We start from the raw sequence: 72,089 nt of genomic DNA on the forward strand, positions 1-72,089 counted from the left end.
TTTGACTTAATTGCGTTGAAGTTTAGACAATCAATCCCAATGCTATATTTGTCGTTCTAAGAGTGGAAGCTCAACAAACAATCCTAATCATGTTCTTTATATTTGATTTTATACGATTATTTTTTCCAAATCTTATATCTAGATTATCTTTTTCAACTAGAAAATCAATCTTTTATTTGCATTAGGTAATACACATATCAAAAATAGATTTCTTTATCACTCCGTATTTCAATTGTAGAGCAATTTCATTCTTGATGTTTGATGTCATAAACTTTTACAATTAAATTGGCTGACACTGTAAGTCAAATGTACGCAAAGAATTATTTAGAAGAGTATATGTAAATATGTAAAAAAGTTAAAAAATAATCTTAAATAATCTTTGATTTTGAGATGCTAACTAAATTTCTGTTTAAGGACGACTCATTCCACTTCTTTTACTTTTTCCATTGTGCTTTTAAGAGAAAATAGAATGAAAAGTTGCAAATTGAACACAGACGAAGTATATGTCTGGATTTGAGTTAAGCTAGGGTGGGGTTGTGGGTTCTATTTCACCTTAAGAAAAATAAGTATTAAAGCTAATTAGGTCTAATCATGGTTAATCAAGTTAAATCAAGTGTGTGTGTATATATATATATGTAACATAAAAATCATGACTAATTAGGTCTAACGAGCTAAGTTCAAATAAGTCCAAATGTTACACCGCTCTAAAAGTTGATACACCTAAAAGTGTTTCAATATTCCGAAGAAATGCATGCTAAGAGTGTGAGATCTAAATTTTCATTTAAGTTGAAGTTTTGACTAGCTATCAAGCTATAAATTTAAAGTGCATCAATTTTAAGAAGAAAAAATCACTTCACTTAAATAAACACATAATTTGTACATAAAACTATTAATTTATTGTAATGTTAATACTATATTTTTTTTTTTTTGTTATGTTTTAACATATAGCGTATTTATAACATGAACGTTGGGGCTGCGTAACAATACCCTCGCATTAGGGTAAAAAAGAAATCCTTAGCCTCATATAGTCTTAATTAAAATGTCTGTCACTACACATTCCCGTTAAAAAAGGACACAATACAACTAGAATTGACTTGCCAATACTCTCTATTTGTTACCAACTAAAGCAATAGAAGGGATTTTTCCTTATAATGTAATTGCCCTGACACAGTTACTTTTTTTTTTCGGCCAAAGATTGGATCAAGTTGTTTTAACTCAACACGCTCATGCCTAATAAAGTAATAAGGTGAAGTTTTAACACCCTTTTATCAAATTTTGTAGTTTTTAGTTTTATTACACCAACAACAAAATTTCAATTTTTGCCTTTTTTTGTCAAACAAATACTCCATATATTAATTTAATCATTTTATTGATGGATCAATCATTGAATATAATATTGCTATGTAGTAAAAGAAATCGGAAGAATTTCAAGTTTAGAATGATATCAAAATGAAATCAATACATTTTGAAAACCTTTTATCTATGTTAAATCATCTAAAGTGTAATTTAGTAGGATAATCTAACTATGAGAACATAAATTAAACAATCCTTTTATTGAGATTTTTTTTTTAGCCTCTTTCTCTTTAATTTTGCATCTAGTAACCTTACCAAATAAGACCGCCTTTATTTTATTTTTATTGTTTTAACATCAACATTACTCCTGAACTTTTTTTAACCATCTCTAAATTCAGAAGTAAACAGAAAAGTAGGAAAGAAAAGTTACCTAAGAAAATCTAAACTTTTAAAAAAAAAAAAATCAGAAATATGGCTCTATTTTGTCACCTTTCCATTCTTTCTTTGTTCCTGCAACCTCTCCCCTTCTTCCCCCATTATTTCTCTCTCCTCTATTCAACTGATCGTGACGCAATTATATAATCTCTCTAATCGAGGATCTGATCCCATAATCCCCATCTTCTATCTTTTCTCTCTCCTCAATTTCATCATTACCCACTCTGTTATTTCCAATTTTCCCTCCAATTTATCAATTCCCCTGCTTCAGATCTGTTCATCAATTTTCTATTTTCTCAATTGATGACATTTTTTGCTCTTTTTTCTTGCTAAATTTCCAAACTTTTGATCGATTTTTTAGCTGGGTTTGAAGTAAAAGGTTTGAATTTTTGTGGGTTTAGTGAATTTTGGAGCAATAAAGAAAAAAAAGTCGAATTAAAAAAGGTGGGATTTTGAAGATGTTTCTATTTGGAGTAAGTTCGAGGATGCAATTTTTCTGGGGATTGATGATAAAAGCGACGCTTTGATTCTAATTTCTATTTATATTTGCAGCCAATTTGAGTGAATTTTCTTTCTGGGGTTTTAAATTTTAAGGTATGAATGATTTTGATCTTTTTTTTTCTTTAAATTGTTTGTAATCATAAATAAAAACTACAATACTTATTGATGATTTTATTATCGTTTGTCTTTTGGCTACTATGTTAAGGTCAAATATAAGAATTATTTTTAATAGTATAAAGATTTAATTACAATTTTTTTGTTGTTCGTAAAAGTTGCTAATGTATTTTCATTGCTTCGATTTTTTTTTTTTTTTTTTTTTTTTTTTGAATTGGAAACGTTTATCACATGCTCTTTTTGTACTTAATATGTGATTGATGTGTTTCAATGTTATGTGGGCCATGATTTTCTGTTTAGTTATCTAGTGTTGATCCTATGTAAACAGTTTGGATTATAATTTTCTTGTTTAGTTAACTTGTCTTAATCTATGAAAGTAGTTTGGATTATAATTATAATGTTCATGTTCAATTATCAGTGTTAATCTTTGGAACAATGGATTATAATGCATATGTTTATATATAGCTAGTGTTAATATGAAAAAAAAAATTGGATTATAAAGTTTATGATTAGTTAGTTAGTGTTAGTCAATAATAATAGTTCAGATTATGCTTAATAATACCGCTTGTATACCATTTTAATTATGCTTAATTTATCAATGAAGAAAATTTTGCAAGAAAAAAATGGTGAATTTTTCTGATCTTTCTTTGATTATATATATGTTGTGACTTTGAAGGTAATGGCAACACAAGTTGAGCCTCCAAATGGGGTTAGATGCCCAGGGAAGCATTACTATTCAATGTGGCAAGCTTTGTTTGAGATTGACACAAAGTATGTGCCCATTAAACCCATTGGTCGAGGTGCATACGGAATTGTTTGCTCGTCCATTAACAAAGAGACGAATGAGAGAGTTGCTATAAAGAAGATCCATAATGCTTTTGAGAATCGTGTTGATGCGCTGAGAACATTGCGCGAATTGAAACTTCTTCGGCACCTTAGGCATGATAATGTGATTGCTTTAAAGGATGTCATGTTGCCAGCCCATCCAAAGAATTTCAAGGATGTGTATTTGGTCTATGAACTTATGGACACAGATCTTCATCAGATTATCAAGTCCTCTCAGGCTCTCTCGAATGATCATTGTCAGTACTTCTTGTTTCAGGTATATTTTATGGTGTCACTTCTCGGTTATTGTAGCATTCAATGATCGTTCTATGTTTGTGTTTCTATGTGATGATTTAATAAATTTTACTGTCTATAACTAGAACATGAGTCTGTTGGCATTATCATTTAGGTTTTTGACTATGGTGCATCTTCTAGCATGTTTGTCTGAACTCTTGAGTTCATTGGTGCTTTCTGTTTTATCAAGATTCATAAAAGTTTCATTGCTTATTTTTACTTCTAGATTTGGATTTGTTATATCTTGTTATGTATTATGTTTTGTTCTGTTTTCTAATCAATCCTCTTTATAAGCCTTCTTTACTTTTTATAAAAGAAAGGAAGATTATCATTATGAAATTGAGAAAGAAAATGATGTCCATTGTGAAGTCTATATGGGAAAGCATTCTGAAGTTGAGAAGCAGTAATCTTCAAGAAATCTAGTTTAAATAAATCTTTATAAATAATGTTTATGTTGGACCTTTGCTTATCTTTATGAAAGCCGCAAATTTCTTTTTCTTTCCTTCAATCTAAATGTACTAATCTATATTTGAGGTCTTTGAACTTTTGTTTTTGATAAACCAAGCATGCTTTTACTTGTTTGTAGAGTTTCTTGTATTTTAATCACTGTATCCCTTTTTCCGTGTTCACATAGAGCCATCCTTTCTTATGTTCACATGCAAATGTTCCCAAACATCAGTGCTTGACAATTAAATTTACTACTACCATAAATTTCTAAGTAACAACTTCGCTCCATTTTTGGACAGCTTAATGATGATAAGTCTATACTCTATATCTCCTTGCTCTCTTTGTTCTTGTTGAGTTCACATTCCTCATGCTCAAAGCAATTCATTGCAATTTTTCCAGAAACTCTTATGATAGGCTTACTGTAATTTGACCATATATATGTATATTGCAATATTTTCTTGCAAGTACTTCATATATTGGTTCATATGGATTCTGTTCATCCTACTTTGTGTTTACCAACTTGTTTGCTTGTGTGTAAAGTCTGCTAGCATGATTCCAGATCTTGCTTTAATTTGCTGAAAAGTTTCTATCATGCTATTCCTTAGCAATGTGCTCTCTTGGGTGATTTTACAGAAAGTTACAATATAAAATAAAATAAAGAAATTACAAAAAAAAAAAAATGGAATATATAAATTTGTATTTGAATCTGTTTTTAAATCAGTCAGTTTGTGTCGTATCATTCAATGCTAAGATCGATGCAAGTACATGTGCTTCTTGTTTGACAAATTTTTAGCATACATCTTTTAATGCAGTTGCTGAGAGGTCTGAAGTATCTTCACTCGGCAAACATCCTTCATCGTGATTTGAAGCCCGGAAATCTACTTATAAATGCAAATTGTGATCTTAAAATTTGTGACTTTGGATTGGCTCGTACAAGTAGTGGTAAGGGTCAATTTATGACCGAGTATGTGGTGACACGTTGGTACAGAGCTCCGGAACTGCTGTTGTGCTGTGACAAGTATGGAACCTCCATTGATGTGTGGTCTGTTGGGTGCATTTTTGCTGAACTTCTTGGTCGTAAACCATTGTTCCCAGGTACCGAGTGTTTGAACCAACTAAAATTGATAGTTAACATCCTTGGTAGCCAAAGAGATGCTGATCTTGAATTCATTGACAATCCTAAGGCCAAAAGGTTCATAAAATCACTCCCCTATTCTCCTACTGCTTCTTTGTCTCGCCTTTACCCAACTGCCAATCCTTTAGCCATTGACTTGCTGCAAAAGATGCTCGTCTTTGATCCAACTAAGAGAATTAGCGTGACTGAGGCTCTCCAACACCCATACATGTCTCCTTTGTATGACCCTCGAGCTAACCCTCCTGCACAATTCCCTATTGATCTCGAAATTGATGAAGATTTAGATGAAGAAATGATCAGGGAATCAATGTGGCAGGAGATTATGCATTACCATCCAGAAGCTATCAACCAAAATATGGAACTATGCGGTTAAGCGCTTTATATTCTGTAGTATGGTGATCGAGACCTATGAAGAATATTTATTTTCGCTAGGAGTTTCATCCTTAATTAGGTTTCTTTCTTAAGTTTTTACCTGCTTTTATAATCTTATAAGGAAATATGCGATAATAGTTTGTGCTATTGATGCATGTTCCGACTGTCTGAGGCTTATCTTCTGTGTCTAGAGTTTCTCATGTGTTGTGTTTTTGTTGACTGTTGTAATGTGAATTGTACATATTCGTGTTTACGAATTCCTGTTGTAACCTGTTTTTCCCCTTCTCTTCAACCTCCATTGTAAATTAAGATGTAAGTCTAACCTTGTATTAATATATGTTCTGTTTCTCTTCCTCTCGAAGTCGATGGAAGAAACATAATGATCTGCTGCTGCTTTCTTTTTTCCCTAGAAAGCCTTGAAAGAAAATTATGCTATTACTGAAGATTCGGCTTTTTTTTTTCTTTTTTTTTTTTTTGGGTGCAAAAGTAGGGCAATACCCCATTACTAGTTTACTGCAGTATTTTAAAGCATGAAGGAGCATATCATAGCAAGCATATGTGATATGTAAGAAAACAAAAGTAAACAACTTTTATCTTTGCCAGAAGAGTAAAGAAAATTTGGTTGCTGCTGGATCATGGGCGGGGAAAGGGGGCAGGGGGGGTTACAGGCATTGCAAGATATACGCGTAAGCTTGAACCCACTTAATTTCGAGTCTATGTATCAAGGGTGGAAACTTGTCACGCCCATGCTCTAGGTCGGAAACGTTTGAGTAGAACCTAATAAAAGTTTGTCATGCTCAAAATAACATGCATCTCTAGTCTAAGCATAACCCCATTCTCCAATAGAATGAGCGTTATGAGCCCATGAGGCAGGGTATGAACGTGTGATAAATTGTTTAGCTTGTGTCTTATCGTGTCGTGTATAATTATAAGGATTCAAAAAATATACTACGAAAATTTTTATATAAAATCCAAAATAGAGTGACTGTCATATTGTTGTCACCTTCAATAAATCCTAGGTTGGTATTATGGGCTGAGGCTTCTAAATGTATGGGCTCACACAACCAATTATGGGCCAGTTGCATTAATATAGTTTGGTTGCTTTAATGTTGAATGTTTATGAATTATGATTGGTAATTTGGGATAGAGACTTTTGATGTAAGCTTTGAATTCACTTTCTGTGACATGTACTCCCTCCATCCCTTACTTTTTGCCCTTATTTTCTTTTTAAGTCGTTCTTTTAATTTTGCCCCATTTTATTTTTAGACATATGGGACCATACCTTTACTCTCACAATTTTTCCATTAACCCCACTACTTTTCTCTCTCATCATTTTTTTTCCAACCAAAAATTTATATAGTAACCTTTTTCTACGGGGCAAAAAATAAGGGACAGAACGAGTATGAAGTAATGAAATACTTAGTTGTGATAAGCTTTCGGAATTAGGACTTGAGTGATGAGTATGATTTTACAGTAGTAGTCAAGGTTTTTTTGTATATTTATTGCAATTTACTACGTATATGATTCGTGATTTCAACTCAATTGGAAAAGAAACTAATCTTGTTGAAAATATAAAAAGAATAGGAAAGGGCCAATTTGAGCTATTACCTTCAACTTCAATGAAAAAAAGATCAACATCAAATACGCTAAAAAAAATGAAGCGATTAGATTATGCTTTTTTTTTTTTTTTATTCACGTGGGTCCATTATTATTAGGCCAATGTATAACCGAGATTGTCGTGAAATGATCCGTACTCGTTTTGGTTCAAAATGATTGACACATTCAAATTTAATATATACGTCAATATATGCATGAGTTTGACCGTTAGTATATACTATATATCATAAAATATTAGTACAAATGAATAGAAAGTTAACAATTATATAACTTCGCATTAATACCAATTTAAAAAGTTAGTATATGAATAGTAATTAGTGAAAAATGTCAAGTTCAATTATTCAGGAATGAAAGGAAAATTAAAATTACTATTGATTGATAACCCATTGTAAGGATTATTCTTAGTTTGATTTCTACTCCGTAATCTATGGGGTTGTAAGTAATTGGGAGTTGTAAAATACAGTAACGAACTCGTGTACATTATGTGATCGTTTGGATATAACAAAGAAACAAAATTCTAGGAAATACTAATCTAGGAATAGCATACATTAATGGAACATAACTGAATAAGCAATAAGGATTAGAAAGTTAATTAAGGAAGAATTAATTTGGCCAATCTCCAAACTTTTATCCAAGATCCGGCTTAAGCACCATCCATAACCAAACTTGGCCCAAATGGGATGGATCATGTGCCTAAAAATTTGAGTAATTAGGGATAATTAATTCTACTTTGATCACAAATTGAATTAGAGATAAACTGTCTTCAACTATGAGGTTTCAGTTCTCCAGTAAATATATTACCTCCTTAAACTATATAAGGTTTCAAAAAACAAATATATAAACTATATGAGTAATTTTTTTTTTGTTAAAATAGTAAAATCAATTCATTAAGAAGAGGGTTGAAGGCTTGAAGCAGAGTATAATTATATAATATGTAATGCTAAATACTCCACTTGAAAGGAGGGCTGGATGAGATTGTACCCTTGACTTTTTACCACACTAGTTCTTGATGTCAAAATTGATTTTTATACTCTATCAACAATCATTAAGTACATACCTCAAGACCTTTTATCAAATATATGAGTACATAACTTGACTAAATCATTTTATTGAGTTTTGAGTCGAGAATATGGATATACAGTTTGAACACGTCCCTTTATCATGGGTAATATGTATATGTTTCGTTATACATAGTACTCGTAATAAAATACCAAGGAGACAAAAATTATGTTTCATCTACTCGATAACAATCCGGCCGCCACTACCACTAAGTTTCCCTTTTTTACTGCCTTGACGTCGGCTTGATCAATTTGCTAAAGTGGTCACATTACATTGCATTTCAAACTTGGCGCTTTAATTTACAAAGATACTTCCCTTGTTACGACTACTACTATACTGTGTCTTTTATTAAGGTCGGGGACCGAGCTATCTATACTAGGTAGTACGTAAAGTTATTTATCCAGGAGTTCAAAGTTGATTTCATAATCTTTCTTTTGACATTTTTCAGCTTTGTCACCTTTGCTTTCTTGCTTATGTGTGATTACCCTGGTTTCTTAGGCTCAACTAAGATCATATGTCATGTAACTCATGTATATCAACAGGTCGTTTGGATGCTCATAAGACAAGCAATGCATATTCATTTCTTGCAAATGTTTATTCAGGATTTCTTGATCACTCTACTAGATCGTGAGTTGTTGTACAACTTGTACCTAAGACTGCCAAAGGTGTCCAATATAAGCATTAATAATAATCTTAATTTTTTTAACGGTAAACTATAGAGAATCCCCTATCACAGAAATGGGGGGCTGTGAGAAGTCGAACCCCCATCACATGACCAAAGTTTAGATTATGAGCAACATATCAAAATAATGAGCATATTGTTATCCTGATAAAATAAGGCAAACACAATACAAATTCAAAACATCTTGTGGCTTTAAATATAATACGAAGTAAGATCGAAATTGGTGTGGTCTACCCTTTGATGTAGTATAAAATTGACCCATCTAAATTTAATACTATCACTCCTTAAATAATCAAGCAAGCAATAGTGCATGGACCAACCATGCACCTAACATTCTAAATTTCTAATGATTTTTATTAAGGTTAACGTGCATATACCCCCCCAAAAAAAATATTTGGAGCTTAGGATCATATTGGACTTGACCTAACAACCCCAATTAATTGCAAATTACCGCAAAACCCGCGCATATTTTTTGTTTCAAAAAGAGTACTTTTTAATTAAATTTAATATTTATAACTAATTGACCTACGTATATACTCTTAAGAATTTTTCCATAGATCACATACAGAAGAGGGAAGTCATTTTTTCCTCTTTTTTTTTTTTTTTTTTTAAAAAAAAAAAAAAAAAAAAAAGTGTATGTTGAGTTTGTGGGAATCTAGCTAATGTCTGCTTCTAGACCCTTTTTTTATAATATAAAGTTTTACTTACTTTATAATTGTATAAGCACACATGCTTATTTTCTTAACTTTGATGATTGGATTAAGAAATAGATCGAGGAGCTGATAAATTTGGACCCTAGGTAGATATATTAACTTTACTTGAGATATTTCACTTTTTATAAGATTGTTACTGTTATACAGTATGTCCTATTTTATCCTGATTCTATCTCTTCAGTCGTATTATTTGTGGGGTTAAAATTACTCCGTAGTAATTTAAATTAATTTGATAGAAAAAAACACATCAGGTGAAGACTATGTAACATGTAATTATAAAAGAATACAGTGAATACAATTGCATGGTCTAGTTTGTATTTTAGCTAGCCTGCTAGCTGTTGTTGATTGAGATGAAAAATATCAAAGGGGAATGTATCTAGCTACTGTATTTTAAATCTTCCTCTTTTTCTTTCAATCTTCCAACTTTTTACTAATTAAAGTCTTCCGGTAGTCAATCTGCTGCTTTAATCTTGGACCCATCTTAAGATTTGAGTGTATTAGATAATGGTAAGACGCCGATTTAGAATGTTATTTTCATGTAACTTATCCTTATTTGCAGATTAATTTAGTCTGAGTGAATGAGAATTTAATTTCCTTAATAGTAGCTAGTAATGTAGTACATTGCTAGACATATAGTTTCTTGTTTTACTTTAGGGATGAAAGTAGCTTTAACTTGACCATGATTGGTGGGCAGGAGTCGAGACCATTTAATCAATTCAAGTCACGACAAATCATAATAGATTCATAAACTCGTCAAATAACTTTGTGATAAGAAGTATGAGTGCTAAATCTACTAACTAAACTATTTGACATTCATATTGTTAATTTTTCTTAATACTTCAATAATAAGTTACAATGCTAGGGGTAGGGCTAGGGCCATGAAAGCCAATGCTATAAGCTGTCACCAATTGTCCAAATGCCTCAACGCACCAAAAGAAAAGCCATAATTTTCCTCTTTAAATTAAGAAAGGTAGTTAGTTATCCTTTTATTCTCGGCACTAGGCATATTGATATTTGAATATTTGATTATTGAGAATTGGGGTCATTCTCATGAGCAAAACATTGCATATTAAAAACCTTGCTAATGGTAATTGGTAAGTACTAATTAGGTAGTATTATGTGATAGTAGGTAAATTAAAGTTGAATTTTTACTAGGAACAAAAAAATATACGAAGTAGATTATAGAAAGATATTGCTCAATCTACAACAAAATATTATAAGATTAAGGTTAGTAATACACTAATGATGTATGGTGGACCGACATGTACATGCATGCATGAGCCAAGCACGAGCTGCAAGACCCAGCAGAATATTGTGCCTAGTTGCCTGGTTGGTGGTGGGTTAGACTCGGGCTTCTTTTTTTAGCGATCGTTGCAATGTGAAAGGGACGACACAAGCTTCGTTACAACTAGCTTATTAGCACCGCCTAGCTAGGTGGCCCGACAACATGATTCTACATATGGGTCATAATGCACCATCGACTCACTTATTGGTGAGACGGCACAACATGAGAACTTAATTAATTTGTCATATCTGATCGGACACGAAGAATCAAAACATGCCACGTGGCAATGCACTAACCTTATAGGCTTATATGATTGTTTTAAATTTTTTTTTTTTGTACGAAATATGGTTCATCCTTGAATCGTGATCTTAAATTATCTAACAATAATTTAAACATGAATCCAAACTTATTAAATCTAATACTGATAGAGTATAAAACATATTCTTAGACTTTAACCATTAACTTAAGCTTTTGGTTGAGTTGGTCCTCTAACATGGTATTAGAGTCAGCGTGACACAAGGGTCACGGGTTCAAATCTCATCCACCCTTCCTTTCAAAGTGGAATATTTCGCATAGGGTATGCAGAGGGCCCATGCTGCATCCACATTTCAAGTCCAAAGGGCTCTTATGTGAGGGGACGTGATAGAGTTTAAAACATATTCTTAGGCCTCAACCTTCAAGTTAAGCTTTGTTGGTTTGTATTTGAATCTATTTTTAGCAATAAACCAAACTCGATCGTCCTTGTCTTAAATTGTAGCCCATAAACATGAAGACACATACAAATCCCTTTTGTTCCCTTTAGAAATGATTACGTATAGGTTGGCATGGAACCTTAGGGATGAAGGTAATAATAAGGAAGAATAAGGAAGAAAGAATGTTAAGTTGCATAAAAACATGATCGCTTATTTCTGACAAAAAATGGACATACAAAAAGATTAAGATGCCCACATAGATAGTCACTTCATAACACTACTACACGTTCTGTGCATGAAAAAGTGGTTAACAGGATATTCTCATTGATTTGCTTCTTTTTTTTTTCATCAAATATTATTACTCAATCGTAGTTTACTAGCTAGCATAAAAGTGTCAATTGACCCCTAATTATCAACAACCCCTTATTTGCCTACCCCATGTGATATGCTTTTTGTTTTTAAAAATATAAATTAAAAAAAAAAAAAAAAAAAAAAAAAAAAAAAAAAAAGTCGAGATGTTTCAAGTGTTTCTATAGGTTAAACTTCCACCCCACCACAACAATTTATCCAACCATGTTCATTTTAGGGGAAATCAAGCTCAATCAACTCCATGGTTTTTTTTTTCTTTACTTTTATGTGAAAATTTTGTCCATCTTTATAATATATTATTTTATTTGAATATATGGATCGGGTGAAGTTAATTATAGAGGCACGGATCCACCTTATGTTTAGGTCCCGTAATAAATCAATTTATATATATGATCACGAATTTATGATTAGCTAGATTGTGGGTTCATTATGTGTGACGTGTTATTCGCCTCTCCTTCCCTTCCATTTTCATTACTTATTATATATTTACTACTAGTAATTAATGAGCAAACTGTACATGTAGAGTATAAGGATGCCCAAAAGACTAGATCAGAAAGAACAAGTTAAAAAGAAGTAGATATAGGCACACAACACACAGGGAGTATATGTAACCTAGCTTCAATACAAATGCGGCAGGTGCACAAGATGTTGCCAAAAAAAAAATCAAAATTTTCTCTAATTACTTGATATCAGGGGCGGAGCCACGGTGGGTTCAAGTGGGTTCATTGAACCCACTGATTTTTTGAAAAAAATTAAAAACTTTTTTTTTTAAAAAAAAAAAAAATCAAAATAGGTTTAAATAGAATATTTGTGTATTATATGGCAACAAGTAAAGTTGTAGCCCAGTGGTTATTTTTACCTCTCATCATACAATGATACAAGAGTTTGTGGGTTCAGGGTTCGAAACCCATAACTCACACTTTTATTTTTTCATTTTGTTTCCTTTCATCCTGCTTCCCCTAATCCCCTGCTTCCAGCTTTCCTCTTCCTCATTCCCCCAAATTGCAAAACCCTAACTTCTTCCTCCTTCTCTTAATCTCTTCCCGTTCTTCCTCCTTGGCTCCTTCTCTTCCCGTTCTTCCTCCTTGGCTCCTTCTCTTCCCGGCGCACGGGCGCAGCACCGCAGAAGTCCGCAGCAGCCACTCAGGCACTCAGCCAGCACCGCAGCACGGCAGGTCGGCAGTAGGCCAGTAGTCACTAGTCAGCCACTCAGCTGACCACCGTAGCTCCGCCCCTGAGTGGCGCCGTGGCGGAGCAGACCCACCGTATGTAGGGGTAAGTGAATTTGGGGATTTTTTGCTAATATACATATGCTAAATTGCTAATATAGTAATATACATATACATATGCTAATACTTGAAAATTGAAATTCATATGCTAAATTGCTAATATACATATACATATGCTATTATGCTAATACTTGAAATTCATATGCTAAATTGCTAATATACATTACAAATTGCAGAATTTTTTGTAAATTGCTGAAATTTGGTTATAATTATCTTATATTTCAAGTATAAATATTCTCTTGAAAAATTGTAAGAGTGTTAAATTGGCTTGACTTTGTTAATTACCTCTGAAAAGTTGTAAGAATGTTGAATGGGCTAGACTTTGTTAATTACCTCGTAGCATAAAAACATTCTCTTGAAAAGTTTCAACATATGGCCTCACCTTGCTCAATATCTTATCGTAAACATTCTAACTATTTGTTGATCAAGAATAATAAACAATCTAATTTCTACCTTCTAATTAGCTAGAGTGGTTGATGTTATTGCTTGGATTGGTATGATTTTATTTAGATGATTATAATTAGTCTTGTACCGACTAAGAATTAAACGTGATAATACAACTCCTCTACATAAGGTAGAGCTTAAACCCGATCAATTCATTTGCGGCATTTGATATGCAAAAGTTGTTGAGACTTGCTGAGTTATATCCCAAAGAGTTTCCAACTAATGATATGACGATGACTGCACTTCGTCATGAGCTTCAATTTTATATTAATGATGTGCGCCAAGATGCAAGGTTTGGAGACTTGAAGGGTATTCATGAGCTTTCTATGATGCTTGTTGAAACAAATAAGCATACTACTTACAACTTAGTTTACTTGCTTATAAGACTAGCATTGATCCTTCCGGTTGCAACAGCAAGCGTGGAACGAGTGTTTTCCTCAATGACATACGTAAAAAATAAGTTGCGAAATAGTATGGGTGATCAACTATTGAATGATAATTTAGTCACTTTTCTTGAAAGAGATTTATTTTCAAGAGTTAGTGATGATGATGTATTGGAACGCTTCCAAAGTATGAAGACTCGAAGAATGCTTTTGTAGTCTTTTTTTTTTTTTTTTCTTTTCATTTTTCTATGTGTAATCTATTTGTAATCCATAGTTTGAACTTATTTATGTACTGAATATTTAATTATTGTATTTTTATTCCTTTGTTAATTATGATTTCAAATTTCGGAAGTTTCGAACCCACAGTTCGAAAATCCTGGTGACGCCACTGCTTGATATGTATATAAATGGGTCAAAGGATGATTTTTAAATTTATTATTGGTCACATTTTGGTTAATGCTGAGGTTCAATAATTGGAGAGGGTCGGATATTTATGCATACGTTGCAATAAAGAGATCAATGAGGAAGTATAGTCGTATAGGGGAGATCTAATTGAAGAAGTCATTTTATGAATGAATATAAACATGTCAATAATTTCATAAACTGTGGTTTTAAACAATATCCACATCTCCATCACTTTATCACATTGATGATTGATGATTACGTGAATAATTGGAAACTATCAATACTAACATATTAATTGAAATTGTATGATCTCCTTCATTAGAGAGATAATTTTCATCATATCCTAATAATGTTGATTTTCCAAGTATTATTCTCTCATTTTTGGCTTCTTTTCTTTTGTGGGGATAGTGGAAGAGTGTACCTATTTTATTTGGTTTTCAATTGCAATTTTGTTAACATTGATACATCAAATCACATTGAATTAAAGGACATGATTTTAAATAATATCCTGTTGTATATATTAGATGATGAATAAGGGAATGTGTGTTATTTTTTCATCACAAACTATACTAATAAATAGATTTGCATGAGGAAAATGTTGATAAGAAAGTGACATTTAGGGTGTTGTATAGCATGAGATTTTGGAAGCATTCTAGCGCTGGAACTAAGCACATAAACCTAAACAATGCACATATTTTTTGTAAATTAAAGACTAAAGATTAAGAGTGAACATAAGACGATAATGATGAATAAACACGTACTTAATATGATGAATAAACACGTACTTAATTGAGGTTCATTATAGTCGTGATTCACTAACACGTATACAAATTGTCAAGGGCATGCTAAAATTGAATTCAATTGTAACTTTTTATATGTACAATAAAACTAACGTAATTGTTGTTAGGAATCTTAAACCAACATAATAATAATTTTGGCATTTTTGTATGGTTGCTACAATGCATCACGAATTTGTCGATATTTATATATCGTTTCACTCATTAACATAATAACATCAACAACATTGTTAATTAAGGCATTAACCCATTAAATAATCAATCATCAAAAAATTGCCAAAAGTACCATACACATTCAATTAATTGTCTTGTAAAGTTGTTTTCCTTTACTAATTTTTTATCTGATTTCTGCTAGAAAAAAGGGACCGCCAATAGCAAGTGATTTCAATTCCAAGAATCAAAATGTTTACAAGAGTCGTCAGAGGTTATCAGGCATTACCACTCTTTTCTCTCCTGCCTATCATCAATTATTAATGTGCGTTTTTTTGTTTTGGGTGGTCATTGGTCGGTCAATTATTTACATTATTTGTTTTATACAAAATTAAACCATAAATGGCAAAAAGATTTATACAAAATTTAATTTTATGTCTTTGGTGCCCGCAAATTCAATTAATTATCCCTATTATTTAACCAACTAAAAGTTAGTTGAAATTCATTATGAGTTGCCTTATTAGTTTATGTATTGTCTCAAATAAGGGATATTTTAATAATTAGCACAATCTATTATTGTCAAGTTCTCGTACAAAATATATAATATTTGGCATATATATATAAGTTAATTTCAACAACATTAAATAAAAAATAATAATAATAATAATAATAATAATAATAAAAGGGTTTATTTTGAAAGAAAAAGTTTATTTGACAAAATGAATCAAATTTAACCAAAAATAATTTAGATTCAACAAAAGAAGTTGACTGAGAATTATATAATGTTAATTCATGGCACATTGATCTAACAGTGCTACAAGCTAAAGTGCTCGATTTAGGCATCTCTACAGTGTTACATGGCCTTTCACATATTGGTAATTTATGGCATCTCTTACAGTATTACAAGCTAAAGTGCTTGATTTAGGCTAGTCTAGTTTACTGTTAATATTTAGCTGAAGTTTCCACACACACACCCCCAAAAAGATAAAAGAATTTTTTTATTTTTTTTTAAAAAAAGTCTAAATTAGCTGAAATCTTATTTTATTTTTGCAATATGGAAAAACAGGAACATAAAGTTTGATCAATTATTTTTAATTAAAGTAGATCAATAGATGAGGCTAAACAACAATTATTGCTTGTGTGATAGTCCCTAGCTTAGAGGCCGCACTTCTTTCTTTTTTTTTTTAACCTACTGTGCGTACTATTTTTGGGGTTGACCCGGCAAATTAATTAGTGGTACATAGGAGCAATGATAAATATATCGGTTTTTTTACCAAATACCCCTAGTAATTCGCTTATTCACCATATACCCATAAAACTTTTCAAATTCACTATATATCCATAAGTTTAACAATAATATTACCAAATACCAAATGGCTAACGGACTTCAACTCCGTTAGTCATTAAGATCAAGTATGTCACATGGCATCATTTGATTGCCTCATTTTAAATTATCTATTTTTTAAAATAATTATTTAATTAATTCTAAAAAAGTAAAAAAAATAATTTAAAAAAAAACCAACCACTACTCCACAATCCCAGCCACCCTCCTTGCCCCCACCCGCCACCACCGCCACCTATTCCCCCGCGCCGAAACCGGCAACCACTCCCTCCGTCGCCGACAAGCCCCCTCCCTTTCCCCTTACCCATGACACCTACTCTCCTCCCTTTCCCCCTACTCTAAATCGACCTCCTCCCCTTTCCCCACCATAAATCAATCAAGCAGCAACAATGGCGGCTGCGACATTGCAACCTCTGGGAAGCCATATTAGGGAGCTTGAGATGAAGGAGAGAGATAAATTTGCTGCGAATTGCATTGGATAATCGGGAGAAAGATGTTGAATTGCGGCGCCGGTCTCAGGGGAGAGAGCAGGGGGGTCCGGTGCCGGATGTCGTAGCGGGTGAGGATTTGGCGCCAGTTCCGGGAGAGCGGGATGAGCTAGGTGGGGGTTGTGCCGGCGCCGGAGCGAGGTAGAGGCTGGGTTCGTGCAAGAGGAAAGAGATTGGGGGAGGAGAGTAGGGTCGTTAGGGTGGTGGTCGCCGGCGTTGGGGAGGTCTGGTGTCGACGGTAGGGAGTGTGGCCGGCGCCGGAGTGGGGGAGGAGGTAGGGGGGCTGGTGATGGTGGGGTGGGGAAGATGGCTGGTTTTGGGTTGGTTTTTATTTTTTATTTTTAATTTTTGATTTTTTTTAATAATTAATTAAATAGATATAATAAACAACCACTTAGTAGATGCCACGTGACACAATTAACCCTTAATGACTAATGGAGTTAACATCCGTTAGTCATTTTGGGTATTTGGGGCAATTTTATTAAACTCGGGGGTATGTAGTGTATTTGAAAATTTTGATGGGTATATGATGGATAAACGAATTACTTATGGGTATTTGGTGAATATATATATATATATATATATATATATATATATATATATATATATATATATATATTTACCTTTGTTTCCGAAAATTCAACTCACTTACTATTCATGTGGCCAGAATAAAATAACTTTGACCATATTTGATGAGCTATATAATATAAATAAATTAGCATGTGAGATCATATTAAATTCCCCTTATTATAAATAATTAAAATATCAACTTTTTACAAATTTCACTTATACACAAGCGAAGTTATTCATGGTCAAAGATGTTCATTGGAGACTGCGCAATTGCAAAGTGAGTCGAACTTTTAGGAACGGAGAGAGTATATATATGTGTGGGGAGGGGAGGGGAAATGATACGGAGTATATAAAGATCTATGAGATACATTATACACTACATATATTGAGATAAAATTAAAAATAATAAACAAAATACAACATTAATTAAAGTGATTCACACGTAATTTTGTCATGCTTTACTAAATTAATGTTAAATGTTTACTTATAATTTTAAGGGCTACATATACGTAATTTTATAAGAAAATAAGTAGAAATTAATTTGGAATATTTAGTACTTCAACTAACCGTAATTTAAGAGTAGACAAACTCTTTAATTAATAAATAAAATAAAAAGCAAATACAATAATTAAGCAGATGGAGCACCTTACATAGGCCACGTGCATGCAGCATGCATCTAATGCACGTTCATGTGTACGGTACTTCTATTACTTTAAACGTAAATACTTGCATACGGAATAGTAGAGTATTTCATCTGTATTTTTTTTACCATGCTTGTTTTAGTTGCATACTTCGTATAAAATTTGTAAATTACGTATTTGCAAAAATTTGTCTAAATATCCTAAAATACACAATAAAATGAAATCAACAAGATGACTATATTTTATCTAAAATTGTACGAGTATTAACTATGCACATTTTTTTTTCTTTTGATTTTAGTGTTTTAGCTCTGAGCTCATGAATAAAAGAGAGGGAAATAGAATTTTGCCCAAGTTTGGACATAATCTATCACATCTACATTTTCAATTCTCTTCAACCAAAATTATTGTAATGTGTATGCTGGTTTAAGATACTACTTTGTTCACTTTATTTTCACTTAAATTTAAGTCTTATAAATTTTGATGAGATAAGTTTAGGGTAAATTATTTCTTATAAGGGTTAATCAATTCTATTCAAATTAAAAAATAATATTAATAAGATCTACTAAGTTCAAATAGGTTAGATATAATAAATTCAGGTAAATTTAAATAAGTTCAGATAAGTCATCAGAATTAGACGAATAGATCGAATACACCCTAAAATGTTCAAAAAAAAAGTTATAATATTTTCAAAAGTAATGGTTCATCGTTTATTAAATTTTCCTAATGTTTTCAAAAGTAATGGTTCATCTTAATTTAAGTTTTCTAATAAATCGTGTTAGTATATTTAGTTAAGAAAAAGAGGATTAAAATAATACAAGTGTCACTAAATTTACATTTATGAAATCGTGTCATAACTAATATTTAACTATTTATAAATAATATGAATTACATATATATATATATGATGACAACTATTTACGAACGAAGGGAGTATTATTTTTATATATCTCGTAAGTAAATTACAGCTAATTAGTAATCATAATTCATTTTCTTTTCCAATGGCACGTGTTATTTACCAAACGTTCAATTATTTAAACTAATTTGAACTTATTATGTTGTGTACCTTAATTATTTTAGTTGAAAATTGAACTTTGATAACCCTTATTAACTTGTCATAGCTTAGTTTATATGTTTTGTTCACCTTATTTTCACTTATTTCAGGTGTAATGAGTTTAGTTTACGAAAAACAAGTTTTGATAGAGGTTGTCCTAGCATAAATTACAACTAAAATAAGTTTTAAAAGGTCTAATAAGTTCAGATAAGATAAGATAAGTTCGGTTATATATGTGAAAATCAGGTGAATAGAATACATACATCCTAATTTTAATAAACTTATCTTATCTAATATTAATTTAATATTTATTACAACCTTAAATTTATTTATTGAATATATGAAAATAAGGTGAATAATAATAACAATAATAATAATAATAATGATGGGCCTGCAAAGCGGCATACTCTACTACTCTAGCATAAAATAATAAGATGCATTTGGTTACGCAAATATGATACATACAAAATGGAGATAGAAAATTGCGTTGTCATGTTTGAATTTTCAAACAATTGAATGAACTTATTAGTTTTTTGATTGAATGAACATGGGTAATATCTAATTTATAGTACCACGTTTAAATGATATAAGAAGAACATGGCTATGAGAGTAGACTATGAATTAGTGTTGACTTTTTGTTGGTTCCTAATTGTATTTTCCAGCTTAATTATTTCACTTTTATTTTGATGATACACTTTATTACTTTCTCCTCTAAACACCCCAACTTAAATAATTCTCACTACATTATAAGAATTATGTTATGTTGTAGCTAGCTTTCATTATTTCATACTAGCGTTTTATTTGAGGACTTCGAAATAATAGAAAATCTCACCGTAATATATTTCTATTAAAAAGACCAAAAAATGTTAGGATATCACCACATAATAACACAATTATTATTTTCTTCAGGGGGAATGGTAAATCAGAAAAAGTAATTTGAAGTAGGTAATTGCGCGTGGTCTTTGCGGAGCTTCAAAATGTGCATCATTTTTTGCCAATTTGGTATATAGCTTAGACAACTAACATGGGCAAAAGTAGGAATGAATGTTTTGATATGTGGATTATTGATTTTAAGGAGATTGAGGGCATGGGCAATGTTGGAAAGGAGCACATGAACTTGCTTCTTTTTTTTCCCCTTATTTTGTTGGGGGAATGGGCAATTTTGCTCAAATATTATTGTGCGTGCAGATATTTTTTTAGTTCAAATGAGCTACCAAGGAAATATATATACTTCGCATTTTAAATGGGGGTAGAAAAATTAGTTGTGACTATACGAGGCTGCAAGCTTGCAACCTATCATACACAAAGCTTCATTCTTAACGATGATCAAGCCAAAACCTCGTTGATTATTATTTTGTATTACTAATATAAGGGCACATTTTAAGGTTCAACATGATATTCATTGTGCATTAATACACGTACAAGTATGGAACAATCAAACTTTTATTTTTGTTCGCATACCTTATACGGATTAACTTGTAAGTAATCCGAAATATATAATCATAGTAATATGACGACATATCTCATCTGAGAAATATATTATAAATGAGGAAGCCCCTATTTGCCACCATGACCTTTTTGTAAATAATCAACACAAGAATCCAACCAGCATGTCATAGTTGTGATTATATCATTAATTGTAGACCTGTTTTTTTTTATTAAAAGTTGTTGATTTATTTACACTTTTGCCACACTTTTTTGTTTATCAAGGTAGTAAACTTGTATTTTCTCATTGAAAAATGTTGAAATGTATGAAAAAAAATACATGACATTTGCTCAATTTTTAGCATTTAAGGGTTATTGGTTAATAATCTATACAGGAAAGACAAAAATAGCCTTGTAAAATTGGTGAAATAGCAACTCAATCCTTGAAAAAACATGGAGTTAGACTCTACCAACAAGCGATCAAAAAGTGGCAAGTGTGTCAGAACAAGTAGCGAGGCGGACCCAACTGAATAAAGAGAATCGTAACGGTTAAATTAACCAAACAATTACAGTATTTTTGGGGTGGTGAAATTCAGGTGATTGACACAGAATCTTTTCACTGTTAAATATCACACATTCATGACACCCGTTTTTTTTTTTTTTTTTTTTTTTTGGGTGTCAAAGGCTAAACGCCAATACCAATAATTTTTTGAGGGTCAAGAAAATTATTTATAGCCATTAATAGTGCCAAAGGTTTATTCTTCTTGCACAAATTTGTTTAATAAGAGTTTGTCTAATTTTATGTCGACGTATATTGTTTGAATATATGTGGCTAACATGGTGGACTAGTGTCATCACTTTCCATCTAATATATATTTGAGATTTAGGAACCAAATTTTATTGGACTCATTGATGATTTTACAGCGGTCATTTGAAAAATGATTACCATATTATTTTAATGATATATAATATGATTAGTTCATTTTTCACGTTATAAAATGATCACAATTAGGCTTATAATATCTACAATGTAAATATAATTTTTGAAAATTTTAATCCAGCATAAAATAAATATTTTTTGAGAAACTATAAAATAAGAATAAAAATTACATAAATGAAACTGAAAATTTGATAAATTAAAAAAATTGTTGATAATACTATTTAATATAAAAAATAAAGTAATATAATTAATTATTTGAAAAAAATATGCCAACTATGAACTATATAATCATTAAAACATTATGGTAGTCATATTTCAAATGACTGCTATAAAATTTTCACAAATGAGTCTCCTTCTTCTAAAATTGTTTGATTGTATGTGAGCTTAACATTCATTCGTTTCACCTGATTTATTTACTTGACCTTTGTTGATCCAATTATTTTATCGATCCAAATCGGGTTCAAAGCTACTTACTAAAACAAAATTTTACTTCGTACAAAGTATTAATTAAAATTGATTTTCATTAATCATATATGATTTTGATTGTTAACAACTTTTTTTTTTTTGAATGTATAGATTGATTATCATATAACGACCTATATGTGAATTTTCCTTTGCCAGATTGAGAGAGAAATATAAATATTTATTACCTTAGAACTCACCTATCATATACTAAATTTATAAGTTAACCAAGACACATCAGGCTTGTTGTGTTCAGCTTAATTTTGGTTCAGTTCAGTTCGCTCCAATTAGTTCAGTTCAGTTCCTAATTTCCTTCTCTTATAAACAATTCAGCTCAGTTCAGTTCAGTTCAGTTTAGTGCAGTTCAATTCAGTTCCCAATTTTCTTCTCTCATAAACAATTCAATTCAGTTCAGTAAATTGGAACAAACCTGTAATAGTAAATTTTTCATCATTTAAAGGAACTTTACAAACATTAGATTTATGTATATGGCCATTGTCCTCGACATGAAGATAATATAAACTCTTGCATTTCAACCAATAAAAATTACGACCTTGCCAATTTTCTTGAATTCAAAATTACATATTGCATTTTAATATTCCAGATCACATAAAACCTTTTATTTAATTAACTAATCAAATTTTTTAACAATGAATACTTTGCAAAGATTTGAAACCACATGGGATGTCAGTTGATCTCAAATTATTAATGTTAAACACCCCAATTACAAATATACGGATACACTTAGGGTGCGTTTGGTTCGCTGGTTTCAGGAAAGGGAATGAGAATCATTCCCTTTCAACCTGTTTGTTTGCCACTTTTTCCCTCAATCATTCCCCCATTTCATTTTTCAAAATACCCCAAAACCCCTCTTCCCCATTCCCACCCCCCCACTTTCCCATTCCATTCCCCACCCACCCTAACCCTAACCCTAACACTAACACCCATATACGTTGGTGGTGGTCGGACGACGACTGTCGGCGAGAACCGGGGAGTGGTCGGGGAGGCTCGGCGAGCACCGGGGAGTGGTCGGCGATGTGGTGCTGTGGTGGAGGAGGGAGATCGAGCGTTGGGGAGGGGGGCTGGAGCATCGGGGAGGGAGTTTGAGGTGGTGATGTGGTCGGTGGTGGTCAGCGACCGTCGGCGAGGGGGGCTGGAGGGTCGCCGAGGGGTCAGCGACCGTCGGCGAGGGGGGCGCGACTGTCGGCGAGGGAGTTCGAGCATCGGGGAGGGGGGCTGGAGCATCGGGGAGGGAGTTCGACGGTCGGCGATGGGGGCTGGATGGTCGGCGACGGTCGTCGACGGTCGGGGATGGGTCGGCGACGGTTGGCGGAGTTCTGTGAGGGTTCGGCGGCGGTCGGAGCTGCGCTGTGGTGGTGGTGCTGTGGTGGAGAGAATGATTCCCTGGTTTTTGTAACAAACAACCTTCCAAATTTTCCACTTTGCCATTCCATTCCATTTCATTCACGTTGTTCATTTCATTCCGATTCTCTTCTGTGAACCAAACAGCCCCTTACTATAATGAGTTTGGTGAATATACAACTAATTCACTGGAGAACCGAATTAAATTTTTTTAGTAAAATTTTTTATTCAATTACCTTTACAAAGCAACATACTCTTAAAAATTAAGAAAAAATGATTTTTTTTAATATATTTTTTTTTTATGATAACATAAATAAATTTAAATATAAACAACATTATATTACTAATAGTACACATGTCTGACATAAGAATTTTAACTAAAAAGATCTGAAGTTGAAAAAGTTACCATTATTATTTGCTGTTTTACTATTAAACATTTTCTGTGCCCTTTTGCAAACCAGCTGGATTTGGGAACGGTTGTGGAAAATTCCCTTAAAAAAATCACATGCCACAAATTATTTTTTTTATTTTTTTTCTTAAAGACCCCAAATAAAAAAAAATCTAAACTTTATATTTTAGCTTTATTTTTCTTGTCATTTCTCTCAATTTCAAGCCTACCTCTGTTCTATATATTCTCCCCTTAATAATCTCAAATACCTCTTCCTCCTTTCTTCTTCCTCCTACTTTTAGATTTCTGGTTTTCTTTCTACATTTTCTCTTTCCTCTTTCCTCTTTCCTCTTTCTCTCTCTAGATTCTTCCTAAAGTCCCTAGTTTCTGCTCCCCTGTTTTTGCTCTATTTTTGGCTCTGCTCCCCTGTTTTTGCTCTATTTTTGGCTTAATTAAAGTCCCAAAAATCTGAGCTTTTTTCTCTTGAAAGAGAAAACCCATCTCATAAAAATCCAATCTTTTCTTGTAATTTGCATAAAGATCCAATCTTTATTGTTCTTGAGATCTAAAACTCTGTTTTTTTACTCTAATTTGCAGTTCATGCTAAAGAAAAATCTGGATTTTTAATGTATGATATTAATGACTCCAGTTCTTAGTGAAATTCTTCGTTCTGGGTTTATGATAAATTCCTCTTTAAGGCGCAGGACCCACTTAGTTCAATCTTTCTCTGTTGTATTTCTTTACTGGTTCTATGTTTTCTCATAAATTAGCCTCTCACTTTGCTTAATTTTCATCTTTATATTTAATTATTATAATCACATAAAAAATCATCAAAAAAAACTTTTTTTTTTTTTTTAATTTCAAAATTTCTTCATCTGGGTCCTGCGTCCTGTAAATTGTATAGATTTATAGATATTTACAAAAAAATCCCATCTTTTAATTTTGGTTAATTTTGATTGATGGCGAGTTCGAGCAACAATTCGGCGACGAGCAGTCAGATTCAGAACTCAGGATCTGAAGGAGATTTACAGCAAATGATGGATGAGAGGAAAAGGAAGAGAATGGCGTCAAACAGAGAATCAGCAAGAAGATCAAGAATGAGAAAACAGAAGCATATTGAAGATCTGATGGTTCAAGTTGATCAATTAAAGAGAGAAAATAATCAGATTCTTCAAACTACAAATCTTACAACTCAACAATTTGTTAATGTTGAGGCTGAAAACTCTGTTTTAAAAGCTCAAATGAATGAGCTTAACCAAAGGCTTCAATCCCTCAATGATATCCTCAATTACATGAATACCCTTACTACTGGGATTAACGGTAACGGTCACGGTCACGGAAACACCGCCTTCGAGGATCATTCTTTGGACATTAGCCATGATGATTTGGGTGATTTTGGTTTTATCAATGGGTATTATGGTAATTTCACTCATAATACTAACAATGTTATTGGTGCTAATAATCCTTGGAACTTGGTTTATCTCAACCAACCTATCATGGCTTCTGCCGATGTCCTCCAATATTAAAAAAAACTAAAGAAAAAAATGGCCCTCATATTTTTTTTTTAATAGATTTTTTAGTATTTGTTTGAGGCGAAAGTTAGGCGTGGGGCTTATTATTGCAAATTAAGTTCCGCCAGGGTGGAAGGCTAATTATGAATTATAATTAAGTGGAGGGCTAATTCTATTTTTTCTTTTTTTCTTTTTTTGTTTTAAAAAATTAATGTCATCAATTTATCATCAAGTGACTCTACAAGGATATTCACGTGCAAATGACGGCTCTATGGTGTTCTAGAATGTTGTATTTAAGTTGTTGAATGTAAATTTATCATAGAGGCCTTTTTTTGACGAGGTTTACATGAGTAAAAACTTTGTGATGTAAGAATTGATCTCCATGATAGCTTTAGGCTAGGGCAATTAATGGGGATGATGATATTGATGATGTAATTTGGAATCTTAAGATTTTTATATTATATATTGATTATATTAGCGACCTTAATCATATTGATTTATTAAGCCTTTTGTTGTTGCTTACCTAATTATTTGATATTTAGCTTTACCTCAAAAGTCGCATAACCTTTGTCTTTACTCTCAATTATTCCAGGTGTATCTGTTATATATGGATGTTTCATTGCGTATCATGTTAGGTAATTAATACGTGTAAATGTTTTTAATTACCATTAATTAATAGATCATAGTTAGACATGAATTTAGGGTAATATTGGTTTATAGTAGTTGCCTATATATTAGGCAATGAGACAGATTCATTTCTTATAGGCAAAGAAAGAGTTTAGTGCAAATGTTCAAAAACTTAGTTTTCAAAAGTGTTGAGTAATTTTGGTAATTGATTCTAATATGGAAGGCAATTCCAAATATTTAACGCTATGTTAAGTGAGGAGTGAATTTGATATCACCAAAGTATGTAATTTTCATGTGTTTTAATCTCCAATGTTTTAGTTTCATGTTTATTTATGTATTGGCATTTTATTTTATGGCAATAATGACATCAACAATCCATCAATTATTCCAAAAAATTTAAGGTACCTTCTTCAATTCTTTTGGCTTTAAGTGTGTGTGAGGGTGTTGTTCCAAGGAGTAACTCGTGCAAGGACGGTCAATTACTTTATATTCTAGCAAAACAATTAGTTGTCAAAAAGAAATAAAAAAGAAACAATTTTAACAGTACCCAATATATATAATTTTTAAATTTCTCTTATTTGGCATATGTAGAGATTATAAGAATGAACACATTATTCTTAAGGATTTTGACTAACTTTTATAAGTTAAACACTCAATATATCAAGCATGCATTTACTGAAAAAGGACGGGTCAAGGACACATATAAAACTCGTACATCTATACCTAATTGAACTAATTGTTATAAACATTATTACCATTTAGGTAATTTTGAATATGTCATACGTTATTTAACTCTATTTATAAATCATACATGGGAGAAGAAGTAGATAAGTATTAACTAGTAAGACGGCTTATAATACTAACACACTAAACCCTTTCGAAGATGGTGCGCCAAGTATATTCGTAACCTTTTAATCAATCTTTATGTATAACGAAATGATCCATGCATGCAAATCACTTAATTAGCTCTATTTTATCAATGGAAAATAGAAAGTATAAGCACTATCAATTAATAACTTAATACTAAAACAGACACCGGGAGTGCCATGTGTCACATTCTGATGCTGTTTTTTCCCTCCAAAACTCCCCCTTCCCTTTTAGCAAAAAATATTTTATTTTTGGAATATTTTTATAATAAAACTATAATAATATTATTCCAAACTTATATATTATCTCTATATAAAATGTATTCCTTTTTATTGTGTTCTAAAATTTTCCATGCACATTTACCTAAAATAGTTTTTCAACTCTTTTTTAGTTATCTTTTAAACGAGTATTATTGAGTTTTACCGAAAAATAATAATAAAATTGATTCATATCGAAGTAATTGATATTAAAGAAATTACTTTAAAACATCCCTTTAATTTTTTTTTTCTTTCAAATTCCTTTTTATTTTGTTATTAGAGTAATGGAGTATTAGATATGACCATAAAATAAATGTTGTGTTCGACAACTATATTATATGTCTAATTCGAAAATGTAAAATATCAATCAATTTTGTTATTACATTATTAAAAAAAGTTAATAGCATAGTAAATACAAAAAAGTTATTATCTTTTAATGAAACACTTTATTGAGATAATAATTTTATCATATTCGACATCCATAAATAAGCTGCATTTTAAAAAACACGTCGGACATAGTGACAAGTGAAATATTCTCGTGTTTTTTTTTTTTTTTTTTTTTTTTTTTTTGGGATGAATAGATATCATCGACAAGTAAAATATTAAGGCAATTAACAAACAATAATCAAACTAGAATTATTAGATAGCTTTCAAACACATTTTTATATAATAACAAAGAGCGACAATACCATGTAGAGTATCAATCCATAAACAGAAAATGTACTACTAATAATATAGGTTAGTGTTGCCTAACTATTGATTGTTATTGCTTTTAATGATCTTAGTAGTATTTATTTTCATTGAAATTATTTTATTAGATTTAAAGATGATATATTATTTAATTTGTAATTTATATATTTACATGTATGTTGTGCCAATAATTTTACTGTAGATTTTTGTTTGTTGTTTGATTAATGTTTTGATGTTTATTAAAAGGTATTTATAAATAAGTCTTTAGTCATATAGTCACTAGATTGTATAATTTTATTGGGAATAATATGCATTATCAATGTAATATAATGTATACTGCTTTTAAATATTTTCAACTCAACTAATCAACAATAAATTTTTTTATTTCTCAATTTGCCTTATTATTTTATTTTTTTAATGCATTGCATTTGTTTATTCCATATAAATTGCCTCATTTTTATATTATATCAAAACTCATTATGGGAAAAAGATCATTACTAATGGGCACTAATCTAATACAGTATATACTCGTCCCATTTATGTCTTATATGAATGATATTAGCTACAAAACTTTGATCTTAATTGGTTAATAAGATAAAATATTAGATTACATAAATATTTAATTAATTAAAAATAAAAAGCGTCAATAAGTTAAAGAACAATCACACTGAGTGTACTTTTTTTTTTTTTGGGTTAATGCACTTGCATGAATTGTAGTAATTTTTTTTATAATTTGTGTGGCTTTTATTTTTAAGAAGAATTTATTTGGCTTGTTCTTCTTCTTTATTTATTTTTGCATTTTTTAAAAATAAATTAAAAACACAATTAGAATATAGTTTTACAGGATATCCTTGTCGTCCACTAGTATAAGTTTGACTTGTTAAATTCAATGTACCATGACATAGGGTATCAATCTGGCAATTTTTTTTTTCAATGTACCATGATATTTGATATAGAGTATCAATCTGGCCAATTTTTTCCAAAAAAATTGTCTCCTCTTATTTTATAAATTTTGATAAATTAATACTGATCAACTGCAGCACCGCCCATAATTTTTGACAGGTTTGTATTTATTACATACAACATAATTAATAAATGCCAATCAATTATCAAAATTACTTCCTTAAATTTTGAATCAAATGTTTTTTCGCATGTATTCTAATCTTTCCATTTTTCTCACATGTGTAATTATTGTTACAAGTCATTATAATTAGTTATTCTTTACTCTTTCAAGGACACTAGTTCAACTCTATAACATTCTTACACTAAAGTATTTCGTTATATATAATATTCAGATTCACCATATCAAGCTTGAACTAGCTAGCGATATGAGTTTGCGTCTCATGACTTGAAAAGAATGTCATGAGATTAAATCCCACTAGTGGATCCTCTCTAAGGGCAGGGAGTTCCTTATCCTATGCTTTCATTACTTCCAAACTGTTTGACCTATAAAGTTAATTAGATTAAATTGACTTGTAAAAAGTGTTAATTCAATAGAGTACGTATTTCTCCTTCCCTTACAAGTAAATTTCGCTTTATATATTTGTACAACCTTGATACAAGTGGTTTGCTTAGCTTTTGTAGCCTTCTTTTGGCAATAAAGATTTATCCAATTACGTATAAGTAGGGGGAAGAACCACTAAAATCATGAGAAAACAATCATCTAACTCATTCTAGCAATATAAAATAATTTAGCAAGACTGTATTAGTAAATAATTTAAAAAGTGGTTTGAACACCTTTCACAACTCTTAATAAGGCATGCATGCATGCATGCATGCAACATATTAAACAAAAAGCCAACATTAGGAACTTATCATCACTATAAAAAATTCAAGGACAATTGATCTTAGAAATTATAATATTTTTTCGTCAATATCATTTGTCCTTTATGACCCTCTTTACACCAATATATGTATAGTAACTTTAGGTCTTTGTTAATTAAAGAAAGCTTTCGTAAAAAAAATAAAAATAAAGGAAGCTAATTAAGAGGGTATTCATTAATTTTCACACCGGCATCACGTTGCCGCATAAACTTATTGGTTAGTGATGATTAATCCTAAATAGATAATCTGTCAAAATTGGATGCTTGACAACAATACAATCAATTTGGATGGGTTAGTTTGTATGTTAACGTCGTATAATATAATATTTGCTTCAAGAGTGAAGACAGATAAGAGAACTAATAATATTGTTGAGTTTGATGAGTTCACAAATCACAAAACACAATTAAAAAAAAGATTAATGTCGTCTACTTTGTATAGACAACAAAAAGATGATGTCGTATGCTTAAAGTGTGCCAAAATTGAAGAAATTAACCCACTTGAAGTTAGAGGAAACGTAGCTGAAAGTCTAACTGGCTAATACAAGAGGGGGGGTGAATTGTATTTGAGGTGGAATCTAAAAACTTTTTGCGAAATTTAACTAAATGAAATAATGACGAGAGAAGATATAGGCTTTTCTAAATTTCCACTATGTAATCAAACTCTTTACAAGTGAAGATTCAAACCCGTTAACAAGTTCCACAAATTAGGAACTTGTTCCCAACTCTCACAGAAGCCTTCAGCAACGAAGCTTCCTTGACCTCACTTTACAAACTCACAATCCCAACCCCAAAGTACTTGAATACAATCTGTGATTACAAATACCTATTGCACTCAAGAATATAAGAAGGATAATAACTCTCTTTATGTTATTAGATGGCTACTGGAATTTTTATGCTCAAGAGTTATGTTTTTCTGAGATAGTTTGCATGAGTATTTATAGAGAAGGCTTAGTCATTAACCTCCACTATAATCACGTCCACATGCCAACACCCCACTAACAACTTGTGGAGTTATCTTGACAGATGGTGATCATGAAGGAGGTTTCCTAGCCTTATCTCACTAATCCACTATCTCAACAACTTGATAAACATTAGCTATGAAAAAAAAAACGTATAATCAGAGATTTTCGCTGCTTGCTAACTTTATCAAATATTTGTTTAAAAAGATTATCAAAAGTTTGTTTAAAAAGATTTTATTTGAAAAGATAAATTTATTATTTATATTAAAACAACTAGATAATTATCTTCGATAATTGTCTTTATTCAAAAATAGATGACTAAATAAAACTTTTATAAATTATCTTTTCTTTAAGAAATTATCTTTTAAAACTAACTTTTATTCCAGTAGTCTTTTTAATAACATAAGTCAGTGAGTTCCTTTCCGACTTTATATTATTGAGTGCTCACAATTAAAACTAGATCGTGAGATTTGCATGAGGCTTTTTAGAGAATGCTACTCCGCATCCAAGTTCCTACTCCGGAACGAACTTTGCTTGAATCCTTTATTCACCAAAGACTCAAAACATTCATTAGTCGAGTTTGTCAATTTGTCCATCAAAACCAAAAGGCTCAACAAATTCCCCCTTTTTGATGATGACAAACATTGACAAACTTAGGTAAATAAAATCATCCAGGCATGCAACAAAAATTTAAAGCAAGACATGAAAACAAAAAAGCAGAGTAATTAAAGAACTTAGAAAAATACTAAAAAGTATTTATTTTAAAAAGACTGAGCAAAAGAAAAAATTAACAAAGACTTTACAAACTTAGATTACTAGGACTTTATTGAGTTAACTGAACTTAGCAAAAGTTTGTACCTTCGATGTGTGAGTTCCTTGGTAAACACTTTAGCCGCCATGAAGTTTGTCTTTTCCCCCTTTTGGCATTATCAAAAGATTGAATTTTTTTTTTGCTATACTCCCACTAGACTACGTAGGGAATAGTGAGCTCAAATAATGCAAGGCAAAAATAAGTTAGGTACTAAATCATCAGCAAACACACACAATCATATGAAAAATACGAGCCAAGTTCCCATAGACGAAAAACAAAAGCAGGAAAGAGTAGCAAAAGTTAAGAATTACAAACTGAAATCCAAATGAAACAAGCGAAAACAAAAGAAATTAAAAGTGACAAGTTTGAAATTGCAATTATGGTGAATAGGTAGGTTCATCAGCTGGGGTTATGGGGTCATTAGAAGCTTCCTCCACTTCTTCAAAAGCCACCCTGTTAATCGTCTCCAATATCTCCTGAGTGATGTGCAATATGTTCTTCTCAGCAGCATCAACTTTGTTCTCCATCCCAGTAAAACTGGTTGCCTGAGCATCTGCCACAGCCTGCACTTGGCGTTGAAGAGAAGCCAGCTGCTTTGCCATGTCCTCCAGCTTAGTGCACACCATCTTTATCAGCTGCTCCATTTCTGCTTTCACCTGTTGAATATCAAAAACAGAAGCATTTGTTCCAGAGAAGGCAGCAAAGCCTGTAGGCTGTGATGTAGGAAAAACTGGGGAGGGAGAGGGAGAAGGCTGTTTTGGAGGTGAAACAGGAGTGGAAGAGGGTTGAGCTTGTTTTGGGGGGGAGTCATGAACAGAAGATGGCTCGGAAGCAAAAGGAACTTGTGTAGGGGTAAAATCAGGGTCAGAGTGATCTGAAGAACTAATGTCTTCAATAATCACAGGCTTTAGAGTAGAAGTAGCAGGTTTGACAATTTTCCTCTTACTCCTCCTGAGTCCCCCTGTATAAGGGAGGTCAAGACTCTCACTTTCTGAGCTAGATTCCCCCTCACTCTGAGTCTCCTCTTCTTTCTCAGAATCTGCCTCCTGTGGTTCCCCCTCAGAAATTTCTTCTTCCTCTCGTTTTTCTTTACTTTCTTCTTTTTCAGATTCACTTTCCTCCTCTTCTAACTCACCTGTATCTTCCTCTACAACCCGTGTTTTCCCTTTTCCACTATTTTTCTCCTCTCCTCCTCTAGTCAAGAAAGTAATTATCCCACTCTCAAGTTTAAGGCTCAGGCGAAGAAAAGGTTGCTCCGAGAGAATGTTCTCAGGTTTAATATAAGTGGGTGACTCACTTTCAACATCAATCCCAAAAGACTTAAACAACACAGTAAGGAGAGATCCATATGGAATAGTAGTTTTAGTAGCATAGAAAACCAAATGTTCAATCATCAGTTTTGGAAAGTTTATTTTTATTTTCCGAGCAAGACAAAAGATGATGGTTGCATCTAGTAAGGATACTGTGCTTCGTTTTTGCAAACGAGGAACAATGCCTCTCCATGTGAAATTGAACAATAATTTGTGAAGAGGAGTGAGTATGTTATGATGTGAAGTCTTGCTTTTCGGGTTTCCTCCTATAAATTTGATTATTCTATTCTCATCATAGTGCCCAATTTGCACAATTTGTTTGTGTTTTAGATACGAACTATAGCCAGAGGTGGGGACTTGAAACAATTTCCCTAAATATGCAACATCAAAATGAATGTGAGTATTTTTATTGTAGTCGTGCATACACCATTGTTGTGTTTGAAAGTATTTTTGAATTCAAACAAAAGCTTAGGGTAAATTGGGTAGTGAGAACAATTTTGGAACAAATGCACCCATTCTTGATAATCAATTAAGGAGATGAATTCGGAGAACTTACTTGCCGTACACCAGTCATAATTGATGTGATAGCCGTGAGTGTAGTTCCAAGATGGAAACTTTTGAGAGCTTCGCCTCTTTCTGTCGCCTCCTTTCACGGTTGTAGCCTTTCTCTTTGTTGGAGCTTGCGGGTGAACGACGGCAATTGGGAATGGTTCAGGGGAGCCGCCAGCAGAGGAAGGTTTGGGAGGAGGTATTCGGGTTTTTGGTGGTTTCGGTGTTGAGTTTAGGTTGGTTTTCATGGTTATGAAGGTGAGTTGAAAGGAAGGAGAAGATGAATAGTGTGAATAGGAAGGAGAGAGAGTGAGGCCTTTTTTTATGAGGGTGTATGGAGAAGTTAATTTGATGTGATTGGTGAGGGTGGAGTGTTAAAGAAAAAGAGTTTAATTGGGAAGGGTGAGAAAAAGTGACGGTTTATGGTGAGGTACTAGAGTAGTTTTAGAGGTAGTAGGAATTTAATAGGGTGGATTAATTGCAATTTTCAAACTTAACACAATAAAAGATAAACTTTTAAAAGATAAGAAATATACGGAAAGTAAGGAGTAGTGAATATACTAGCTCCTTATCTTACGAAAAAAAATCTTTTTGTATTTTTGAATTATATGAGGAATAGAAAAAGAATTGAACATAGAAAAAAAAATAAGGAAGGAAAAAGATAAGAATAAAAAAAATAAGGAAGGAAAAAAAAAGATAATAACAAGAAGGAAAACAGATAAAAAAAATTTAAAAAGATAGATAAGTGCAAATTGATCGTAAATTATGATGATAATTTACGTGATCATAATACAGAGAATAAAGCATTATGAAAAGGGAACTTGAAACAACATGGCTCAATATTTTTAACATATTAAAAGTATGTATAAGTGACTTTTCAATACTTCACAAATCTTTCCCCTGGGTAATTTCAGCTGTGTTATGCACACAAGATTGAGCATAGCATTGTTAGTTACATCCGATTTTACCTTAGGGGTTCCAAACAAAAATCACTTTAGCCGTAGCATCCCCAATTCCACACGTATCTTTTCAAACTTGTCTCTGCTTAAAGGCTTAGTTAATATATCAACAATTTGACATTCAGTAGAAATAAAATCTAGCTTGATTAAGCCCTTTTCAACATTATCTTTCAAAAAGTGATGCCTTACATGTATATGCTTAACTTTAGAGTGTTGCACTGGATCTTTAGAGATGCAAATGGCACTTGTGTTATCACAATGAATAGGAACACACTCTAAAATAATGCCATAGTCACGCAACTGTTGTTTTATCCATAGCAATTGAGAGCAACATGCAGCAGCAGCCACATATTCTGCTTCGGCAGTGGATAGAGCAACAGTGTTTTGTTTCTTAGAACTCCAAGAAACCATGCAAGAGCCTAAGAATTGGACCATACCTGACGTGCTTTTACGTTTTACTAAATCTCCTGCATAGTCAGCATCAGTATATCCTCTAAGGTCAAACGAGTCACTTTTTGGATAGAACAGACACAAGTCTTCCGTCCCTTTTAAGTATCGTAGAATCCTTTTGACGGCTGTTAGATGCGATTCCTTTGGATCCGATTGAAATCTTGCACAAAGACCTACACTAAACGAAATGTCAGGTCTGCTAGCAGTTAAATATAACAAGGAACCAATCATACCTCTGTATTTTGTTTGGTCCACACGAGTTCCCTTGGGGTCTTGGTCCAACCTTGTGGTTGTTCCCATGGGAGTGTGGTTTATCTTTGTGCTTTCCATACTGTATTTTTTCAATAACTCCTTCACATATTTCTGCTGATGGATCATTATTCCTTCGTTAGTTTGCTTAATTTGGAGCCCAAGGAAGAAGTTGAGTTCCACCATCATGCTCATCTCAAACTCACTGCTCATTAAATCGGCAAAGTACTTGCACAAGGATTCATTAGTTGCACCGAAAATAATATCATCAACATAAATTTGTACAATTAATAAATGAGTTCCTTTTGATTTTAAGAACAAAGTTTTATCAACTTTTCCTCTTTTGAAATCATTTTGTAAAAGGAATTTAGAAAGTCTTTCATACCATGCTCTTGGAGCTTGTTTTAATCCATACAGTGCTTTATCAAGCTTAAAAACATGGTTAGGAAAGTTTGGATCCTCAAATCCAGGTGGTTGTTCAACATAGACGTCTTCCTTTAAAAAACCATTTAAAAAAGCACATTTGACGTCCATTTGATAAAGTTTAAAACCCATAAATGCAGCAAATGCAATTAAAATACGAATTGCTTCTAATCTAGCTACAGGAGCGAAAGTCTCCTCAAAATCGATACCTTCCTGTTGATTGTAGCCTTTGACAACCAATCTTCCCTTGTTCCTTACAATTGTGCCATGTTCATCTAGCTTATTCCTGTACACCCATTTGAGACCAATAACCTTTTGATTTGTTGGTTTGGGTTCAAGGTGCCACACTTTGTTTCTTTCGAATTCATTTAATTCCTCTTGCATGGCAACAGTCCAATCATCATCTTCCAAGGCTTCTTTGTGATTTCGAGGTTCCAGTGTTGATAAGAAGGCGTTGAATGCACAAAAGTTTCTCAGTTGGGATCTCGTCTGAGTTCCCTTGCTTAGGTCACTTATAATTTTATCCAGGGGGTGTGACCTTTGATGTTTCCATGGCTTTGGTTGAAATGATTGAGCTGGAATAAAAGTGTTATTTTGGGTTGCTCTTTCTTCCATTTCTTCATGGTGTTCTGCTTCTGCATTTGCTTCGCCTTCTGTGTTTTCTGTTTCTTCTGTATTTTGAACGGAAGCTTCAGTATTATTTGGAACTTCAGTAGGTTCCTTTTCAGCATTTTCAGTAATTCGAACATGCTGCTTTCTGGGAGTTAATTCTTCATCTTGATCTGTTGAACGAGTGAGACCAATTTCAAAATCTCCATCGTCATATTCCTGTATACAATCATAATTATTAGTTTCATCAAAAATCACATGTATACTTTCTTCTACACACATAGTCCTCTTATTGTAAACTCTATAAGCTTTACTATTAGATGCATATCCTAAAAAGACTGCTTCATCACTCCTTTGATCAAATTTTCCAAGATTTCTTTTATCATTATTGTGAACGAAGCATTTGCATCCAAAGGCTCTTAAATGAGCAATATTAGGTTTTCTCCCTTTTAACAGTTCATAAGGTTTCTTGTCCAACATTGGTCTGAGCATGGCTCGGTTGATGATATAGCATGCTGTGTTGACGGCTTCTGCCCAAAAATTCCTTGGAAGCCCACTTGCTATTAGCATTGTTCTTGCCATGTCTTCCAATGTTCGGTTCTTCCTCTCAACCACACCATTTTGTTGTGGTGTTCTTGGCGCTGAGAAATTGTGACTTATTCCCTGTTCTCTGCAAAATTCATCAAACTTGGAATTTTCGAATTCCGTACCATGGTCAGTTCTCATATGAATAAGTTGATTACCTATTGATTTTTGTGTCTTTTTCAAGAAAGTCATAAACATATCAAAAGTTTCATCTTTACTATGTAAGAATATGACCCATGTAAATCTAGAATAATCATCCACAAGAACTAAGACATATCTTTTTCCACTTCTACTTTGAATTCTAACGGGGCCACACAAATCCATATGAATGAGTTCCAATGGTTTTGTGGTTCTTACCATTTTCTTTGATTTAAACGATGATCGAACATGCTTTCCTTTGATGCAGGCTTCACAAATTTTGTCATTTAGGAACTTGATAGAAGGTAGTCCGATTACCAAGTCCTTTGACCTTAATTTGTCAAGCAATGAAATACTAGCATGTCCAAAACGTTTATGACATAGAAGTGGATCATCCTCAATAACACTTAAACAAGATAGATTGTATTTTGGAACTTTGTTAAGGTCCACGGTATACGTGTTCCCTTTACGAGTTCCTTCCAAAATGATTTTTCCAGTGTTATTGTTGATGATTTTGCATTTTTCAGAAGAAAAGCTTACAGAGTTTCCTTTATCACAAAACTGAGAAATACTGAGTAGATTATGCTTCAAACCCTCGACTAAAAATACATTGTCAATTGCATGGGAACTTGACCTTCCTACTTTGCCAACAGCAACAATGTTGCCTTTCTTATTGTCTCCAAAGGTCACCGTTCCCCCTGTATAGGCCGTCAGTGAGAGAAATCTGGATTCATCTCCTATCATGTGCTTAGAACAACCACTGTCGAGGTACCACTGGTTGTTCCCCCTCACTGCGACCTCATTATCAAGCTTTGCCATTAGACAGAGATTGGCTACTTCATCGTCTGTGTGTTCCTGTTCCTCTTCTTCGGAACTTGATTCTCCCCACGTGGAAATCATTGCTTTCCTGAAATTTGTTTTAGAAAAGTTAGGCTTGGAGTTTCTGTTTTGATCAGCTTCTTTTCCCTTGCCTTTCTCAGATTCCCATAATGGACACTCTTTGATGAAGTGGTTGGTGCTTCCACATTTGTGACAAGAAGACTTGGCTTTGGATTCCTGATTTCTTTTACTGTATCCTTTCTTCTTGTCTAAAAACTTGTTGTTACGGTAGAATTTTTTCAGCCTTCTCACCAACATTGCAGCTTCTTCTTCATCAATGTCAGACTTCTCTTCGGATTCTTCATTTGCTCTTAGTGCTAGCCCTTGACTTTTGACAGTCTCCTGAGTCCGATTGTTCGACTGGATCTCGTGGGTAATGAGGGAACCCGCAAGCTGTTCTAGATTGAACTTGGTGAAGTCTTTTGATTCCTGCACAGCTGCAACCTTTGCTCTCCATCTGTCATTGTCTGGAAGACTTCTTAAGACCTTTCTGACCTGCTCATCTATAGGAATTATCTTACCAAGACACGTTAGTTCGTTAATAATACTTTTAAATCGAGTAAACATGTCTTTAATGGATTCTTTGTTTCCCATTTCAAAGCGCTCATACTGAGACAAAAGAATGTCTATTTTGGAACGTTTGACATCTGACGTTCCTTCATGTGTAACTTCCAAAAGATCCCAAATTTCCTTTGCGGATTTGCACCCTTTGACACGTGTATGTTCATCGGGTCCAAGTCCCCAAATTAGAAACTTTTTGGCAGTAGCATTCATTTCTAATTTTTCGAAATCAGTTTTTTCATATTCATCCATAGGTTTAGGGATTACCTCATTGTTAGCATTTGTTTTCATAATTTCGTAATCTCCTACTTGTATAATCCGCCATACCTGATAGTTCTCTGCTTGGATAAAGATTTCCATCTTATCCTTCCAATAAGGATAATATTTGCCGTTGAAGTATGGAGACCTTTGAATGGATTTACTCCCGAATTCCTTTTCCTCTGTGTAAGCCATTTTCCTAGGAACTTACTCAACAGGGTTGTCTGCGTGCTCTGAGTTCCCGCTCTGATACCAACTGAAAGTCTAACTGGCTAATACAAGAGGGGGGGTGAATTGTATTTGAGATGGAATCTAAAAACTTTTTGCGGAATTTAACTAAATGAAATAATGACGAGAGAAGATATAGGCTTTTCTAAATTTCCACTATGTAATCAAACTCTTTACAAGTGAAGATTCAAACCCGTTAACAAGTTCCACAAATTAGGAACTTGTTCCCAACTCTCACAGAAGCCTTCAGCAACGAAGCTTCCTTGACCTCACTTTACAAACTCACAATCCCAACCCCAAAGTACTTGAATACAATCTGTGATTACAAATACCTATTGCACTCAAGAATATAAGAAGGATAATAACTCTCTTTATGTTATTAGATGGCTACTGGAATTTTTATGCTCAAGAGTTATGTTTTTCTGAGATAGTTTGCATGAGTATTTATAGAGAAGGCTTAGTCATTAACCTCCACTATAATCACGTCCACATGCCAACACCCCACTAACAACTTGTGGAGTTATCTTGACAGATGGTGATCATGAAGGAGGTTTCCTAGCCTTATCTCACTAATCCACTATCTCAACAACTTGATAAACATTAGCTATGAAAAAAAAACGTATAATCAGAGATTTTCGCTGCTTGCTAACTTTATCAAATATTTGTTTAAAAAGATTATCAAAAGTTTGTTTAAAAAGATTTTATTTGAAAAGATAAATTTATTATTTATATTAAAACAACTAGATAATTATCTTCGATAATTGTCTTTATTCAAAAATAGATGACTAAATAAAACTTTTATAAATTATCTTTTCTTTAAGAAATTATCTTTTAAAACTAACTTTTATTCCAGTAGTCTTTTTAATAACATAAGTCATTGAGTTCCTTTCCGACTTTATATTATTGAGTGCTCACAATTAAAACTAGATCGTGAGATTTGCATGAGGCTTTTTAGAGAATGCTACTCCGCATCCAAGTTCCTACTCCGGAACGAACTTTGCTTGAATCCTTTATTCACCAAAGACTCAAAACATTCATTAGTCGAGTTTGTCAATTTGTCCATCAAAACCAAAAGGCTCAACAGTAGCAGTTTTATTTTTACGGGTGCAATTTGAGTCTTTTCCCATATTTGAGAATTCCCATTGATTAAATTAACTTTAAAATTAAGTAAAGCGTTTTAATTAGGGTATTGAGCTAGTGGGTGAACCTTGGTTGGGAGATCCTTCAAATTTTATGAATCATTAATTGTCATTATGTATGTAATTGTCTAGTTATTTGTCGATGCTTGTACATATGTTATATTGCTACGTGACACCCTTCCTCTTATAAATTTATAATTACCTTCACTTTATGGTTCCAAACCATCCACGCCAGCGCCACCATCAATTACAAAAATTGAAAAATTACAAGTATTATATTGTAATTGTTGTGTATGTTTTTCTTTTATAGTTTCGCAAAGTAATTGTAACATTTCAATTTTAATAAAGGTATTACTTTCCATCTCGCTCTCTCCTCAATTGATCATTACGAATGTATGACTGTGGGCAATGTTTTTCATTTCTTCGATTCTTCTTAACACAGGTCGTGTTTCCCTTAAAATTATGTCATTTTAATGTTAAAGAATAGAAAGAATTTGTAGGGAGGGGGACCGAAGAAATTGTTGATAATGGAAGGACAAATACACTACTACATACTATATATATATATATATATATATATATATATATATATATATATATATATATATATATATATATATATATTATATATATATATATATATATATATATATATATATATATATATATATATATATATATATATATATATATCATATGATATGATATGGTATGAATCATATGATACTTTATCAATTGATAATTTGGATTTGATTGGCCGGTGATGGCATGTTAGAAAGGAGGAAAAGAAGAATTAAATGACAAATTAATTGGTTTTGATTAGATTATGTTGCAGTTCAGGAATAACCAATCAAAAACTATGTCAATAATACTATGTTAGAGATGATGGAAAGCTCATGGCTAGCCAGTTTCTAAGAAGACAATGTCCTTTCGTTGCTTAATTTAGGCATTTCTTACAATAGTATATATTATATATATAAATATTTGTATATTGTTGGAAGTTTAATTAGTTATTAAAGTATCCATTATTCCCTGATTCATAATATGTATACAAGTACTTCGGATCATATCGTAAGTAATTTTAGTCAACAAAATTTGATTCAAAATGTAAGTAATTCAAAAATGTCAATACAATATTATGCGTTACTCAAATTATGATATTGTATTATTTGAACACTATTAAATTTACGACTTTGCACTTACATCGTATCATAAATTGATTAAAATTAAAGCGAAATGTAGAGAAAAATACACAATAAAATTTATAGTTTTTTTTTTTTTTTTTGATAATTTTCTTTTTTTGATAATTTTTTATTTATTTTTTTGATATTTTTTTTATTTTATAGTTTTTTAATTTATAGAAAATTTAATTAATGATTTGATGTAAATTATTGTGGTAGTACGAATTGAAACATTGAGGTAATTATTAGTGGTGATTTGTGACATTAATGAGGGGCATAATACTACGTAGTATCATGTTCTATATATTGTCGTTGATGAATTGCCGCAAGTCCACAAGATGTTCATCATGTGACTAATTAGTTGGAAAGTTCAAAATAAAGGACTTAAAAAAATAAAGCAGATTAATTGTTTTGTCAATCAACTTTCTAATAAGAACGTCGGTATTATTGAATTATTAGTGTTGTCAATGGAGAAGGAACAACGGGAGTGAAAATTATACATTAATTAGTTGATTGATATTTCAAAGTTTTACTTAGGGTGGTTATTATTTTTTGTTTAGAGGATGGCAATAATTCTAGTCGAATTGATTAAGCTTCAGATTATGTAACTCGTGGTTCGACCTTCAGAAGTAATAATATAGATCTAATATTATGTATTGAGGTTTTTTTTTTTGCATATTTATGTGAACAATTGCAATGTATTCACCAAAAACTAACACTCAATTTAATTAGATCGTTATAAATCTTATAATAGTCGTTTTATCTTCTTCATTTCTACTCTTAAGTGAGGATACAAAAAATCATGTGGGAGCTTAATATTAGAAACAAATTAAACGAATGTAAAGTACATTATTAGTCCTTTGAAGATAATAGAACTCGATCTATTCGAACTATCATTAGTGAAGTCCACAAGCCTTTAATTTCCTTGATTAAGAAGTTAATACAAAAACTTGCTTTCATGATCCGACGAAAAAAGTGCTTTTACAAAGAGTAAAAAAAGCTGAAAAAGAAACGATTACTTGGACTTTTGAACAAAGACGCTAGCAAATGAAATGATGATTAGCAAGAACGCAAGTGTTAATTTCTTAATATTGTTTGTTGAAAGCAACATTGGCGTCATAATTTCGTAAATTTAATTTCGATTAATTAAAATGTAGATTATAGTTAAGTTGTGTTACATTGTCAAACGCGGGATGTTAGCTAATTCACTATTTTCTCTGAAAAAGATAGTAGTCATACGTAGTAACCAATAAGCTATAACTTGTGAGTTTTATCGTACAAGCCAAAAAACAAAGAAATTACGGAAAACATCTATGTAAGATAAGAATAACATCATACATTGAAGAATACCATAAGTACATCGCTAAACACCGCCAATATTTGGTGCAAATGGACAACCATATTCTTACTACTTCACCATCCCTTATCCTCCCCAGCGACCCAACACCCCATTCGACCGGCGACAACCACCACCACCCTGATCAACGACCCACCACATCCCCCTCAATGATGACCCACTACCTTCCATCGCCGACGACAAAAGGTGGTGGTTTTTTTTTAGGGAAATTCTACATGGTGGTCTCAAGGATTCAGTTTTTCTACGTGGAAGACGAACTTTTTTCCAACTCTCTTAAGTGGCACCAAGGTTTTGAAAAATTAAACATAGTACCCAATTTTTGATTTTTTGACTAACTTTTTTAATTTTTGGTTAACCATAAGTAATTAAAAAAATTATTGAAAAAAATAAAAAACCACCATCCAGCACCCGCCTGCCAAACCCACTGCCCACGTCGCCGGCGCGCCCAGACCCCCTCCCACGGTGTCGGTGTGCCTAGACCCCCCTCCCTCGGTGCCAGCGCCACCCTGACCACCTCCCTTCCCCTTCCCTAACCTCCGTAACCTCAGCCCCCACCAATCGAAAACCCCCTAAAAGTTGCCGAAAAAGTCTGGCTGCCCCTCCTCACACACTCGAAACCCTAGCGTCGGCCTTTTCGAGGTGTGGGGTAGGGGCGACCGGACTTTTCCCTATTTTGTGGCTAGGGTTTGATGTTGTATGATGGCTGGGTTGGGGTTTCGAGGGTGGTGGCTAGGGTTTTGGGTTTCGAATGGTGGTTGAGGAAAAAAGGGGGTGGTTTTCGTGATTGCGCTGGTAAAATTGGGTTCAGGGCTAGCGGAGGTGTAAGGCTAGGGAGGGGGCAGTGGCGATGGGCGTGTGTGGGTGTGGCTGGCGGCAGTGAGGGTGGTGGGTTTGGTGGCTAGTGGCAATGAGGGTGGTAGCTTTGGTGGCTGGGAATGAGGTTAGTTAGTTTGTTTAGTGTAAAACTAATGGTTAGCCAAAAAAAATCAAAAAAAGGTCACTATACTTAAATATGAAAATCTAGAGTGCCACTTGAGAGAATGCAAAAAAACATTGTCAGAAATAAACTTGAGACCACAATGTAGAATTTCCCTTTTACATTTCCGGTTACCGTGGCTGGTTATAACCGGTAACCGGCTGTCAGAAATAAAAAAAAAAACCACCACCTTCCCATCGGCGAGGGAAGGTGGTGGGTCGTTATTGAGGGCGATGTGGTGAGTCGCCAGCCAAGGTGGTGGTGGTGATCGTCACCGGTCAATGTGGTGGTGGTGGTCGTCGCCGATCAGGGTGGTGGTGTCAAGGTGTTAGTGATTGGTGGCAAGAGAGAAGATAATGGTGAAGTACTAAGGGCATGGTTGTCCATTCACACTAAATGTTGACGGTTTTGATTATTTTAAATGACGGTATTTAACAACCCCAACATAATGGAGGACTAACTTACAAGCCTAATGAAGTAATGATCTACTCTAGTTACTACCTATTGGTTGTAAGTTTAGAGCTCTGTTCGTTGAGCTTTTATGCTCAGACTCCTTCAACTTGGTTTATAAAAATTCAAAATAAATATTTAAAAGGGAAAACTTTAATTTGATGCCTGACCTAACACTTACAAAGTTACTCGTCTACCATGGAGTATCAACTTATTCATTACTTTTGCTACATGTTTTAGCTTTTGTAAAGGGTTATAAGACTTTAACCACAGCTCACACCATTGAACAGGGACTTTAATTAAAATTAAGGTAAGAGTTAAGTACGTACTTAAATTCTTAATTAATTACTTGTATTTTGGTTGGAAAATTTTGTGATAACATGTAATTTTAAACATTATATTACATAAATCTCATTAGTTTTATATGTTGTCCTTTCATTAATACAAACAACGCATTTTAATTTCTACGGGGCTGGCCACACCGTGTGGCCGACTGACACACACTAGAACACTGACCAGGTAACCCCTGACCGAGTAATCTTTTACTATCTGACCGACTGAGTAACCCCTGACTGAATAATCCCTGATTGATCGAGTAACCCCTGACTGACGGAGTAATTCCTGACCAAGTAATCCCTGACCGACCGAATAACCCCTAAATAAGTAACCTCTGACCGACCGAGTAATCTCTGAATAAATAACTCCGGCCACACGGTGTCAGCTATATATGAAATTTTATGTAATACAAATATTAATCTGGATGCATCAACATGAAGTTTGAAGAAATGATAAATTAAGCACTCAATTCTTTAACATTGAATAAATTTACGCTTGCATCATAGTTAAAAGGACGTGATATATTACAATGACTCGATGAAGATAGACCAAGCTAACAATTAGCTTATACCTAGAGTTAAACTTAGGGAGAACTTTTGGACAAATATTAGAGTAAAGATTTATGGTCTCTTAAAGTAATATTTTTAGTATTGTCTTAGTCAATATTTCGTACTAGTTATCATCAAGGTTACCCTATCAATCTATCTTTATTTGTATATCTCATTTCTCTTTTGAAAATGTCCCGATGTAAAATTTTCAGTTAAATTTCCTTCCAAAATGAGAGAGAGGATGAAAAATTGAAAATGATACATTTATTAAAAAGATTGTTTTAGTAAAATTATGGTTGTTTTTTTTTTAAAAAACAAATGTCACGTTTAAGAAAATACACACGTACTATACAATAATTTCTATGGTGAGCAATAAGCCACTTGAGATAAGCATGTACACAACCTTAGTTTGCTTCACTTTTTCTAAGCATTATAGAAGGCCACAAATCAAATGACGCATGCCAAATGCCAATTACAATAAAAAAACAAACATTATGATAAATATCTATATTACACTAATTAATAATTTAAAATGTAAGTATATACTTAAATTAGGCCTTCAAAACCAATTCCACAAGCAAACTATTTAAACATAGAAAAATAAAATATGTTATGAGCCCACTTTTCCAATATCATAACTCAAAATACAATAGCATGCATATGGAGATTACTTGATTAGCAACTTGTTAACTACTTTTGTAATTTTGTTTTAAATGGTTAAATAAACCATATCTTATATTGAAAGAACATATTTTCTAAAAAGAAAAAAGGGCGTTAATTATGAATAAATAAATATATAATTGTGGTCCTTCAATACAAATGGCAATTACAAGAAGAATTAGAGATCAAAAAATAGCAAAACCTCAACATCATGCTGATGAATAGCATGACATAAATAGTCAGGGTACTAATAATTTTATATCCTTTTAGGGATGATTGCGTTACTAGCATATATGCACTAATTATTATTACTAACATTACCTTTGATAAAGTTTATTTTGTAAGCATTGGAAAATGATTTGTCTGTTGTAAATGAAAGAAGCTAGACAAGTAAGGCATTCCACCAGAGAAGGCTAATGATCAATGGTATGAGTTTAATTCTCAAACGGAGTAGTACATATTTGATGTACAGAATTTTAGGTAGGTTATAACTTATAACGGAACTATTATGTGAGGGCATAGATAAATATTACATTCCAAGACCAAAATTAAATTTTTTTTTTTTTTTAAAAAAAAGTTTATGGAATACTCTTTCTCACTTTCAAGTATCAACATTAAACAAGTACATCAATTTCAAAACGATTATTAGAAAAACAAAAAAATCAAAAATTACCAAAATTGGAGAAAAAGGAATACTTAGTGAACTCTAGGTAGATACATACATTAAAGGGGTCAATTTTTTTTGGGTAAAGAAATGGTGAATAAATTTTTAGGAAGTCTTTGATCATTTAATCGCACAAGTAGGATGTTATTACGGACTATATGTCTATATCCATAATGCATTGATGATGAAGCCAATAAAGTAAGTGTGTCCACACAGGGTTGCCTGCGTACGTGTGTGTATGTTTGTATGTTTTGAAACTTGGGGAAGAAAATCACTTCATAGACGATAACAAATAAGCCCTTAATGTAACTTTTGAAACTCGTTCAATGAGTAAATGTTAAGTGATCAGATAACTGCTATCTGGTACGCAACTATGCATACAACTCACTGAAAATTTTCAGGTGGCCAGAATTGAATTACTGATGATTGTTATGACAAAAAGCTAAAGACTAATATGACTAATGAGGAAAGATTATGTAAATGCAGTCACGTAGATGCTAATAGGTTCACAGATTAACATGATCAATCACATTAATGAAAAAAGGGCATTTGATAGTGGTTGATTCTCCCTCTTTTTTACTTGCTCATGTTAAAGAAAAATACTGATGGAATTATTAACACGGCAGTGTAATTGTATTGGTTGTTTAAATCAACAAAATTGTGATACTTGACTAGGGTGAAGTTTTTCCATCTAATACGACAAGGCACTCCATTTGTCCGGAAATAATTGTTACAATATCTAGGCCCCTAATAGTAGATGAGTAATGATATCAAACAGAATCACAAGAAATAATCCTTTATCTTATGATGTTTAAGCTATTCATAATTTGATTAACGTGATAATTTTTTTTGATAATTTTTTATCCAGGACCTTATAATACTTAATCTTCGAAAGAAGCTCCTGTGCTGAGATGCTTTAATATTAAACGAAATTGAGACTCTGCATTCCCCTGCTGTTTCTGAGTCAAGTTCAAGGAAATTCCCATAACATAAAATTTAATACTTGAGAAAACAAATTAAGAATGATACTATACAATATTACAACTTTTAATTATGCAGATTATACTGAAGTCTGAGACTTAGTGGTTAAAAGGATCCCTTCAAACTTCTAAGTGACACTATAGAATGCAATCACTGCTAATACTATATGAATTCCCTATGATTCAAAGTGAATTTTGTTTTTGTTACAAAATGAATATGCTGGAATGTAAACTATATTTTGATTGTGACACTTCCTGTTCGTTATCTACTGCTTCTTAAGTAGTCCGGATCCTAACAGATGTAGTGCAATGTATACCCCGTTTAAATGGAAGACTCGTACTGTCTCAGCTGAATGAAGTCCTTTCCAAGGCCTTACCTATAGTCTGTTGATAACGTCGGAGATGTATCCCAACAGCTCAGAAATCAAATTTGATGCAATCATCTGATGTTCAGGTCTGAATGGAGAAGAGCAGCGTCTTTGACAAAAGGGATACTGGAATATTCACCAGCAAGAGCACATCTCATGCACTCCAACACCGTAACCAAAAAGAAAAAAGTGGCAGCAGACCAAAAATGTGGAGGGAAGAACCGCGAGGGGAACCAATTGCTTGATATCCCAATCGCCTGCACCAAACTCCCTAGCAATACTGCTGTAATAACATGAAACCTGAAGAAATGAGGCCATTCTTTCCGCCTTACTATCTAGAAGTAAAACATGATAGGGTAACATCACAGGAAAAACTTGGGGAGTGCTAAGAGGGAGCTGTGCAATGGGAATACTAAGTTATCAAGGTTCTCGAGGAATGGCGGAGGGTTATTGGTAGGGTGAGCATAGAGCCAAGTGAGCTGGTCTAGGAAATTCATCAGATATGGCAGACATGCCAAAGACCTCCACCACCATTTTGGTTTCTCTAACATTTTCGGGTATGGTGGGAGACTGAAGAGTGTGTCCTTTGATGCCCTTGGGAGATAGGAGCCTCTTTTCAAAGGCGAAAATGAGAGATTATGCAAAAGGCTATCTTCATTTGATTGCTTGTTGATTGCTAATGGTGCTGAGAAAGCAGCAACGTGCAAAGGGCAAGCTGAAAGAATTCAGTTAATCTCAACTAGTAACTTCTTTGTAATATAAGAATTTCCTCCAACTGAACAACATTTTAGGCAACGATATCAATTTCAACTGAATGAAAACAAAAACTCAATTATCATCACATGTTTTAAAAAAAGAACTTCAGTGTTCTAATAAGCATTGAGTGGAAAATGTCTGAGAAACCCGTATACAAAAATTAACTGTCATTCTAACTCATTCGATATAGTTATATTGTTTTCAAGATAGTGTTGGGGTAGTGAGATGGGTTTTGATTGCTCTAAAATTAGATTCAGGACCAGCCTAAAAAATGTTTCACAGAATATAATGCTATGAATGTAACATAAATATACAGATAGAAACAAAAGTATGCTTAGACAGCATGTAATTACTCACCCTTAATCTTCAATCTTGGAACCACTACATGATCACGACGAACAGGCTGGCTAACCTCTACATGATCACGACGAATAGGCTGTCTATATCGGTAATTAAGAACTGCCGGTGCATAAAAGCATGGCTGTGCTATCACACCTGCGACAGAGCATTAAAAACAAAGTAAGAAAACATGATGGGAAGCTAAATACAGAGGAATTTAAATTACAATGATCAATTTATACTCCTCCGTTTTACAGTAGGAACATCATTTAGAGACGAAGGTACTAATTTACAATCTTCCAAGTTAATAGACAAAAACCTTCCATCAAACTGCCAAATTTATACTGTATGAAAAGTAGAACACACATTATCAAACAGACGACAGGAGGAACATCATCCTAGCACACTCTTCAAACAATTTATCTTCCAATTTTTAAAAAAGGGTGCCCAAAAAAAAATTAAAAAAACATACACATGATTATTTGTCTTCAATATATCTTCCAATCAGCATAAACTAATTCTAGATTTTAATGAATATTATAGAAATATATCCCACAAAGACGAAGACTCGACACTTTTACATTTCAATGATTTTCCTCATTAAACACTCTAATAAGTAATTACTGTTTTTCGACCATTTCCATAGTTTTACTTTTCCATAATGGTTTTCGAGTTTATCTTCTTGATAAACAATCAAGATTGAAGGTCCCAAAGCTAACCATAACTATCATACAAGTTGAAGGGAGAATTCTAATCAAGTACAAAAAATGCAAAAACCTAAAAACGTCAAAAAAAAAAAAAAAAAAAAAAATCGCATTATGCAGACCATATGTAAATGAAAAACTTCAATAATCACAACTAGCAACTACAATGTACCAATATATCTTGATTCATACATTGATAACAGATTTTTCCATAGAACAAGATATATATCATAAAAGTAACCCTAGGAAAAAATAATCGTAATACAAAAATAAAGACATATTAACAGAAAAACATCGAAAAAATTAACCTGTTTCGTTCATAACATCAAAAAACAATGGATTCTATGATAAATTTCAAGAAGAAAATATTAGAGAAACAAATTCAAAAAATGCAAAATCATAATGAATTTACCTTGCATTTTCTCGAAATTTGAGAATTTACAAGAATGTCAAGAAATCTCTACTCAAGTTTAATGGAGGATTTATTTCGAGTATCCTCCGATGAAACGAGAGAGAAACTTGAACCTTTTTTTTTTTTTGGAAAGCTTTTTTCTAGAATCTGAGAATTTGCTTGGAGAAGGGTTTTTCTATTTTCTACATTTTTGTAGAAATTGGGCTGGGCCTACTTTTGATTTGGGTTAATGGACCTGATTGGGCTGTAGTTTTTAGGGTTTGGACTTGATGTTGTTTGGACTGAGTTGGTTGAATTTGGGAGGATTTTTCAACCCTTGTAGTGGATGTTTCACCGGTTCAACATGGTAAAAGGATAATCATTGTATAGTAGTCATTGTGATTGTGACTCATACAATAATATGATTCATATGAATATTCAAAGTCATAAACAATACCAAGTCAATTTGTGGATGTATACTCTAGTGGTAATTGATATTTGGAATATGGGATCAATTTTTAATTTTAACATCGTTACATGTATTTCTTGTCAACAACAAAGTATTTTCATCGTATGTCCACAACAAGACCGAGAGGAAGTTTTATTGATTTTGGAAAATATAAAGAGCATGTTTGTTAAGAGTTTTTTTTAGGTCGGAAACAGATTCAATTAAACCATTGTCGTTATCAAGTGTTTGGTTGGAAGGCTTGGGTAACAATTACCATTGCGTAAAGATAATGGTTTCCACCCATTTGTTACCTCTCTAAAACATAAGGTAACAATTTCCCTTATTCTCCTTAAACCAAAAAAAAAGGGGTTGGTTTAAATGATTCCTTTTCATGATTAAACCAAACAAATGAAAAGGTAAGTGTTAAATGATTCATTTCCTCCCTCTTATTTGTTTTCTTTCCACTCTATTTCCATTATTCGTACCAAACGCCCACAAAGAGTGGAATCCAAAGAGGTTAAAGACTACTAACATGGAAATGTGATAGATAGACCATCAAAAGTAGGTTTAAGTATAAAATTGCAGCTCAATATAATCGAAACCATTAGTATTGTTTTGGATCATTCTTAGGGGCAGCGATTTGAGGAATATTCTACTCCTTTCGTTTCAAAATAAATGCTCCACTTTAACTTTTTGTACCATTCAAAAGAAATGAGTCGATTTTTTAAGGCAAAGCACGGCTCGATCTATGATCACCTCTACAAATATGTACTCGTACTAATTTTGGTTGTAACTATTCTCTTTTGACCATTTATGAACCTCAAAGGAGATAGTGCACAAATGTTGTGGCAAATTAACCCAATTAGGTCATTTCGAAATAGGTCAATATATAGCCATGGTTAAAAGTGGGAGGTGTCGCGCACTCCTCGTAGAAAGGACGAAACAACCAAAAAAAACAAAGAGGGCATCTCCATCGTCCAGTCTTCTCCACTCTCTTTCACAGACAAAAGCTGACACTATGACAAAAACCCACAACCCCCATTTTTTAATTACCACATAAAACTCCATTTATTTTTATATTTAACCTAAAAATCAAATTTAATTAAAAAAAATTAAAAATAAAGCAACCCAACTCAACCCCAAATTATTACAAAAAAAATTAGAAAATAAAAAAAGTGAAGAAAGAGAGTGTAAAAGAGAAGTGAAAAGGACCCCACCTTCCCTCTCAAAAGGCACAATTCCCAAAGTCATCACCCCTCTTTCTCTCTCTCTCTCCTAAACTCCGTCTTTCTCCCCGGGAAATATTTCTCCCCTTTCATCCAAACAAACCCCCACTTTCTTCTCTATCTCTCTACAATTTCTGGTATTCGACGTTTTGGTCTTTTTTAATCAACCCTAAATCATAAAGGTACGATTTTTATGTCTTTTTCTGTTTGTTGATTGTTGAATTCTTGGAAAAACCCTAACTTTTTGATGTAAAATGTGTTAATTTCTGTGTATGTTTATCAGGGTTATTGAAAGTTTTGATTTTTAGAAGGAATTTGTTTGGGTTTTTGTGTTATTTGTTGTTAATTTGACTAAATGAGTTTCATTTGAACTGATTTTGTTAGTGATTGTTTTGTTTGGTTGATAATTTGATATGAACTTCTGGAATTTTTGTGGGATGAAATGAGTGGGTTGTTTTTGGGGATATTTTAGAAGTTTTGAGTTAAGGGTAGTAATTAGAACTAATGTTTGGTGAATTGGTGGAATTTGGTCCAAACGGATTGTTAGGATCAAGCTTGTTTGGTGAAGTCATGTGTTTTTCCTTGTTGGGATATTGATGTTTGATGTTGATTACAGTAATTGCACTAAACCAGAATAGTTCATGGGAAATTATATAGAAAGCTATGAGTTTGTGGGAAGCACTTGAGAGTGATGCTAGCCAAACCCTCTTTCACAAGATCCCCCAAATTAAAAAATACGATTAAGAAGCGTCAAGAAAAGCAAAGAGCCATTTTGTGTATTTTGGTTGTGTCGGACAGAATCTTTATCATGACTTGTGAGTCACCAATGGAGACACTGGAAATGTTGAAGGAAGAGTTTGAGGGCAATGCTCAAACAAAGTTGGTGCAAGTTTTGAACCTCAAACGAGAGTTTGAGTCTTTGAGATGCATAGGATGAAGAAGAGCGAAACTATAAAATAATATGTGAGTTAATTTATTACCGTTGTTAATCAAATTAGATTACTTGGTGAAACATTTTATAATGAGAGAGTGATTGGTAAATTTTTTGTGAGCGTATGAAAAATATGAGTATTAAGTTTCTCACTTGAACTTTAAAAATCTATCCAAAATAACCCTAGTAGAGTTATTCATTGCCCTTAGTGTCAATAAAGGAGGAAAAAAATGGAGAAAAAATTGTGCGATTTACTAGCTAAATCTTCATTTTCAAAAGGGAAAGGTAGTAAAGTGAAATGCAGCAACTGGCAATTGTCAAAAGATTGGTCCATGAGGAAAGGGGTTGTTGGCATTAGGGAAAAACCAAATTTCTTTGAATGTAAAATTTTGAGCATATTGTAATTGTAAGGAATTGTAAGTTTTAAGATAATGAGATTGAAAATGTGGCACTAGTAGCCATGAAAGTTCTTGAATGGCGAGTGATAATGTGCACAGAAGGAGAGAAGTGCTCCAAAGATTAGAGGTTGGTGATAATGTGCATCATCTATATTTGTATGAGATGAGATGTGCATCAAAGTTGAAGAGACATGCTTCACATATATTTTACAAATTTGAAGGAGAGGTTGTGTTAAGTTACTGCCTCAAATTAATTGTAAGTGGGTTATTTGTTTCCTTGTTTTTAGAGTTAGTTATTGAGTTATGATTGTTTTAAATTCAACTAAGCATGTCTTTATTTTTTAGTCACCTCTTTATTGTTTAGTCAATGAGTAGTGGACTATTTAGTGGGACACTAAGCCACTACTTCCACATTAGTAGCAATGTTATTGGATATTTCCTGTCTTATTTTGCTTATAAAATAAGCCTCATCTTAATAGTTCATATTGAGTGGGAATGAATGAGCTTTTCTTAAGTTTAGTATTTCTTGTTTTGCCAACTTCTGCGGGATCTCACTTAAGCTGCTTCTGTTGTACACCCTCTGACCCTAATCCACCAAATTTCTGTTTAGGATTGTTATACATAAATAGTAGATGTTCTGTATCTTGTTTGTTCAATTTACAACTTGTACATATTACCCTTAATGATAACCTAAAGGGAAGATTACCTTGTTGCATGATAAAGAATTAAAGACATTAACATTTACGTTATGAAGGATACTTACGGTATTTCAACTCAATTTCTTAATCGTGGCCTATCTAGGGATAGAGAGACTGAGGGAGTATCTAGTTCAGAGATAACTGGCAATAGTCTATCTAGTTATTTTAGCATTATTTTGTTCACTAGTCTTTAATTTTTATTTTTTTCTAGTCATCAAAATTCATAAATAATTTTAGTGCTGCCAAGCAGGGAAAAACAGTTTTGCTTCTGCATTTAAGCTAGTTGGCTTCTGGTTTGTGTAGATTAGTGGGCCAGAACTTTCTTTGGTTGACGTTGCCCTCATGTATATCAATGTTAAGAACATCATCAGCCACTGTTTCTCCTTTGACTCTTTTCCCACAGTTAATGACGTTGTTGCTTCTATCTTGCTTTAGTTATGTTTATATAATTTTTTTTTGGGTTGATAGGTTTCATTTATTCACAGTTCAATTTCTTGATTTGCTTCTGATTGAACACAACAATGACATAAATCCCCACTGCTTGTTGGAGAGGCTGACTATGATAAGACTTGCAGAGAGACATGGGATGATATACTGCAATGCTTTTTTTTTTTAAAAAAAAATAAAATAAAAACCTTAATAATTATTCATTTCTGCAGAAAGACGTGGTATGCTAGTGGAGTAGTGGTAGATCTCTTGCTTGACATTCCTGAGACAGATTGTTTTTTTAGTAGCATATGACCGGCTATGGGTTCAGTCTGTTGTGTAGCTGCTAGGAATACGACTGTTTCCAACAGAAGTGGAAATGGAGAATCTCATAGGCAAGCCAGATATTCTCCTTCTTGGAGTTTTCGATGGGACAATTACCGACGTGTGGCAGGTGAAAATGAGAACCCGTCATGTCAATCTGGTGAAAGAACAAACATAGATGTTAGAATAGAATTGAAAGATGGAATAGGGTCAGAGAGAGGTGTTATTTCAGATGGTGGTAGCCCTTTGGATAATCTTGGTACACCCATCTCACAAAAGTCACCCTCGTATGAAGGGGTCAGTACAAACTACTTGTCTCCTTCAGGTAAACCTTTATAATGCCTCTCATAGCTATATGTTGTACGTTTTGCTATTATATTTACCCGATATCTTTTTTCCTATTTATCTCATCACACATCAGCAATTCAGCACTACCATTCAATTTAATATGCCATATTCATTTGCTGTATTTTCTTTGTACTTTTAGTTTAGGATTATGCTTCATAAGTATTTGGTTGGCATAATTTGCCTTTATCAGAAGGACCTTTCTCTAGACTTTGCCAAGGCGTGTCCTGTAAATTTTGCCTTTGTTCTAGTAGCTATGAGGAAACTTGTCTTGTGATTGACAATTAAAGCAGAGCCTATGACCTTGCTGCTGAATATTTGATTCTCGATGTTATTAATATGCTCCGATTTACTTGAGTATGTGGTTGATTTACTAGACTTCTGCTTTGGCTGATGCCTTTTTTCTTTGATGTTCCAGAGACATCTATGACCAGCAACCACTTTACAAAGGTGAGTTCATTAACACTCGTACTACCGTTTTGAGAATATCTTAGTGTGTTCCATTGTGCAAGGTTATTTCCTTGTTTTTCGCTGTTTTGACGTGGTGATCACATTATTTTGACAGATGAACTCTATAGAAGTGCCTGAAATTGCTGCTGTTCCAGTTGCCCTTCAATATTCCATGCCATCATGTTCATCTTTCTCAACACCAGGTGAGCACTTGTGTTCACATCGTCAGCTACTTCCTGCCAGTTCAACCCCATCAAGACGAGCTCGACGTTCACCTGGACATCAACTCTTTAGGCAGATTTCAGATAGTAGAATCCTGGGCTTGAAATCCCCAAATAGCAATCCTGTCTCAGAAGGAAGACCATCATTTGTGCTCTCAACGTTTAGCAATGATCTAGCTGGTGGGTCTTCTGATGGATGGTCATTGCGCACATTTTCTGAACTTGTTGCTTCTTCTCAAAGAGAAAGATGGTCTTTTGACAGCGAGCGTTTTGGTTCTGGCCGTCACAAGATAAGTGGATCAAGCAGCAGGTTCTCTTATTCCCCTTCCCTTGATCTTCAAACATGTGGAGCATGCTTAAAGGTTTTGGCAGAGCTCTCAGTTGTTGCTGTTCTAGCATGTGGTCATGTATACCATGCTGAATGCTTGGAAACCATGACTACAGAAGCTGAAAAATATGACCCTGTTTGCCCAATTTGCACAGTTGGGCAGAAACAAACTTCTAAAATGTCTAAAAAAGCTTCAAAAGCAGAGGCAGATTTGAGAATGAAATTTCAGAAAATATCAAGGAATCGCGTAATAGATAGCTACCTTGATGGTGAAGTTGATAGCTCTGAACGTCAAAAAATTACAGGGAAAGGGAAGTTACCCAAGATGGATGCAAGCAGTAGTTCAAAGATTGCATTTGCAAAGCCGTTCTTGAAGCGACATTTTTCTCTTGGATCAAAGCTCAGTAAATCTAGTTCAGACTGCCAGTCCAGTAAGAAGAAAGGGTTTTGGGCAAGATATCGCAAAGATTGACTTCCATCCATTATTAGATGGTGAGCACAAAATTCCAGAATAGCATATTTGTCTTCCCTGTTTGCTAAGGTTTTGCTGAATTTTGTTGTTGCTTTTGTTGCAGTATCCCTATTATTGTCATTCCATTAAGCTGGTGTTACCCGGAGTTAGTGTTTTGGAAAACATACTATCACATGTCTTAGCCACCATAATGTATCATAGTAGATTGGAGGGCATTGAAAGAATCTGAACTTTTGCATGCATCACAGGAGTTCCTGATATCACACGTTCAGAGAAGGTGATAGGAATCAGAAAGATGATATGGTACTAGGAAACTAAACTTCCTAGTATTTTTCTTTTATAAGCTTTAATTGTTGGTGTCTGGATATCCTCTGCTAACTTCTGAGGACACTAAATGCTGCAACAGATCAGCAACTATATGCCTCAGTAACAAGATAGACTATTATTGGTTATAATTTCTTAGTGCTGTATATACCGCATGTTTTTTTGGCGGTTCCCCTCTATTAGAGCGAGGTTGATCATTGTTAATGAGGCTCTTCATGTTGATTTGGCTGGCTTTGTAGCATGACTGTTTGGCTACTTGACAATAGACTTATCGTGCAGCCAGTTGCTAACAGCAACATTAACTTGTGTCTGGTATATGTGCGAACATTATGCAGTGTTGCATGCACCAAGTTGAATCATGTAATTTATGAATATTTGAAGGTCTTGTAATAGGCAGTGTTCTACATTCAGTTTGAATGATAGGTTTAACCCTCAAAACGTAGCTAACTTATCATAAAACTAGTTGTAGGAGTTGTTTGGAAGAGAGGATTTTGATGTAGTGGTGAAAAGATGTATTATATCTTAAAATTGATCATTTTTAATTTATGTAACCATTTTTAAAAAAAAAAAAAGAAAAATGTAACTTTCCCCATTACACAGCAGTATCACACAAACAACAAATACAATAACTGAACTAGCTAACAAAACCAGCCAACTACAAGTAGTTAACCTCTAATTGCCAAAAGGGGCTTCTATCTTTATGATTGATAGAAAGGGTAATTACAAACATTAATTAATCACTACGTACAAGAGGATCCTCCATATTGTCTATGAGACTTTGGAGCCCTGATCTATAACTAGGATACAATAATTTTACGCCCAATTCTTTCTTGATATGAGCATTGCTCACTCGTTTTTCTGCACCCCCAAGAAGTATGCTATTGATAGAGTTATCAATAGCACCAATCAGACCAGGCCATTTTTGCTTTATCAGTTGGTGCGCAAGGGCAAAGACTTCGGCTCTAGAGGCAGGATCATCGTCAACAACATTATAAATCTTCCTGTAGAATAGATACATTGTAGATGAAATGTCGGCTTTCCAAAGGGTCCATCTGAATTATATAGGCAACCACTCATAATGCGCAAACAAAATACATGCAAAAACTGAAACCTAGTACAAAGTATATTACTGCTGTCATATAATTTTGCAGAATATAACATCCTCTACAATATGTATATAGTATCTAATCTATTTGTATACACTTCCAAAATCCCCGCACTCACTCTAGATAAGAAAAAACGAAGAGAAGAAGTATATGTCCTACACGATAACAATATCCAGCTTAATGAAATGAAGACAGGACCACAGCTGCAAAACCTGTGAGGGTGAAGTCTATGCACAAGAATTGTAAGGATTACATTTATTAAGTGCGAGACTCATTCAAGGTGCTCTTTCTGAGACTCTGAGCCACTTAACCCATACATTGCAAACTAAATCCTGTTTTTAATAAACAGATAATAAGATTAATTCAAGCAAATCCCTTCACAGTCCTTTTAAACTACATCATTAATGTCTGTAATTGACCCCTAGGAACCACGGGCGTAACTTCCCAACAATAACATACTACAAAAATCGACATTTGAACTTGGATTAATATATGTGCTTTGATAGACTGCTAATATCTGCAGAAACAACTTGGCGCTCTACTTCCCTGACATTTTGGAAGTAATTACATCTTTGAAATGGTATCAATAGGATTGCAACATAGCATACTTGACATAAAAATCTTTGGAAGTAGCAGCCTTTTGGATATAGCCTTAGTTCCTTTTGTTTCAAAACAGTAGCCTTATTTCCTTAGTTCCATTGCACTTTGGGACCTTCAGAGAAACCGTGCTATTTTGCTAGGATGCTTGGGAAGAGAGTCCAAGTTTCTATGAATTTTGAAACTGGTGTCATAAACAATCAAACATAGAGTAATTTAGGTGAATTAATCGTAGTTCAGGGTTGTCGGTGATTATTGGATAACAATCCCCTAATAATTGGTTAAGATTTTCCACAACCCTTAAAGGCTTAAAGAGGGCTTCACGAGTATGAACTACAAAACTATGTATAACCTTTGAAAAGAGTAAACTCAGGCCTTTTTCGGTCCAATATTGTCTATGAATTATGGTCCAGATTGCATAAATAAGTGCTGGAGGCTACTCAAAAGCAAGTGAAGGATAAGGAATTTTAAAGTTTTGAGGTTATGAGTTATGGTCCAGATTGCATAAATAAGCCAGTATCGGAGGATCTACAATGCATTAGATTCACAATTTGAGTTTTGAGGTTGAGTTTTGTTATATTAGCACTCCTAGATTCTGTGAGCTTTTCCAATGATCGCTGGAAAGGCTCTGAAAGGTGTGAGTGTTAGTTTTTATAATGGACTTAATCAAAATCTTTTTTAACCAGTGGCATCTCTAAATCAGATGTCCATTATGTACCCAGGTAAGAGCTTAGCGTGGTCCTTAGGCAACCATGGGAGATTGCTTTGGAGATGTAGAAACTTCTCTAATCTCCACACTTCCCACCATATTAACAACAGAACAAGCATGTGCTATGTTTATTCATAGGAGATTGGGAGCATAATCAGGTCTGGTGTCATCTATAAGTCATAGGGTCATTGAGCAACCTCATGATATTTCTCGCCGATTCTCTTAAAAATATTGAATACATGCACAAGTCTCATAGGCGTCACAAGCATGAGTTATGGATGTCAAATGAGCCCCATCTAGCACAGCTTTTGTCCAGTATTGCTACTTTTGATTGAATTCGAAAATTGGTTTTACAAAATCTCTTTAAAGTCATATAAGGTCCCTCAGCAATTGGCCATCCCCTAGTGGCTTACTAGTTGCAATTAAAATTTTCCCATGCATGCCATAGGGCTAAAACAAGGCAAGGCCAACTCAAGGGAACAACACCAAGGCAACGTGCAATGCCAAGTCAAGGCATCTTAAGACATGATTAAGAGGGGTGGGCCAAGACATGTATGAGATGGTTCCAGGCACCAAGTAGGCATCTCAAAGCCTTTTGGGAACCCCGAAAAGTACCTTGATGTATAATCTTGCTGGGTCCAAACAAGCTCTTTGTAGACCAAATTTGAAGTCTATAATACATGAGTTCGGACCAATTTCAGTAACCCAGTATCGTAAATTGACGTGAGGGTAGGGAAAGATCCTGGGGTCATATAATGTAGTTTGGAATCATATGCGGCCACTACTATCACAAAAGGCCTGTAGAGGCCTTAAGTTGATGAAAGGAGGAGTGTACGTAATCGGCTAAGTTGAGAGTTCAAAGACAAAGGGGCAACTTCAACCACCCAAATGGCCTCCTGGGGCCCATTAGAACCTCCCCTATCTCTTTCTGTTTTGGGCTCAAAAAAGTCTAAAATTACCAAGAAGAAGGCTATAATCCACACTTAAGGACCAATTTCGGGAGATTTTTCCAAAATCGAAGTGAATGTGGAGGGTGTCTCCAAGGGTCATAAAAGTTGGTTTTGAACCATAACAAGCTTACCAATAGGTCTATTTAATTCTATTTAAGATAGCTATTATGTATGTGAGCTACCTTAGAACACTAGAAGGGAAGAATACCTTACTTTATCTAGATGTTTTACTAGTGTTCAAAAGTGATGTCCAAGGGGTGTATCATGGCCTTTGATACAGCAATCAATGTCACAAGAGTTATAGCCTTCAAATTTGCTCATCAAGCTATTCTAAATTTAGCATCACTTATATTCAGATCGACAGTATCAATTCAGGATGCTATTAAAAAGCTGCCAAGGATGCAGTGCTTCTAGAATTCACTACACAAACTACCAATGTCTCGTAGGGATCTCTTAGCAGCATAAGTTCGTGTTAATTTCCACAGTAACAGGAGATTATAGAAAAGAACAGCTGGAGAACCACATGCAGTGTGCTATTGCAGTATTGCTTGGTAAGTTGGTAACTGAACTATTATGTCCACTTTCTGTCGAAGATCAAGCAGTCCAGTTCCAAATATTTTCTTAATGCACTTAAGTGTATAAATGCTTCATCAAAACTGCTAAATTATTAGACATATTTTCCAAAAATGCTAACTAGGAAACTAACCTCTGGACATGCAATGAAATGCTTGCTTTAAGAGCTTGACAAATGTCTGCAACATGAACCCGGGATGTAAAATTTCTAGTTGCTCTCCTCTTCTGACGTTCTGACATTTCTTTCTTCTTTAGAATAGTATCAATAGCACTGCAATACAACATAAATTGCATTAAAATTCTCCGCAGTAGCTACTTATAGCTCAAAGTTTATACTAAAGACATCACTGATTGACAATTAATCAGCAAACCTTCTTCCAGGGCCATATATACCACCAAGTCGAAATACATAGGTTGAGAGGTCAAGATCTTGTCCCAGCTTTAACCACCCTTCCTCTGACTTTAGTCTCATTTTGGCTAAATTGCTTGAAGGCTCAGGGATATTACTGCGGTAAATCAAGAATCTATAAGTCACCTGAGATATGATTATCACAGAAAATTCTGATTCAAAAAAACTACTGTGCAAAAGCTTACTTTTCATCAACCCATGCTCCTCTAGCATCTCCGTATATACCTGCATGTAAAAATAGTTTGTACAGAAAGAATAAGATGCCTTATTTACAAAACTTTATTAGATCTTAACTGAATAATGATACTTCAATAAAATCTTCAGCTAGGTTTCATAGTCCATTAGTCTAAAACAATACTAGTTAGCATAGTCTGCAGCTTTCCTTTGCATTATACAGTGACTTATTGAGACCTTTTGTCAATAAATCCCTTCCAATGTACTAGAGAAACACATCCGTCAAGGAATGCTCATATGGTTATCAAAATTTAACAAGAATAATAAAGTCAAATCATATCTGGATTCTGGAAACAATAAGATGCACTCTTCAATCCCTACCCCATGCCATGTGATTCCCTATTTACACTGGCACAACATTTTTCCAGGTAGACAGAATCAATGTATGGAGCACAGGAATAATTCAAAGCTATGCTTCATATACATCTATGAATGAAAACATAGAGCACGTACTTGTAGTTGACAAATAACAAAGCCACTGGAGATTTCCATCTACCAAACTTTCTTTAAAGGTATCTTCATGTTGAAGAATCTGCATCAAGCACGTTAACAAATAAATCTGAGAATGAAGAGTACACTTATCTGAGGCAATCTCAGTACTTTAAATATTAAAGAGTTTACAACTTACTGGATCACCAATATCCAAAATTGGGGGAATGGAAACTAAAAGGTGAGTACAGCATTTTAGTCTATCGAGGAACTTCCATCTGAGTCACATATTGGAGGATCCGAGGCAGTAAGAAACGGAACATAGTGAATCAGAGTATCCTGGCATTAAAACCTAAACCATCAGAAGTCTAGGCCCCTCCATAACAAGGGGAAAACAAGAAATTCCAAATGAAGCAATTCAGGTCTTATAAACAGGTTTCAATGAAACTTAAACTACGCTCCCTACTTTTTAGATAAAACATTCCAGGGAAAACAATGTTGTAGTATGATATGGTCAGCACATCCTACTTAAGATCCCCCTCATCAATTCAGGAAAAACATCAACAACCCGACTATCGAAATCTTGAATATTGATCATTTTTCAGGCAATTCAACAGCATGAAAAACCAAATACCAAAACAACTAGACGAAAGTAAACACTTACTCTGGTTCCATTGCATCAAAAACAAAGGTATCAAATCCCTTTTGTTCAAGAACCTTTTTCTTTGCATCGCTCATACAAGTACCTGCAACTTCCCTACAACTTCCTCATGTTAGCAACCTCTTGAGGCAACTTACAGTCTAACAGCATTCGAGCAACCAAGAACTTGTAAGTACATACATTATAAACACTAATAATCCCACATAAACATAACTATAGAATTAGAAATCAATGCAAAAACCATCATTGAAGATTATTTCAGTAGATAAAAGTCATAAAATTGCTAAAAACTTAATAAAATTTATGCATTACTTTATCCAATCCAACCCAAATGACCAAACTCCAAAGATTACCAGTACTTTTAACATGGCATATGAACGAAACTCCAATACCAAAACTTCAATTCACTTTGCCTAATTAATACCTCAAAACAACATCGATCACAAAAATCCCAAAATTTTCTTGATGATCATCAAAATAAGACCAACATCATAAGAAATATCAACAAAAGAGTAACATAATAATCAAATTGATAAATAAAAAGGAGAAATTAAGTACCATCCTTCATTCTTGAGCTCTTGAGCAAAGAATTGACCCACATAACCCATGCCAAGAATAAACATTTTTTTGGTAGGAAACTCAAGTTTTTTGCTCTCAATTTCAGATTTTAAGTGAGTTGTTGACGATGGAGTTTGCAATGACGATAAAGTTAGGAACTTTGGTGAAGTGGGACACCGGAGATTTCGCCGGATTAACGCCGGAGCTTTCGGAAGTTGTGCCGCCGGTATGGTATGAACTTTCATTTGCGAAAACTATAAACTTGAGAAAGCCAATTCGTAGAGTTGAAATTTCAAGCAAGTTCTTGTGCATAACTCATAAGCTTGATGCTTTGTGCTGTTGTGCAGGAGAACAAGGGTTTAACGAGAAAATACAAGTTTCTCATCTGTTTTTGAAGGGGCATTGTTGTCATTTTGACTAGGTAAGTTGGGATGAATTTGTATTTTCAGCCATAATACGGAATAGAAGGTTTTTTTTTTCTTTGGTAAGATGAAGGGCCCTACTGGGCCAGAATCCCTCACGGGTCAACCCAGTCCTGGTTACTAGGCTAGACAATTTGGAAGAGCGGGGGGAAAGTAAGGGAATCTCATCCCCAAATTGTCACTAGTGGAGATTGAACCTCCAACCTCATGGTTGAAAGGTGCTCTCCTTTCCACTAGACCAAACTTAGTTTGGTTACGGAGGAGAAGATTAGAAGTTAACAATTTGCTAGCTTCATGAATTCGAGTATTCGACTGAAATTCGAAAAGATGTTCAATGGAGATTTCAGAACAAGGATTTGACAAGAATATACAAGTTTTTCAACATGAGAAACGAAATCTGTTTCTCAAGGAGGAATTGTTATCATTTTGAGAAGGTAGGTGGGGGGTAAATTTGTATTTTCATCCATAATAAAAGTTCAAAATCTGCTAACCTTGTGAATTCGACTAAAATTCGAAGAGCTTATCAATGGATATTTTAAAAGGTGCTATGGAGTTTTCAAAAGCTCAAGGGCCGCCTCTCTCACTTCTTACTCCCTCCGAATTTAAATAAATGAAACGTTTCTCTTTTTCACGTATGTCATTCCAAAACTTTGACTGATAATATATTTAATTATCAATAAGTAAAAATTATAACAATTTAACATTAACAAACTATTTATTGAGACGATTCCAACAAGTGCCCACAAAACCATATTTAGTTAATAACAAACCTTAGTCAAAATAATTAATTAAAAAGTGTAAAAAGCCAAAATGTTTTACTAATTTAAATACGAAGGAGTACAAAAAATTACAAGGATTACACCATATAAAAGGGTGATATATTTCCAAAGACCCAAAGTCAAATTGTTTCTTATTTTCTTACATATACTTAAAACTAAACAAAATGGTAACTTTGGTGAAATGTTAGGGAACATTCTAGTAATCTCACCAAAATTAAATAAAAACCTACCAAAGTCCATCTCGAAAAATTCCCATTCAATTCTCACTTTCTCTCCCCCTAAATTCTCCTCCCCCAACATAATAAAATAAAATGATTCACCAACTAACTCCATCTAAATCATAATGAACAGAATCTCAAGAATGAAGACAAGACAAATCAAGCACTCTCCACATTTGTTGCAACACTAAATTACCATAAACTCTACGCAATTTCATGTTCTCTGCCTCCTTAAATATAATGTGTTTATTACCTCTATTTCTTATTATATGTAATAAAAGGGTATTATTTATAAGATACAAAATATAAGTTATTCTTTTGTTGGAAATAATATAAAACGGAGGTATATGTATTTTTATTATTACGTATATTATTCACTATATTATCTTGCATGCTTCTTTACATGGAAGATGAAAATGATGGATTTGAATCTAACGAAAGGTAAAATAAAGGGCAATGAATTGAAATAACTTGAAGGGCGTTATATTTTTGAACCGAAAATTATAAAACATATCATTACCATATAATTCATATGTTAGTAGTTCATATTACTTAGAGCAAGTCATCATAATTTAGACTATTCTCCACATATATATCCCTCATAATTTGTACTCCAAATTATTTAATTTTTACCAATTTTCCTTCTTGTTGATTTGTTATGCCATCCTTCATGCATTTATTTCAGCAGTAGTATATAAAATTGCAAAAGCAAATATATGTAAATAATGCAATTGGCAGCCATTGAGCCACACATCCAATTTGCCACGCAATAATTTCAACTAAACATATAAAAAACATTGAAGACTTGCTGTCTTGCCCACCTATACATATAAATCTCTATCAAATCCAAATTATTTGTCATTTAAGTTTCTTTTACACACTTTTTTTTTTTTTATTATTATTTATTTATTTTTAATTTTTTTTTAAAAAGAGGTCTTTTAGATTTATGATGCACATACATGACCAGCTTTTGTAATTTAACTTCTATAAAATCATGCAAGTAACACCAATACACTCATTTGGGTGAATTCTGATCTATGGATTGTATTTGGAATGTAATTCATCATGGTGAAGTATATATTTTAGTTATTCTCCTATTAATTTCTTGACTAGTTGTTAACTAGTCGGTTTATCGGTTTACCTCACTACTATTAGTTTCACTTGCTAGCTGTATCATTTTTCTAAATAATCTTTATTATACGGAGTATAAGTTAATTAAGACTAATTTAAGTTGGGTCGAAATTTACTACTCCAATCTAACACCGATACACCATTATATATTTATTTTACGTCAGTACTCCAATAATTCAATTACTCCCATCTAACAAAAATTGTCCCAATCTTCATTACTTCCCCTTATATTATCCCAATTTATCCCAATCTTTATTATCATTACCTACCCTTGTGTAAATGTTGTAATGAACACAAATTTCTGCAACGAACTATAAGAACTAGTTAACCTCAACCATAAAATTAGCTGTACTTCAGCTCAATATACTGAATAAGCTATGAAATGTAACAAGAAAACTCTTGAGCGTGAGAAGCATGTTTATAAACTTATGCACTTGTACAATCACCATTTTTATTGCTAGCCGGTACCTTTCAATTTATTTATAACCAACCAACCAACCAACCAAGACCAACTAATCTCCCACATAACACCTAATTTAATTCATTAAAATACATACATGTAGATTATCGATATCCAATCCACAACGTTAACAATCAAATTTTTATTTATAAATACGTGTTTTAGATTATAAAATACCCCTCCATCTCATATTATAGTTCCTATTTTCAATTTTAGAGACCCAAAATGTTATTCCTGTTTCTATTTTTGGATAATATGTAAAGACTATTAACCTTTTTTTTTTTTTTTTTTTTTTTTTTAACTTTATTCATTGTACTTCCTAAATTACCTTTGAATTTTCCACATGCTTTGTACTTTTTTCCACTTTCTCTCTCTAACTTTTGTCTATAATTGTACTCCGTACTTTTCATTTTTTTTTATATACTTCATTTACTTTCACTTCTCTAACTTTTGTCTATAATTGTACTTTTCACCTTTATTTATGTACTTCATTCACTTTCTCCTCTTATTTCTTAAATACCGTGGAAAAACACAAACATAAACTATATATTGGGAAGGAGGAAGTAGTTGATATGATCAAGCATATCTAACAAGATCACAATAATAACTCTATTTTTCGTGAAAAGTATAGCAGATGATCGATCAAAGGAGACTGCCTAAATATAATAATATAAAAGTCCAATTATCTCAATATTTAAATAAAAGGAGGGGAAGTATTAAATGTTCAACCGTTTATTAGCTCCCACCTCTACTATATATTTGACCTTATTTTGTCAACCCTTTCTTTAATTCATATTTTACCCTTTGTCTCCTCCATTGCCTTTCTTCTTTAATTTCTTTCTCCAAAATTCAAAAACTTTTATTAAAAAAAATCCCTTTGAAATGGAAGATGGTATGGTGAACACAACATTATTGGCAGTAATATCATGGAGTACCTATTTCATGTTAACAAAAAAATTGCTCCCAAATTATTCATATGAGTTTCGCAACAGAATTGTATCAACAACTCATGCAATTTTAGCTGTTACTTTAGCTTCTCATTCTGTTAAAGATTGGAGTTGCCCTGTTTGCCCAAGTAACACTAATTCCAACCCACAACAGGTAAAAAAAAAAAAAAAAAATTTAATTACTCCTCGGCCCGTCTCTAAAAGATCAAGATCCGATATTTTTATAATACGAGACAATCACAGTCTAAACAGAAAAAGGTTTTAAAGACAAATAAAGTATTTATCTTTGAATATTTTACGGGTTTTATTTATTTGGAGGTTTAATTATTTGTGTTATATTGTAGATGCAAGCCTTGGCAGTAACCATGGGGTATCTGATATATGATTTGGTATGCTCTCAATTTGACAAAAAATCAAATCTTGATAACACGATTCATCATTTGGTTAGCATTATCGGAATTGTAGCTGGAATTTCGTATCAAAAGGTACCCTTATTATTTTCATTTAAGGCTATGTTCAATACTTTGTACCAATAACACTTATTGACGTGTGATTTATTCGTACAAGAAAATGTATTTAACGTGAACGTTGAGACCCATGTTCAACAAAATCTTTTATGCATTTATTTATATCCGAGCTTATTTTTTGAGATTGAAATTAGTTTGAAAACAAATTGTAGTGTGTATCAGAGATGATAGCAGCATTGTTCATAACAGAGATATCAAGCCCATTTTTACATCTAAGGGAGTTTCTCAAAGAACTTGGATACCGGGATACTGATCTTAATCTGGCTGCTGATGTAAGTTTTTTATTTTTCACCTTTCACTAGAATTTACGTACTCTCTCAATGTTAAATTAATTGCTACATATGACTTTTCAACATAAAAATTTATTGATGTTGACTGTTTTTCTTTGCTATTTTATTGGAGTTGAAAGATATTATCACGATGGATGGATATTGCTAGATTATTTTAATTTATAATTACTTTAATATATTACGGTATAATTTTACATATTTTACTAAAAAAACTTACTTCTTGGAGATTGTGAAAATAATTTATGTTAGAGAGAATTAGAGATTACTATAATCAGACATTTTTGTATATAATTGTTTGAAAAATCTATAAAAATTTCAGCTTCTATCATTGGACAGTCTATCCAAGAAAAAATCAAGGTTTGAATAGATTTAACAACTTAATATTCTAAATAACTAAACAGAATTTACAAAATATGTCTCTATTATAGGCTTGTTAATTATTTTAGACCAAAGAAAATTGTATTATATGAACAATTTTTCATATTTTGGCAAATAAATAAATTAGAATTGATGTTTAAAGAGGCCAAATACAACTGCCAAAGTGCCAAGTACTCAGATGGGGACATAATTAAGGTAACGTATTTATGATGTGGCATTAATTATACTGTTCGTGAATATACTATCTTCGGTATCTATCACTTTAAATGATACACATTGGCCAACTAATAAATAATCGGCCATTATATTTTTGGCCAATACTTTGCCCTATTATCACCTCTTATACTATGACTTTTTTGTATTGTGTGGCAGATAATGTTTGCAGTTACATTCTCTATCGCAAGGATGGTCTTAGGTCCTTTCCTCTTTTTTGCTGTCTTATCAGCCGATAACCCACTCCTAATCAAGGTATTCGGTTAATCCCTCTATTTCTTTTTGTTACTTTATTTATATTCGAATATATTTTTGATGAAATTTATACACGGGTGAAAACAATGCGAACATGACTAACAAATTTTGGATTCATAAAGTTAGTAAGGGCGGTAATGGTTTTTGTACAAGTTTGTGGTACTAAAAAGTTAAAATTATTTGCAAGTAAATACATCAATTGTATAATAGATATGCAGACACATAATATATGTTACTCGTAATATTTGTACCTCATGTTAAATTCGCCTTTTTTTTTTTTTTTTTCTGGTCCAGGCAATGGCTGCAGGATTACAGTTTGTAAGTGCATATTGGTTCTACAAAATCTTGAAAATGGTTCAATTTAAACTCACTAAGAGAACAAGAAGCAAGAAGGTGGCTTGATTAATTTGCTATGATATAATGTCTAATCTTGAACTACATCTACATATATACTGTGATCATGAGAAATATGTCATGGATTCTCATATCATTTGCCCTATCGAACGTATGTCTAAAGTTCATATTTGACACCAGTATTTATATCATCAGCGGTCAATCGGAGCTTTCATCGTCTGCCTCCTTATTTTTTAACATGATTTGTTACAAACTGTCATCAATCCAAAGTTTTAGAAGATTATTCTACTCTTTTTCAATTCTTATTTACAAAAAAAAAAAAAAAAAATTATCAAGTGTATATTAATTAATTGGTAGTAGAGCTACATTTGTATTTAGAATTTATGAGTATGTTATAAGTATACGGGTCTATTTTTTCCTCAAAAAAATTACTAGCAAGTGTATTGTTGTAATTCTCTCATCTTGCACCCTAGAGATACTAATCCATGAAGTCAACAACAACAACAAAGCTTTAGTCCCAAAATGATTTGGGGTCGACAAACAACTAAGACACGAAGTCGAGGAAAAAAAAAATACTTCCCTTTGAGATCAAAGTTTGATCCTCGTCGTTTAGACAGGTGATCCACGCAATAGTTCAAGTTTTTCTTAGAAACGATTTGATCAAATTCGGATGGAAGTCATGGAACATATACAAATGTACTCTGTACTTCGCATTTACCTGTCCCATTAATCCAAACAATCGAGTTGCATCCTATTCTTTTCTTTTTCGATCATCTATAAAAATTCACAAAATAAAGTAAACACGTAATAGGTGCAAATACTCCTAAATACACTATCTCACTAAAAATACGGCTGTAACAAGTTGAAAAACAACTCTTAATTATGGAAATAATTGGTAGATATATGGACAATATGCATGGTGTTAGTTCATCATCATTTAAGTCTAAACGCGCCAACTTTGGTCCCACAAACTTGCTGCCCTTCATCATCAACCCTCTACCGCCATTAATGTACTTACTAACCACTGAAATATTCTAGTGAAAATTAGGAAATTGGTAGTGTCACAATTCACAAAACGCCATATAATACTCCGAACTTGGGAAATTCTATATAGTAGCCTCTAACTTTTAAAAATTCTATACAGTGGATATGGCATAAAAAATTGCTATAGAGTGAATTTGGATTAATTTATATAATGACCTTATAGGCAAATTTTGTACTTTCTCCGTTTTTAAATAATTGACACATTTAGCTCCTTTTTTTTCACTATCATTTTATCAGTATTGTATAAAAAGAAAACAAATTTAATCATGAAATATGTTGTTAAATCGATACTAAAAAAAAAGAATCAAAATATCAACTTTTTATTTTTTTTTGACGGGAAAATATCAACTTTTTATTTATATTTTTTACAAATATATAATTATATATATCTAAAGTCAAACTACAACATTGACATGCATGTGTGTCAAGTATGACTATGCCAATTATTTAGGAATAAAGGGAGTAGCTAACTCATCGTTAAGTAACCTTATACTAACAAATTAATTAATTTAGCCCCTTAGTTAAGTAACTAACCCACCCCTTAATTAACACTACCTCACCATTACCAACCCCACCACCTAAACCACCCCAAAAAGGCAAAAACCCCTACCTCCCTGCTATCCCCTAACATCAGACCACCTCCTTCGCACTATCGGCAACAACCACCAAAAGCAGTAGCCTGCGTCTCCTCATCGCCAAATCAAAACCAATGGCAGCCGTAAAGCGCCCCACAAATTGCAGCAACGACCACAATTGAGCCCTAAAATCATGCATATTGTTATAAAATTATTATACACGTATACAAACCGAACAATTGTGTCATTTTTGGTTTGTCGATTGAGCCATTGTGACCTGAATCAACAATCAAGAGTTTGTGACCACTATACTCAATTCTGATTAGCTAATTTTTGATTTTTTTTTTTTATTGGTCAAACTTATTAAAAATGTTTTTTTCTTTTTTAAAATATCATTACGGAATATTAGATTTTGAATATTAATTACTATTTCGTTTTACATTTTTTGTAACTTTGGGGTATTATTTGTGAAATATAAAATATTTTAAAGTTGCAAAAAATATAAAACAGAGGTAGTATTATATTTTTCAAAAATCTTTTTTATTCTCATAATTAATTATAAGTTTTTAAAGCAGAAAATTCATTTTTAATTAAGTTTGACCAACAAAAAATAAATAAAAAATTAGTCAATCAATTAAAATTGAGTATAGTAGTAGTAGTATTTTTAAGGATGAGTGCCATAAAAATATCCAAAATTGATGTTTGAAATCATGCAATAACAAACATGTTTACATATCTAAATATACCTGTCAATTAAAATGTAACATAGAAAGTACGATATTATAGTTATATTGTCGTAGTCCTTTATTGAGTTTATACAATCCTTATACAAAGTACGCAGTACAAACTCACAATCATTCATACAAGAATGAAACATAAATTTAATAAAAGTAAAGCATCATGACAAAGTAGTCATTTTTATATATTCAAACCGATATTTATTTCGTATATATCAAGCAGCGTGACATATACAGTAGTCCTTTTAATTTCTTCAAAGTTCAAACCTTCCCATAAGGCATTGCATCAAGCATCAAGAACCTTAGGTTTCTGAGATAACGTCTCAAGCAATATTGATCTTGCGGAGTCGATTGAAACGTGCTTACTATTCGAAAATTGCGACCGAAGTTGGTCAATCACGGTTTTATTCACTTGAAAAGCCTTAGTAAGAACCTTGTCCAAAATTTCAGGCGTTGTACCAAAGACACCATCAGCAACATTAACTCTTCCCGGGTTTTGGCTACCAAAAGCCGCGATTGCAAGAGCTTTTGATTTACCAAGATTGAATTGAAAATGGATTAGACCTTGAGGGAACACAATTATGTCACCCTCTTTCAATATAGTGTCATAGAGCTTGTAATCAGTGGACACAAAACCGGCGTATAGAGTTCCCTTCATGACCGCGAATGCCTGTGAGGCACGGGGGTGTAGATGAGGGGTGTTTAAACCAAAGGGTCCGAAATCTATACGAGCTATGGCTACACCGAGTGTGTTAAGTCCAGGAAATCGATTAACGTTCACCAGTGTAGCTTCTGCTCCTTGAGGGTTGTCAATGACGGAAGTCCTGTCAAAACCTTTGTACAAGAAATCGCTGATTGTCACCTCCTTTGGGTTCTTGCAGAACTTTCCATTCACAAACACTGCAAAAGAAAATATTATTTGTGAGACATAAAATATTCATATGTTGCAAATATATATATAATACGTCCAAATATTACTAAGCAACTCAGATCAGTCATAAGCTTAAGTTAGTTAAATTCTCGTGATTGATTATATACTCCATCACTAATGATCTTCTCGCCGTGAATAAATCAACAATATAATTTTGTCCAGTCAGCAGGACATTTTTGTAGATAAATCAATAATTGTGGGACTCAAATATTATAAAAAGTTGTTAATTTATTTACATTTTTGCCACTTGATAAACATATTTTGTATATCAAGGAGATAAACTTGTATTTTCTCGCCGTGCTATCTCTCATGCAACATACGATGAACATGATTTTCTCGCCGTGCTATCTCTCATGCAACATACGATGAACATTTCAACTAAAAAGTTAAGCCGGTTGTTAGAATTACAGGATTGATATTATATGTACGTACTCTATCGATACGAATAG

General features: G+C 33.2%; 7 protein-coding genes across 7 annotated transcripts in view; 4 read left to right on the forward strand and 3 right to left on the reverse strand.

Moving 5' to 3' along the window:
* Positions 1-1,595: 1,595 nt before the first annotated feature.
* LOC110723271 (mitogen-activated protein kinase homolog NTF3-like) lies at positions 1,596-5,821 on the forward strand. Its single transcript, XM_021902613.1, has 3 exons — positions 1,596-2,322; positions 3,020-3,445; positions 4,722-5,821. The coding sequence occupies exons 2-3, from the start codon at positions 3,023-3,025 to the stop codon at positions 5,415-5,417; spliced, it is 1,119 nt and encodes a 372-aa protein (XP_021758305.1). The 5' UTR covers positions 1,596-2,322; positions 3,020-3,022; the 3' UTR covers positions 5,418-5,821.
* Positions 5,822-24,199: 18,378 nt separating this feature from the next.
* Positions 24,200-25,971, forward strand: LOC110723272 (bZIP transcription factor 11-like). Its single transcript, XM_021902614.1, has one exon. It carries the CDS (start codon positions 24,930-24,932, stop codon positions 25,494-25,496), a length of 567 nt encoding a protein of 188 aa, XP_021758306.1. The 5' UTR covers positions 24,200-24,929; the 3' UTR covers positions 25,497-25,971.
* A 20,876-nt stretch (positions 25,972-46,847) lies between these two features.
* On the reverse strand, positions 46,848-50,011 carry LOC110723273 (protein TIC 20-I, chloroplastic-like). Its single transcript, XM_021902615.1, is given in 3 exon segments — positions 46,848-48,087; positions 48,486-48,623; positions 49,584-50,011. Coding segments are annotated over 3 exon segments (789 nt in total). The 5' UTR covers positions 49,591-50,011; the 3' UTR covers positions 46,848-47,443.
* A 910-nt stretch (positions 50,012-50,921) lies between these two features.
* On the forward strand, positions 50,922-56,527 carry LOC110723274. The gene is made up of 5 exons (XM_021902617.1): positions 50,922-51,418; positions 53,923-54,338; positions 54,777-54,808; positions 54,924-55,849; positions 55,933-56,527. Exons 2-4 carry the CDS (start codon positions 54,011-54,013, stop codon positions 55,827-55,829), a joined length of 1,266 nt encoding a protein of 421 aa, XP_021758309.1. The 5' UTR covers positions 50,922-51,418; positions 53,923-54,010; the 3' UTR covers positions 55,830-55,849; positions 55,933-56,527.
* A 188-nt stretch (positions 56,528-56,715) lies between these two features.
* Positions 56,716-63,145, reverse strand: LOC110723275 (protein YeeZ-like). The gene is made up of 8 exons (XM_021902618.1): positions 62,380-63,145; positions 61,825-61,917; positions 61,360-61,438; positions 61,185-61,263; positions 60,683-60,722; positions 60,460-60,594; positions 60,222-60,359; positions 56,716-57,154 (listed from the first exon to the last, which is right to left on the reverse strand). Exons 1-8 carry the CDS (start codon positions 62,622-62,624, stop codon positions 56,887-56,889), a joined length of 1,077 nt encoding a protein of 358 aa, XP_021758310.1. The 5' UTR covers positions 62,625-63,145; the 3' UTR covers positions 56,716-56,886.
* Positions 63,146-66,149: 3,004 nt separating this feature from the next.
* LOC110723276 (transmembrane protein 136-like) lies at positions 66,150-69,107 on the forward strand. Its single transcript, XM_021902619.1, has 5 exons — positions 66,150-66,490; positions 66,681-66,821; positions 67,016-67,135; positions 67,904-67,999; positions 68,294-69,107. Exons 1-5 carry the CDS (start codon positions 66,272-66,274, stop codon positions 68,399-68,401), a joined length of 684 nt encoding a protein of 227 aa, XP_021758311.1. The 5' UTR covers positions 66,150-66,271; the 3' UTR covers positions 68,402-69,107.
* A 1,626-nt stretch (positions 69,108-70,733) lies between these two features.
* LOC110723233 (putative germin-like protein 2-1) overlaps positions 70,734-72,089 on the reverse strand; it is a 1,626-nt gene continuing 270 nt past the window's right edge. The window contains exon 2 of the mRNA XM_021902572.1: positions 70,734-71,609. Within this exon, the coding sequence (XP_021758264.1) occupies positions 70,996-71,609 (614 nt within the window). The 3' untranslated portion in view covers positions 70,734-70,995. The remainder of the gene's footprint in view (positions 71,610-72,089) is intronic.

The sequence above is a fragment of the Chenopodium quinoa genome, unplaced genomic scaffold, assembly GCF_001683475.1.
Source record: "Chenopodium quinoa cultivar QQ74 unplaced genomic scaffold, ASM168347v1, whole genome shotgun sequence".
Classification (NCBI taxonomy): Eukaryota; Viridiplantae; Streptophyta; class Magnoliopsida; order Caryophyllales; family Amaranthaceae; genus Chenopodium; species Chenopodium quinoa.

What these genes read in the sequence shown, in the direction of transcription:
- LOC110723271 (XM_021902613.1), top strand. Translation starts at nt 3,023, where the DNA reads ATGGCAACACAAGTTGAGCCTCCAAATGGGGTTAGATGCCCAGGGAAG. An exon ending in GTCAGTACTTCTTGTTTCAG is followed by an intron (nt 3,446 to 4,721) that starts GTATATTTTATG and finishes CTTTTAATGCAG; the next exon opens with TTGCTGAGAGGTCTGAAGTA.
- LOC110723272 (XM_021902614.1), top strand. Translation starts at nt 24,930, where the DNA reads ATGGCGAGTTCGAGCAACAATTCGGCGACGAGCAGTCAGATTCAGAAC.
- LOC110723274 (XM_021902617.1), top strand. Translation starts at nt 54,011, where the DNA reads ATGGGTTCAGTCTGTTGTGTAGCTGCTAGGAATACGACTGTTTCCAAC. An exon ending in AAACTACTTGTCTCCTTCAG is followed by an intron (nt 54,339 to 54,776) that starts GTAAACCTTTAT and finishes TTGATGTTCCAG; the next exon opens with AGACATCTATGACCAGCAAC. An exon ending in CCAGCAACCACTTTACAAAG is followed by an intron (nt 54,809 to 54,923) that starts GTGAGTTCATTA and finishes TTATTTTGACAG; the next exon opens with ATGAACTCTATAGAAGTGCC.
- LOC110723275 (XM_021902618.1), bottom strand. Translation starts at nt 62,624, where the DNA reads ATGAAAGTTCATACCATACCGGCGGCACAACTTCCGAAAGCTCCGGCG. An exon ending in GAGCTCAAGAATGAAGGATG is followed by an intron (nt 61,918 to 62,379) that starts GTACTTAATTTC and finishes AGGAAGTTGTAG; the next exon opens with GGAAGTTGCAGGTACTTGTA. An exon ending in TTTGATGCAATGGAACCAGA is followed by an intron (nt 61,439 to 61,824) that starts GTAAGTGTTTAC and finishes TATGTGACTCAG; the next exon opens with ATGGAAGTTCCTCGATAGAC.
- LOC110723276 (XM_021902619.1), top strand. Translation starts at nt 66,272, where the DNA reads ATGGAAGATGGTATGGTGAACACAACATTATTGGCAGTAATATCATGG. An exon ending in CTGGAATTTCGTATCAAAAG is followed by an intron (nt 66,822 to 67,015) that starts GTACCCTTATTA and finishes AACAAATTGTAG; the next exon opens with TGTGTATCAGAGATGATAGC. An exon ending in ATCTTAATCTGGCTGCTGAT is followed by an intron (nt 67,136 to 67,903) that starts GTAAGTTTTTTA and finishes ATTGTGTGGCAG; the next exon opens with ATAATGTTTGCAGTTACATT.